Source organism: Halichoerus grypus, chromosome 9 (genome assembly GCF_964656455.1).
Source record: "Halichoerus grypus chromosome 9, mHalGry1.hap1.1, whole genome shotgun sequence".
Taxonomy (NCBI): Eukaryota; Metazoa; Chordata; class Mammalia; order Carnivora; family Phocidae; genus Halichoerus; species Halichoerus grypus.
In genome coordinates, this window is record NC_135720.1 from 90,447,618 (window position 1) to 90,519,706 (window position 72,089).

The 72,089-nt window shown below is 38.8% G+C and overlaps 1 long non-coding RNA gene and 1 other non-coding gene across 2 annotated transcripts; both read left to right on the forward strand.

The window, feature by feature from the left end:
• The first annotated feature begins 21,784 nt into the window (after window positions 1–21,784).
• On the forward strand, window positions 21,785–37,780 carry LOC118542492 (uncharacterized). The gene is made up of 3 exons (XR_013440945.1): window positions 21,785–21,987; window positions 24,693–24,828; window positions 37,397–37,780. It is a non-coding gene; the product is annotated as an uncharacterized LOC118542492 (long non-coding RNA).
• LOC118542505 (U6 spliceosomal RNA) lies at window positions 36,606–36,712 on the forward strand. The gene has a single exon (XR_004920628.1). It is a non-coding gene; the product is annotated as a U6 spliceosomal RNA (small nuclear RNA).
• Window positions 37,781–72,089: the final 34,309 nt, after the last annotated feature.

The window sequence follows — 72,089 nt, forward strand, 5'->3', positions numbered from 1 at the left end:
CAAACAAATAAATAAGTCAGTCCCAGAGATGAAAAGTACAGCATAGGGAATTTAGTCAATAGTATTGTAATGTTGTATGGTGACAGGTAGTGACTGCCCTTGTGATGAGCACTGAATAATGTACAGAATTGTCAAATCACTATATTGTGCTCCTAAAACTAATATAACATTGTATGTCAACTATACCTCAGTAATAAAAACTAAAAATAAATAAAGAAAGATAGTAAGATGATATGATAAGAAATCAGAGAGAGTGGTGTTCACCGAAGAGATCAAGAGTCAGAACTCAGCAGAGGTTTCTACTTACTTGCTTGGTATCTTTGGTCTGGTTCTTTGCAAACTTTAAGCAGGAAGAGGACCAGTTTCTAGATGATGTGGACAGAAGAACACAGTCTATTAGTATTTAATAGACTTCCCACTAGTCCTTTATTATTATTTTTTTTCTAATTCTTTATTATTAACTTATATTTAAATAAGTAATACATTAATGCATATTCCTTATTATAAATTTAAAAGTTCCATTTGAATAAAGGCAAAACCTTCATTTTCCAATGATTTTTTTTTTTTTTTTTTTTTTTTTTATCAACAGTGCCTTCATCATATGGCAAGGAGTCTGGAGACAGCTTGACTCCTGGAAGGGTTCAACCTTGTCATTAAGGACCAAAGTTCTTTTCATTTCTTCATGCTCCCATTCTTCTTGGTGTGGTGGCTTATTTCTCAACCTCCATCCTTCATTTTGGCAAAATTGCTGCTGCAGATCCTGACATCACATGAAGAACTGAGAAGAGGATTATTTCCTTCTGTGAACCACCATACCTTTCTCCAAAATTCCCAGCAGAATTAGCCCCATTGGCCCCAATTGTCTCTCGTGCCCAGGCATAAGTCACTCAAACAAGACTGATTTTTCTGGGACCGAAGAGGGGTCTGTCCTCCCTTGGATAATGTGTTGAAGGATAAAAAAATCTGGGATTTTGTTAGCAAGGGAAAAGCAATGTAAGGCAAACAAAATTTGCATTGCACATTTTATTTTCAGAGAAATTATACACAAAATAAAAATTCAATATGAAATAAGTACAAAATCTTTACCACCCACAAATATAGGTATGACATTTAGTATCTGACCTACAATCCATTCATTCTTTATTCTTTCAACAAATATTCTTCAACCACTTGCTACCTGTCAGCCTCAGTTTTGGTACTAAAGTTAGAGAGATGAACAAGTTAGACATTTGTCTGTATTAGGAATGCTTCCAGCAGCAAGTAACATAATAGACAGTTCAGAAACTTAACCCATAGAGACATGTAATGTTTACCTAACAGAAGTTGAGGACAGGCGGTCTGTAAGCCAACCCCCGTTAAAATGTTTCCAAGGATACAGGTTCTTTCTTCTCTGTGTCCTTAGCATGCTGGCTTTTGTCTTTATTCTTGTCACCTCATTGCTCCATGGTTGCCATAGCTCCAAACATCTCATCTGATTTCAAATCAGAAAGAAGTGGTAAAGGGAGTTCTTCTCTTATTGTCATTTTTACAAGCACTGAAAAACCCTCAGAAGCCTCCTAGCAGATTTCCAGGAAATCTCATTGGCAGAACCATGCCACCCTGGTGTGCTCAACAGCAAAGGAGTCTGGAATAGTAATTATCTCACAAAGTGCTGGGGGCTGTACGCATCACTGACCCCAATAAAATTGAGATTCTGTGTATAAGGACAGACATGGATGATGATTAGTCTATTACAGTGTCTTCCATAGTCTCCTTCTTCATGGAGTTAGTTCTCTGGCCATTTTGTGGAAAGGTAGAGATAATACGTATTTTTTATACTCTAGTCTTCGAAATTATATCTGAGGCATCTACATAGTGTTTTTTGTATAGGATAGTCTTGGGCACATTCAGATAGACATGCTATTCCCTATATAAACTTGACAAGAACTGGGGGTTGCGATCTGTAGGGCTTCACTTGGTTTCATCTCGTGGATCTAAGATGTTACAGAGAGGGATAGAAATGTAGAACCAGACACTTGTGTTAAATATTAGCGGACCCTGATTCCTGGGGTAAAAAGTGCCGTGAGCAGAGCATTCACTGGTTTCCATGTAGAACCACGCACATCTTATGCCATCATCAGCTTATTTGGCTGCTTCACTAGATAATGAGCTTCTTGAAGAAAGAAATTTTTATTTATTTCTGGATTCCCAGCCCTGCGGATGGTGTCTGGCACCTAGTAGGTACTCAGTGAAGGTTGGAGGTTAGAGCTTATCTTTCAGAAAGCAAAACGTGGGGAGCAAAGTTCGAACAGTGCATATGAAGGAGCTAAAACGTGAAGTGTTTAGAAAACTAATTTACAAAATGAAAGACAGGCAAATGATAGAAACAGGTTAGGTGGCAACTAGAACTTAGGAGGAGTAATTTCTCTCCTTTATTTGTTTAGTTTTTTTCTTTCTCTCTGGGAGGAGCGGTGGAGGTCACGTGGTGTTTGTACAAATCGCCTGGGTCTACACGGCACCGAAGTGGGGCTAAAGTGTGAATGAGGTGGAACACTCAGAAACAGCCTGTCAAAACAAGCATGATTCAAAGCAGCTGCCCTGTATAGTGTGTCATTTTTACAGCAATAAAAGCAGTAATGACGGACTTTATATTGCAGTCACAAGCTACCATTACTGTGTTAGATAAGTGAATTCATGCAGGTCTTCTAGAAGTCCAAGGGCGTGTTGCTGTTCTTTCTTTCTTTAAAACATTCAAAAATAAGATTTCTCCAATGGTGCTTTTTAGTGTTTGCTGTATGAGACTGTTATTGCAGTACAAATTTACATTTTATTGGGGATATTGCTCCATAATAATTCTCACAATACTCCTCTTTGGAAACGTCAGTAAAACTTTCCTTAAAGAGCAAGCCTTTGTGTTCACCTTCCATGCAAGTCATACATGGGCGTAAGAAGGAGGGGAGGACCTCGCACTGAACTGGGCCCTGTCTCGGCTCCAAGACTAACTACTAATCCTGGACCTTGGCCAAGGCATTAGCCTATCTGCTCTTTGGTTTCTACATCTGTGAAAGAGACCTGTTGTGAGAAGATGATCTCATGATTTTTTTCTAGCTCTAAAATTTTATGATTATAACACATTACATGCCTGCCTTTACAGGAACCGAAGAGGGTTAAGGATTAACACAGTCCTTCCCCTACACGTTAGGTTTATCACCTCATCTTTTGTAATATCATCTTATAAATTATTATATTGTACATTTAAGCAAATATGGCAGCTATATAAAATAATAAGAAAACTAAATACAATTAACATTTGGTATGTTTATTTTAAGGTCCATTTCTACAAATATCTGATGTGCATATGCGTAACTGGAATCATACTGTATATAGAATTGTGTGCCTGACTTTTTTCCGCTGAATTTTATATTGTGAACATTTTCCCATCCCATTACAAATATCCTTCAAAAAAACAGTAGTTTTCTTTAAAAAATATTTTATATTGCTACATGTAACACAGATACAGAAAACTGTATAAATGAATTGTTATAAGGTAAGCACGGTTATAGCTGTCACCTCTCTCAGCCACCCCAGAAACTCTTCCAACAGAACCCTCCCCCTCCCTGCTGAAATTCATTGCCCTAATGACTTCTATGGTAACAATTACCTTATTTTTATTTATATTTTTACCACCCAGTGTATATCCCTAAATGTTATCATTTAGTGTTGCCTAAAAGTATAATTTTTAGTGAATATTTATTATTCCATCATATAAGGATGCATCAATACATGCACATACAGCTTATTGGACTATTTACTTCCTTTTCTGACAGCTGATTGTTTCATTTATATTTTTTGAATTGGTATGTATTCACATAATGCAAAATCTTAAAGGCTCAAAGGAATGCAGTGAAGAGGCTCCCTCTCACTTCCGTCCTCCAGCAATCTGGCTTTCTCTAGGACTAGTTGTCAGGAAGTTGTTTTTGAGGAAAAAGGAGCCTAAGAATGGTATTGATATTTTTTTCAGTTTTAATGTCCAAAACGAATCTAAGTAGGTACGAAAAATATAATTCTACTAAAGCATGAAAAATCCCTGTAATTGATTCTTTCATATGAAATTAACAGTTTCTGGAGTGGATATGTAGTTTCACTTTTAGGTTAAATGCGTAACATTGAATGTTGTGTGAATTGGAAGTGATATAACCACAGAAGGAAGTCTAGGATCAAATTAGACGTAAAGAGTGTTGTGGTGTTTTACTTTGCTTTATTGTAGAGGTGAGAGACCCAAGCGGCTTTGTCTCTTTGGCACAATGGGAAACTTGGTTTCTTATGTTTTGCTCTAGCAGATCAATAAATAATGTCATCATGCTAATTATGTTAATGCAAAAATATGTAATTCAGAATGAAGGAGCTAACTACTGCATAACTACCTAATCTGCCTGACCAGTACACAATTTTTATGCATTAGGGTTTTTTGGTTGCAAGAAATAAAAGCAGACTGCTTAACTTAAATAAAAAGAATTTCCTGGAAGGATTCAGGTACTCATTGTTTGGCAGAAAGAGTGGAGAACGAGGCTTTGAAATGGACCGAGCCAATACAACTTAGGAGGTCCAGGAATTGGGGATGACAACAATGGTCTCAAATGGTATTAAATTGGTTTTGGATATTTTTTTAGGTTCTGGTAGAAACTGTGTGCCTGATCATGGAACATCAGGGGACTATACAACTAGAACTGCCCATCATGGTATTATCAGATACAATGAGTGATAAGTCTGGGTAGATGTATCAACAGACTTATGGTCGAAATGAAATGGGATCCAGCCTGAACATGTCCAGAAGGCATGAATAAATTACATGTACATGTATTTTAAACTCTCGCGTCACCTGCCACTGCTGCATTAATGGACCTCCCTCAAATCACACCTGGGGCCTCATGGGGTGGAGGAGGAATGGGTGATCCCCTATGACCATGTGAGGGAAGAAGAGACAACTTAGGCCCAGTTTACACATGAATTCTCACCATACATTAATGCTAGCAGAAAATGGATTGCCACCACATTACAGCCCTACCCAGGGATGGAAAGACAGTCTTGAAAGGAAATTTCTCCCTTTGGGCAGTGTTATGAGTAGTACATTGACTTAGTATGGAGAGAGAAAAATGTACTGAGCTGTAGATATACAGGGACTCTGGGGCAGGTGGCTGCTTTGTTGGGGTCATGGAAAAAGCAACACTGGAAGATTGTCGTGGTAAGTCATCCTAGTATTGGCTCTCTCATCTTTCTTTCCTCACTCGTCTGTTCTGTCACTCCCATTTCCCTGGGATTGCAGGGATACTAATAACGGTAGTATGACATGAACTTTTGCCTCAGCCTTCAGGGGAACTAGATCTTGAAAAGTTCAGTGAAATATTTGTGGATAATTCAGACTCCCAAACCAAATATACATACTCTGCCCAAGCATGTGTATATCTAGTGACGGCTCAAAGTTTTGGGAGTTTATTAATTAACTTTATAATTAGTTTATTAATTGGTTTATTAATTAATGAGTTTATTAATTAACTTTAATTAACTATAAAATAAAGGTATTTCCATTATCTGAGAAAGAAAATGGGGTGTCTGGGTGGCTCAGTAATTAAGCATCTGCCTTCGGCTCAGGTCATGATCCCAGGGTCTTGGGATCGAGCCCCACATCGGGCTCCCTGCTCGGTGGGAAGCCTGCTTCTCCCTCTCCCACTCCCCCTGCTTGTGTTCCCTCTCTCGCCATGTCTCTCTCTGTCAAATGAATAAATAAAATCTTCTTCTTTTTTTTTTTTTAAAGATTTATTTATTTATTTGAGAGAGCGAGAATGAGAGAGAGAGAGAGAGAGTACATGACGGGGGGAGGGTTAGAGGGAGAAGCAGGCTCCCTGCTGAGCAGGGAGCCCGATGTGGGACTCGATCCCGGGACTCCAGGATCATGACCTGAGCCGAATGCAGTCGCTTAACCAACTGAGCCACCCAGGTGCCCCTGAATAAATAAAATCTTAAAAAAAAAAAGAAAAAAGAAAGAAAACGAAAAGAAGCTTGTCCAAATTATTTCTGATAACTTTCAAGTATACTCCTCTGAAAATCTCTCTAACTTAAAAATTTTGATTACATATTGATTTTTCTTAGGATAAGGAGAATGTGATAGCTTCTTGTTTTGTTGATGAGATAATTTTCTTATCCAGTCTGTTCATAGACAGGTTTCTATCTCTGATTGCTAGTCCAATTATTTCATAAATGGTTATTTTTTTCTCAGAACTACTCCACAGGCTGAATTTGACTATTTCTCAATACTGTCAACTCTGCCAAAAACCTAAGCAAAGAATGTAATTACCTTTTAAAGTATTTCTCCCATTCTGCTCCTTGATGAGTCTGAAACTGTTAAACAACTGGCAACCATTCTCCTCAGGATTTCCTTACTAAGAAGATAGAGAAGCGGGGCACCTAGCTGGCTCAGTTGGTAGAGCATGCAGTGCTTGATCTCAGATTGTGAGTTCAAGCCCCACACTGGGCATGGAACCTACTTTAAAAAAAAAGAAAAAGAAGATAGGGAAGAACATAGTAACATCGTTTCTTGGCCTCACTTCATAATGCTTGGGTAGGGAGTAGATATTATTAAAGTGCAGAAAGCAAATTACTAGCAAGAACAAGGAAGCAACAGAGAGTTGAAATGTGGGGTGAGGTGGGTGTTCTGGATAACATGGGACAGCAAAGAAGGGAAGGAAGGCCATTGTCTATGGTGATGACTAACCGGTTGGCGATGTGAAAGAGAAATGAAGCACAGCTGATCATATTATTTTGGGTGACATCATTTATACTTTTCACACTCAACATGATGTGCGACAAGCCACTTCCTCATCAAATCAGCTGATTGTGTCACCACTCAGCAATGGGGAGAAAACTCTTGTTAGTGAATGGACTGTATCATGAACCCTAGAGTTTTCCGAGACTTGTGACTCCACCTTGAATAAAATCTACTTAGCTCCTCTTTTACTTCAGTGACTGAGGCCATCAAGCAAATGATAAGGAGCATCCCGGGTTTTCAGAACGGCTGCAAAGAATTATTTTCATTTAACCATGAGTTGAAAATAGGTAAGGCAATTTACAGAAAATGGTTAAGGATGGTGTATTGGGCATCTTAAATTTGTGACTGCACAGCATTCATTTCCCCTTCTTAACACCATATGTCTTTTAGAGGAATTATAATTGTATTATTATTATTATTATTATACCATTATTATTAGTTCAGCCTGGTGGGATTGTACTCCAGGATGCTTACCCTTTCTTAACCAAAGCTTGAGTATATGATTAAAATTAGGTCAATCAAACACTTATCCCCTTGGAATTTAAATCTTGGGTAGAAGATTAAAGACAGAGAAAATGGTAGGAGTTCATCTAATCTAGGATGAGGTCCTAGATTTTTGCCACCATGACACTATTCCTGTCATCCCCAGATCCTGGGCCAATAGGGATAGCTTGGCTCTGCACATTTCCCAGTCTGGTTCTTTAGCCTTACTACTGATAATGAAGCCTGATATCTTTCCAACAATTTTCTTTGTATAAATTAACTGGAGCCTATTTCTGTTGTTTGCATCTATAGAACTCTGACTCATTCAGAAAGTGTACCTTAGCAATCAGGCAGGTTAAAGAAAAGTTGAATTTATTGCTCTAAGATAAGTGATATGAGACCATAGCCAGAAGTAATGCCATACTTAATTATTTAAACAACAATTTTTTAAAAGCCTTTAGAAAATATTTATTAATGATAATTACAATGATTTTATAGAGAAAAAACAGACTGGAAAAAATATGCAATGTTGAACAAAAAACTAGGAAATATATTTTTGATAATTATGGCAAAACTATGAAATAAATGATAATAGGTTTTTAAAAATGTCTGACATTGATTGATTGATTCATTGATTGCCATTGACAGATTAGACCATAGGTCTTATTCTAGCTGGAGTTATTTCCTGATTACCAATTATTCCTCATTATTTAAATCCATGACATTTTCTGGCGAAGTTTGTATTATTAGGTATAGAGGTATAAAATTGCAGGGATATGGAACTTGATTTGCCTCAAATCCTTCTAGAAGGTAGAATTGAATAGTGAGTTTAGTCAGATGGGACTTAATAGGATCCAAAGTTCAGGATTTATTTATTTTTCCCTTTGAAGGTTCAGCAACACCGATGACTTGTGTGGGAAGAATGTCTTGATGTATCATATTAAAAAACAGTGAAGGCCTGATTGCTTGTCACATTCCATCTGTATCATTATTATTAAGGGTCATCAGGTATAATCCTCTTTATCAACAGACTTAATATATTTTATTACCTTTCTTTGTTTTCCATGCACTTTTTTTGGCAACTGAAATGAAAGCTTATTTGTATCCTATGTCTGAATTTCATTCTCACAGAAATTATGTAAAATAGAATAGAATGAGCCATAGAATATCAAATATCATAACCTTTTTATTACAGAAGGACTTTGAGAATTATTGCCCTAATAGGTAACCAGTTAGCATAAAGAAAAGACTGAATGGAGTCTGATGGGACAATTCCACCAAGACTTAACTCTCTGCTTTCTCTTAGTAAAGCTAACACTTCTGCAAAGATACCTTTATAGAAGGAGAAAAGGTTCTGAAGTCTTTGCTCTCATCTTAAGGTGATAAGTCTCCCTTTATCTGATAAGTCCGCGTGATTATGAATTTGTGACATAAACTGTACTCAGCATAGAAAATTTACAGTAATGAGGGGCACCTGGGTGGCTCAATCGTTAAGCGTCTGCCTTCGGCTCAGGTCATGATCCCAGGGTCCTGGGATCGAGCCCCGCATCGGGCTCCCCGCTCAGCGGGAAGCCAGCTTCTCCCTCTCCCACTCCTCCTGCTTGTGTTCCCTCTCTTGCTGTGTCTCTCTCTGTCAAATAAATAAATAAAATCTTTTTTTTTTAAAAAAGAAAATTTACAATAATGTATATTTATTTTTATTCATTTATGTGTGAGAGAGAGAACACAGGAGCGTTGCGGGGGAGGGGTAGGGTCAGGCAGAGGGAGAGGGAGACTTAAGCAGACTCCGTGCTGAGTATGGAGTGGGATGCAGGGCTTGAGCTCACGACCCTGAAGTCACAACCTGAGCCGAAACAAAGAGTCAGACGCTTTAACCAACCTCACCACCCAGGCACCCCTCATAGTAATGTTTAGTTAGTGGTTTAATTTTCCATATAGCACCAAAATCTTCTTAAAAGATCCCTCAAATAGCAGGATCTTCCTTAAGAATGATCTTCTTTGAAATATGATCATACCACTACTTTACTGTATCAGGAATGTTTTTAGGGGCAAGAAATAGAAAAATCTGACAATTACTTAAAAGAATAGCACTTTATTTTTCTCACATTAGACAAAGTTTGGCAGCAGTCTTTAGGGCTGTCCACGGACTCAATAAGGTCATCAAGGATACATCTTGTTTGTATTTTTTTACTCAGCCACACATAGCATATTTGCTTGTTGCTTCATAGTCTTAAAATAGCTGCCAAAGCTCTGTGCATCACTTCTACATTGAAGGCAAGAAGAATGAAGGGGTGGTGACGGTGAGCTCTCCTCTCCTTCTTTTAAAAAGAAGCAAAGCTCTTACAGAAGCCTTCTATCATATTCATTTGCCAGAATATAGTCTCACACCCACCCTAAAACCAATCACTGGTGAAGGAGTATAGCATTACGGTGATTGGTTAAAACCAACTCTTACTTATGTCATCAGTAGGAGGAAGGAGTTTCCAGGGGAATCACCATTCCCTATATAAAGGTATGTATGCTGATTACCGAAACATAAAACTGGAAAGGAGAAGGGGAGAATGTTCTTCTGCATGCAATGATACTCTTTCCACCCTTTGTCCATCTGCTTCCTTCTCACTCTAGGTCTCTCTAAACGCCTCTCTTCAAAAGCCCTTTCCTAACCATGTAATCTGAAGTAGGTCCCCTGACTATTTTTGGTCACAGAACACTGCCCATAGCATTCCTCTCAATTAGTAAGTATGTATTTTTAAATTTTATTGTCTGTCTCTTTTTTGCTCCCATTGCCCCAAGGATGATACCCCTTTGGGGAGAAAGCCCTTTAATGGAACCATGGTTTGCAGAGCAAAATAGAAATCCTATTCCACGGGTGCCTGGGTGACACAGTCAGTTAGTCATCTGACTCCTGGTTTCGGCTCAGATCGTGATCTCAGGGTCGTGAGATCGAGCCCCAGGTCAGGCTGCATGCTCAGCAGGGAGTCTGCTTGAGTTTCTCTCTCCCTCTCCCTCTGCCCCTCCCCACTGTGTGTATGTGTTCTCTCTCTCTCTCAAATAAATAATTAAAAAAAAAATCCTATTCGTTTATTGGGGGACACAATACAGACCTTAACAGATCTATGTAATAATAAAGTTGTCTTTCTTCTGGGCAGAGGACAGATTATCGAAGGGAAAAAATGATTTTTCTTCAATCTCTGAATCTCAGACAAAATCGGAGATTTGGATTTGGGGGGAGAGAAATGACAGTGATATCACAGGAGGTAGGTTAATCCTTAGAGTATGTTCACAGGCTGAGTACTAGAGAGACACAAACAGTAATGATAATGATAATAATAACAGCAACAACAATAATAGTAAACAGTTATTGAGTGCTTACTAAGCATCAGGAAGAAGTCTAGGTAATACTTAGAGTGACTCAGTTAGTTTTCAACGTATTTTTGTGTGGTGGTTGCCCTCTGAAACACCTAGATTTTAAACAAGCTGTCACAGCTCACTCTTTCACCCTTCACTCTTTCATTGTCTATTTCTCAAGCCCATGCTCTCAACCACATCTCTCAACCACTACCTCCTTTGGATCAGGAATGGCTACTTTATAGATCATGCTCTCCTTTTTTCATTATAATTTCCCTTTATATCTTCAAGTCTTCAGTAAGTTTTGTTAAATGCTACGGCTCGATTTTAGCTGTGCTTTTTGAGCTTAGGATGGGGCCTCTGTTAACACGTAACAGGAAAATTTGGTAGGCAATAAAAGTGATCTGCGGTGATGTGGAGCAGAATGGTTGTCTAAAGCAATGAGGGACAACTAGCAGAGCCACGTGGGTTTGAGGAATATGCCTTCCTCAGAGATGGATGCCCAAGAATTTAAAGAAGGGATGTACCCTTCCAGAAGTATAGAATTATACTTATATGGGAGCTTAAATTATCATTACCTAGATTTGTAAATAGCACTCAGAAGACCAAGAACTTGGACATCTGGTTGCGTGAGTCTCTGACATACCTTTTCTAGTTCCCGGACTCAACATAAATTAGACCTATGAAGATAACCAAATCCCTTCTTGCTGCTAAATCCAAATACAATCCTCCATTCTACTCTGTCTACCTCTTGGCCACCATGAAGAGGGGGTTGGATTGGTCAGGTTGCACAGAGCCTAAAGGTGTCTTAGTAGTGGGACGCTTTATTTTATTTATTTATTTTTAAAGATTTTATTTATTTATTTGAGAGAGACAGAGAGAGAGAGCTTGAGCTGAGAGGGGGAGAAGCAGACTCCCTGCTGAGCAGGGAGCCTGCCGCACAGCTCAATCCCAGGACCCTGAGATCATGACCTGAGCCGGAGGCAGACGCTTAACTGACTGAGCCTCCCAGGGGGCCCAGTAATGGAAGGCTTTAAACTACATAAAAGACATGACTAGATATCTCACAGGTGGTACAGAGAGAGACCCAGTATCTGGAGGAAATGCTGAACTGGAAATTTTAAGGACAGTTATGAAGATTTTTGATGTACCTGAAGCAGAGAGAAATCTTTTTTGTTCAAATGCCGTGAAAAGAGAGGACTGCTTTTCCATAATCCAAGATTCCACTGTAAAGGAGTAGGAGGGGTTGAAAGGCCCTTAAAACTCTATTCAAAGCAGCTGGATACCTTTTTAGGGATCTAATGTTATATGATAAGGTAGCTAAATTTTAAGCTATTACTATTTGCCAGACATGGTTTCTTTAATTCTCACAACTCTATAAATTAGAGATTATTCTTGTCTCCATTTATAGACTGGTATAGGATTTCTTGTCTGACATAACACATCCGCTCAATGTTAGCACTAGGAGAGCTGGTTCAGAACCCACTGACCATGTTCTATTTTTTCTTGCTTTCTTTTTGGCTTTTATGTAAGTTCCCAATGTTCTCTTCCAATGGGAGGAAAATTATGTGTGTGAAAGTTATTATGCTTCAAATGTTTAAAGAAGAATTCTGTGCATTGTGGATATATACAGAACATGGACAGATCACTAACTTAGCAAACAAACCAGAACTCATTTATCGTTGGATGTGGCAGGAAAAATCCCAGCAACAATATGTGCACCAAGTAGATTCACTTGACTTTTATACATTAAAAAAAGAAATTCCCTAAAAGAATAGAGAATGTGGGAAAGAAACCCTAAGGATATTATATTTAATGGGAATTTTTTTGATAAAGCACTTGTTTTAGGTAGGAGCTGATAATAGTTTATTTAACTTATTAATGGAAACTCAGTGTAAACTCAGATTAGTACCAAATGACCTTTTGGTGTCCTGCTGCTATCCCGTTTGCTTTCTACATCTCAGTTACCCTACAATCTTCCAGGCATTACTCAATCCAAAACCACTTTTCACTGCTGGGAAGAGTTTCCCATAAAGTCCCCCAATTAATTCCCGTTTTCTTTCATTCCCTGCCCACATTAACTCTTGTAAATTAGCAGTTATCTCCAAGCCAGAACAGTGGGAGGACAAGAACCACAGGAATGCATTGCTCCATTGTCCTGCACTTTTTCAACCAACATGTCCTCTGTCACTGATAAGATTTCAGGCTTTGGGGATTTGGGTTTCGTTCATTTGCGTGACGAACCCCGAGTGAATGCCTACTGCTTGCCAGACGTCGTATAGGTAAAGATTAGGGAATGAGACTGACCCCGGACCTGATGTCATAGAGCCTATGTTCCGGGCGGAGCAAACAGAAAATAAGCACAATGTAGAGAGAAGTCACAGGAGGGATGAATGCTCTGTTGCCAAAAACAATAAAAGATGAGATAAAGACTGATGGGATTGGGGTGGGGGTGACTTTAGTTTGTGTTGCCAGGTAGGAAAGGCTGCTCTGACAGGGTTTCCTTTACGCTGAAATCTACACGATGAGCCGGATGGGGCTTTGCCCCTGCTTGGACATCTCTTTAGGGGAGAAACCACTGGCAAGTCCCTAAAACTCTGAGTCAGTTTTTTCCTCTCCAAACCAAAGAACATAACAGTTTTATAAAACTGTGAAGAACAATGAAATAATTTGTCATATAACTTCGTGTATGGGTTGAGAGTTACCCTATTCAGTCACTGAATTTAGAATGTATGTTAATTACCTCACTAAACGCAATTCCCACAAAATATAAAGGGCTATACAAAGGTCTGTTGTGGTAGTTCTTTTTATCATTATTCAACTCCCTCCCCCTTCCTCCAGGTCAGGCTCCTTTCCTAAGATGCCTTCCAGGGAATGTTCTGAAGACTTCTTAAGGTGAATGTGGAAAAAAGATAGCACAACAGCTCATTTTCCCTCTTTGCTTTTCCCATTCCAACTTTCTCTCAGTGTTAGGTATTACTAGAACTTTCTGACACTCCAGTCAAGAATCTCTGCTGTAACTTTTGCGTCCTTGTTCTCCTTTGTCTTAGCATCCATGTGGATGCTCCAAGTGTTCTCAGATCCTCTATTTGGGCAAGAGCAGAACAAAACTGCATGAGTTCCTGAGGCAACTACTTCCTGCCTGCGTGATGTTATTTATCTCTATGAGTTTCATCTATAAAGTGGGACTAAGGATAACTACCTACCTCACAGGACTTGTTGCAAAGAGTAAATGGCTTATTACCTCTAAAGCACTTCAGACAGTAAGTACTCCATTAATGATGTTTATTTTATAACCTACTTCCTGACTCTATCCATTCTTTCTCATCCGTCTGATCCAGGCCTTTGCCATCTCACTTAAGCTACAGCTATCTCTTGCGTATAGCCACCCCACACAGCCAGATGCAAAACTGTCTTACTTGCCTATAATTCTTTCCCTCCTTCATTCATTCCACAAATATTTGTAAAGCACCTACTATGTGCATGTCATTGTACTAGGTGCTATGGCAGATTCCTAAAACAGAAAACACAGTCCTTCATTGGTAAAGTCAGAATCTAGCTGAGGGAAGGATTCAGCTACATGTAAAATGCCAAACAACAATATGGGTTCAATAGCCATAAAATTAATACAAGAACAGTCACATGACATTACCTGTGAGTTTCCCACTTCACAAACATGGGTGCAATCCTTTACTGATTTAATAATTTATATGCATGTTTTCAGGCCTATGCAGTATTTATTTGATTTTCCCTTTGATCCTTATACTAATCCTCTCAGTAGATTGAAGTACTTTTTTTTTTTTTAAAGATTTTATTTATTTATTTGACAGAGAGAGACACAGCGAGAGAGAGAACACAACAGGGGGAGTGGGAGAGAGAGAGAAGCAGGCTTCCCGCGGAGCAGGGAGCCCGATGCGGGGCTCGATCCCAGGACCCTGGGATCATGACCTGAGCCGAAGGCAGACGCTTAACGACTGAGCCACCCAGGCGCCCCAAGATTGAAGTACTTTTGACAAGAGGGAGCAGATCTATACTAGAGTTGTTAGTGCATAGGCTCTGGGGACAGAAGAATCTCTCCTCTGCTATTTGCTAACTGTAAGATGTAGGGAAAGTTGCCTAGCTTCTCTGAACCTCATTTCTTCTCTGTAAAATGGGGATAAAATAGTATTTTTGGGGGCTAATATGAAAATTGAATAATATAATCCATGTAAATTCTTAATGCAAAGCCTGGCAATAAACACAAACTATAATCATAATTGGTTTTTATAGAACTTGTAATAAGTGAAAATTCAATATATTTCACAAGGTGTCTAGTACAGTGCTTTGTAAATAGTAGACAATGAATTAACTTTGTTATTATATAGGTTATTAACCATGAAAACTCTCTACTTTCACCCTCAAAAGCTTAAAATGCATATTTTAATATTTACTAAAATAAGACAAACTTATAAAATATAGGAATTGTTGATATTGAAACCAGTAGCTAATGTTCTTCCAGCATGTATCTTGTTTCAGAACATTCTTCTACCGATATTAACAAATATAATGGAATGTCAAGTGTTTGTTACCAGACTCTACATGAAATACTAAACTAACTTACCAGACTTTATAGAATTTAAAAGGATAAAGCAAGGTAAAAATTTTTGCCTATAACATACCTTTTCTTTAGAAGTGGAGTAGAAGATTTAAAAGTTCTCCAATACTATTTCTCTTTAGAAATTAGATGATGGGCCTTTCAGTAATTGGTGGGATGCCAATTCTCCAATAACTTCAGATATGGATCTATAATTAAAATCAGAGTCTTGAACCATAGAAACATATGCTCTTGATATGTTCTACTATTTCTCTGCATTTCTATGATTCTTTTACTCCTCTATTGCTTCAGTGTATATATTCTGCTTACTCTCCATATTTTGCATTGAGACTAAGTGAATACATAGAAGTTGTAATGATAAATTGCTGTAGGTTGCCGCTTTTGGATAAATATAGGGATCCAAGGAAACATGGGGATGATTCGTTCACTCTCCCTACTCCAAGAGAGCCTGAAATGTGGTGACTCACCTTTTCCATTGTTGGAAATTCAATCAGCCTCTGAAAAGCAATTTTGGTTTTATAAAAACATAATTTATAGAACTTCAGAAACGATTCCCAGGGGCCACTTGAAAATGAATCATCGAAGAACTGATATCTGAATCAGAAGGAATGATCGTTCATGGGGCTCAGGCATGTCAGGCCGGCAGGCTCATGATTTGGCTTGACAAGAAACGAGGGCAGGAGGAGATGGCTGAGGGGTCCATGCTGTTGTAGAGGCAAGAGGCGGGTCTCCTCCTCAGGAGAGGGGGGAGTTACCTTCCTCAAGAGAGACCTGAGATCAGATGTACAGAATGATTTATTGTCGCAGGGGATGGTCTGAACGTTTCCACACTTGGAGTAAATACCAGAAACCAAGTTATTAGACTGAAAACAGAGAGGAGAGGGTCCTATAGAGGTGCCAACCCCAAACTCTTGGGGTTAAAATCTAAGGAATATTTCTCTCTTCCAACTTGAAGAGTTGGGGAAAAGAGGTGGGGGGAAAGAGGGCTTTGTAGATGAATCAGACTGCTGATTGCATTTTATTAAACCTGGGTAAGAAATCTATGTTCTGTAAAATCATTGTTTTCTACACTTTTGCATTTCCTTTACTTCCCCTTAGTTTTATAATGAAAACTTTTTTTTTTTTTTAAACTCACAGGGAGTCTTTGTGACCTCACTTTCCTAGGACTCATTTCTGTTGAAGGAACCAACCAAAGCAGATATTGGGGGGAAAAAAATGGGATGACAAAACATACCAACTTCCTCATCAAACCTGGAGAAGTCGAAAGGGAGTTTGGGGAGAAAAAATGTTAATTAAGAGCACTTCATAAACATAACCCAGAGCAGAATATTCTGTAAAACGTGACGTTCAAAGCCACACCAGCACTCCAGGCAAAAATTCCACTTTTTTCGTGGCTTTATGAGACAGGATCCTCAAGGCCACATACCTTCAAACATCTTTAAAGGTGCGATCATTTCTCACAAGTGGTGGGTCTGAAGTGTGATTTTAAAGTTGTATTTAGACATAAAACTCAAGTCATTAAACCTGTGTGTTTACTGAACCTTTTATAGATGTGTATTTACTGGGCAACCATTGATATTGTCTCCGGGGAGTACACTCTGTTCTGTGCCGGGAAAAGTTTTGCTGCCTCTGTGTGGTTGTCTTAAATGTCAAGGCTGCTCTAGCGGCAACAGCCCCTCCCACCTCCGCGGGGGTAAGGGTTTGTGTGCAAAGGCACTAGCGTTAATAAAGAAGCAAAAGTTCTGGGGGAACTAAGTTTGGATAGTAAAATGTCCTTTTATGCACAAACCCTGTCAGAACTCTGTCTGCCTCGGTGCTGAGCTTGCTCCTCGCTTCAAACATGTAACACCAGTTAATCACACAATTGTTGGGAGCTGCAAAGTCACTGTATAATTACTGAGGCTTTCAAAGGAATTAGCATGAAGTTACTATGAACAACATGTTCTATTTTGTGGAAACTATGCAATTAAATTGTCTTAGGCTAATAAATTAAGTGTAGCATAAGCCCATATAAGAGCTGGTTGAAAGGAGGGGCTGGATGGCGACGCGTTTCTTGAGAACACTTTGAACTCACCAGCCTCTATACTCAGTGCAGAGATAGGCGTGTCTTGCAGCAGGGAAGTATCCACATGCCCACCTTCACTCAACAGATACTTCAAGAAGTTTGAACATACTTGGTTAGGGGAGAGAAGGTGAGGTAGAATGTAGAAGGAGGAAAAAGTAGTGAAAATGATGCAAAGCCTTAACACGAATTTGGAGTTGAAATGGAATGGCAACGGAACATATATGAACTATACTGGGAGTCCACTCTTGCACATGACACTTGCAGAAATTCAGTTTAAAGGCAATTTATCACTAACACATCTATCGCAATTGGAAATCCTTGTACCATGCTCAGGAAGTTCTTGGTTATTTACAATGGGTTAAAAACCATTTTAACTCCTCTTTTATGTCTTCTGCCTGTTCAGATTTAATAATAACAAGTGGCTTAGAGTTGGTTGAAAAAGAGGAAAAATTCCTCAAATTCATTATTCAATGGAGGGTTGGAGAGGGTTCTGAAGGAATTTATTGATCACTTTAGGACCTCTTTTAGAATTCAGCTTTGGTGTGTTTTCAGGAAAAGGTCTAGTGTCTCCCAGTTTCAGGAAGAATTGCTGCAACTGGAGGGCTGACTTCATAGTCCCCAGCCCTGAAATGTCCTGGGCTAGAATTCAGCTCTCAGCTTCCCGCCAGGAGCACTCTGCTGGTGTCTTAATGTCAGAGAGGAGAAGGACCCCTCTGCTACATGACAAAGTTCCTAACTCTGGCTGGGGTATGGTTAAAGGTTAGGCTTAACAACCAGATGGAAGAATTTTCTTTCCCTCTATCTTTTCTTGACTGGAAATCCTAAGATTGTATACCTTACCTCAACATCCACCAGCCATCTCTCTAAGAAATGCCCTGTTTACTTGTGGGGTAGGTATCATACATTCTTATTCAGAAACTGCCCTTCCTTAACTTTCCTCCAATTGCACACCCACTCTCAACCTTACACAAATTACCAGTGAAAACAGATGGGAAAAACATACAACTGTTATCTAACAGTTAGTGAGACCAAGTATTTTACTTTTGATTGAACCTTCTGCACATGTGTTGAAGTATTTTCTTATGTAATAGAGTATATGCAGTAAAGTGTCATATCATGGTTTTTCTTCTTCTTCTTCTTCTTTTTTTAAAGATTTATTTATTTGAGAGAAAGAGAGTGCAAACACGGCGTGAGTGGGTGGAGGAACAGAGGGAGAGGGAGAGAGAATCCTTAAGCAGGCGCCCCGCTGAGCATGGAGCCTGAGGAAGGGCTCAATCCCATGATCCCGATATGTTTCATGATCTGAACCGAAATCAAGAGCCAATCAAGAGCCAGCTGCTCAGGTGCCCCTCATGGTTTTTCACTGAAGTAAAACCCAGTGGTCAGTCGAACAACAAAAGGAACAGATGGCATTTTCTTGATTATTTCTGTATTTTAAAAGTAAAATATAGACTTTGTTTTTGAATTAAAGAGAAATCATATTCCTAGCTAGTAAGACATACTTATAGAGAATCTTAAATTGGACAAATACGGCAAATAAAGTTCGTATGTCTTTTTATTAAAGATTTTTTTTTAATTTTTAAAAATTAAATCTCTGCACCCAGTTTGGGTCTCGAACTCACAGCCCTGAGATCAAGAGTCACACACTCCACCGTCTGAGCCAGCCAGGCGCTCCAAAGCTCTTATGTCTGTAGCACAGTATAATTATTGAATACATTGCATGAAATATTAATCTTGTAGAGTAAGAATAGTCATTTATGTTAGTTAAACTATTCTAGGAATTGATTTTATAATCCATTTTCATTTTTGACTTTGTTATTCAGGTGTTCCCCTTGCTTTTTAAGTTTGCCTTACACCACTTCACTTTCATTAAAGACCTACATTAGTACCTGTTTTTGCTAACTGCAAGAAATCTAAAGAGGATTTTCACTTTTACAAAAAAAGAGTGCAAAGTGAAAATTGCATTTAGCATTTGCTTTGCAGTGAGGGATTATAGAGGCAGCACGCACCCTAATAGTGAGAGTGGCCCCACTAAGCTCCTTTCCTGGAACCACACCCAGCATCTTAGCATCAAGCCGCCATATCTCTGAACCGCGTCTGTGAGCATGTGTTTTATCTCCATTTACTGTGTGCATCCTCTAGCAAGATGGTATCCCAAGGTATCAGCAAAGCCTAAGAGATTATTTTTTGTGTCTGGTAACACTTGAAAAATTTTCCGTATAAATTAATGACAATTGCTTCTTCACTTCATACCATTTCAGCTTATAAAAGTTTTCATAGGCAAGCTCTACTTCCAAATACTGGGGGAAACCTGTATTTTCAAAATGATTCAAAGATATGCATTTTGTTTCATAGTATATTAAAATTATTTTAATGACTTAGCAAAAAATTAAATGTAATTTTACCTCCTCTGTTGCCTGTTATATTTATTTGCTATCTTCTTTCAGTTCAAAACTGAAAGAGAATTCGTCTTCAAGTGGCTTCTTAAAAAGTTTTTGTCATTAACATAAAAATAAAAATTATTTCATCTGTTCAAAGTTTTGTGAAGATTTAATACTCTGAATTTCTACCAATTCATTTGCTTGCTTTATTGCAGAAGAGTCTTTTTGAATAAGAAAAAGGGAAATTCATGCCTCAAGTCACATATATTCTCATATTTCTTCAGACATTATTGAGAAAAGAAAGATGCAAGGAACATATTGTTCAGAGAAGCTGGAAAGAGATGAATTTCCCTTTATGGTGAAAGCTAAAAGGATGATTGAGTAAAGAAGTGCTGGCAATGGGCTCTTGCTCTTTAAGCATGGAACAAAGTTTTGAGGAGCCCGGGAATCGAAGTGGACAGACCTCAACTCTGCTTCCTACTTCCTGTAGCACATTGGGCAATTAGCCAGCAGCCTTGAACCTCCGTTTTCTTACTTGCGACAGTAGGGTAGTACTTAACCCATCGGGTGGTTATGAAAATTAAGCTAAATGATATACTATATATAGAGCACCTAGTAGATCTTATCATTTTTGGTAAAAGGTGAATATTATCAAAAGCAAGCTTTTAGACTCTTCCCTAAGAAGAAATTATTTTCTGCTTAGGTTATTTATGATTATCAGTTTATCTTGTTAGAAAAGCAGCTGGATATTATTAATATGGATAAGCCTTCCTGATGCACAGTTTGGTTAACTGATTGGAAAGTTTAAGGATAAGAGTATTTAGAGTTTGTAAGATTCAGTGCCTTCAAAGTCAGTAGATTTAAAAAAAAAAGTGTCCCTCAAGCCTTTCTCTCTTCTCCAACACAAAGAATTTTGCACATATTCTTGGCGACTGTCTTAGGCAGAAAAAGTCAACTAGCAGAAAACATCATAGAAACACATCACACCGTCTTAGAGCACATGTGTGTAAATTACATAATTTTTACTTAGGTAATACTTGCTTCCGCTTATCCCTCCTTTGGGATCATGTTTTATTCACTTTTGTGTACTAACAATATCGTCTGGTGTTTAGTAGGTTATCAATATTAATAGTCTTGCTGAATAAAATAAATGAGTGAGTAATTAGGTAAATGGGTGCAGCGGTATGATCTTCTAAGCCTACCCTTAGATATGTTTCCTATTACCAGAAACTAAACTATTTGCCTCCACACCTTAGTGACTAATTATAACTACCAGCTTTCCCCTGTCTCCACTAATGTCAGTAAGAACTGCTTTTTATTTATTCATACCCATGTGACCCCTTCTTTCATTGCCTGATAACCTACCAACCTGCTGAGGGGGGCTAGTAATTATAAAACATCAATCACTGTTTCAGTACAGTGATGGTTTTCATGTATGTTTTACGGAGTATGGGGGGGTTTTGAGGATGCTCAAAGGCCAAATGGGGCCAGAACCTAATGCAGGGAAGGTGAAGGCAAGGGGGCTGAGGAGAAGTCCCAGCTCATGACAGCATCAGCTCATCTCCTCCGAGAGAACAGTTCTGCTTTGATCTGTCTTTACGGAGGCTGTATGCCAGATTCTGCTGGAGATTAGGATACACCCCTAGAAAGTTTGAAGCCTGAATTCATGATGATACAAAGTATTAAACAGAAAGATTTATCTTCGGAACTCAATGAAAGAAGACAGGCTTGCGTTCTTCTAACACTCAGGCTAAATTTGAGTCATCAAAGCAAAACATATTAAGAGGTAGTGTTGAGAGATAATCCCGGCCCTTCTGAATGGCTTCTGAGCAAAGAGCATTGACAACTTGTTCAAGGATATTTGCAAAGTTGCTCCAGGCAGGAGGGAGATTTGCTTATTCTGCAGGATAATGAAGCTGGGTTCCCACCCTCCCTGGAGACAGTCCAGGGTGATAAGGATGGTATCTCTCTCTGAATCAGTAGGCAGATTTGTTTCCCGATCAGGATAATAAAGATACTGTCTCTCTTGGTAAGGGTGGATGGACAGGTTTATCAGTAGCTCCTTTTATAGACTGGGGTTTTTCAAAGCTCAGGGTTCCTCACTATGACACAAACCCTCTGGGCCTCCCTCTGCTTGGCGGCCATGGATTTTGGGGTGCAAGAGCGACCAGTGTGAACGTGGCGCTCACACTGTCTTCTGTGCCACGTGTAACAAACTGTACAAATCCATGTGGGCTCCTTGACCCCTCGCTGCTGAATCCAGGAAGTTTGGCAAACTGACCTACTGCTCAGGATCTGCTCGGCTGCTTGACAGGTAGGACCCTCGCCTTTTTTTAGAATCTCGACCAGGCGTCCCTCACCTGGAAGATAGATTCCCACTCTGACCTATGATTTTCACTTTCTATGAGAGCCCTTAGGCATGGGATGGACTTCAGTAAGAGTAGTCGTAATGACATCTGGGCTAACGTGTGCCCTGTGTACAACTGTGTCCAAAACGAAACTACTGTTGTTAATGTTCTTTTCCTGCTATCCTAAGGAGCACCCCCACCCCCGTCTATCCACCGAAGTAAATATTTTCGGTATGACATCTTGATCAAAACTCCTAAAAACAATAATCGTCGAGTGTTTTTGTTTGTTTGTTTTTGTAGGCAAGCTCTGTGCCCAGTGTGGAGCCTGACATGGGACTTGAACTCACAACTCTGAGATCAAGACCTGAGCCGAGATCAAGAGTCAGATGTTTATCTGACTGAGCCACCCAGGTGCCCCAAAGTTCTTCAAGTTTCGTATTATACATAAGAATCATCTGAAGAACTTGTTACAAAAGCCGATTACTGGGTCCCATCGCCAGGGAATCACCTTCTGTGGGTCTGGAGAGCCACAATGTCTGCTAATAATAAGACCCCAGGTGATTCTAATCTTGCTGAAAAGGGTTACATTTTAAGAAACAACATTTTAGGGGCACCTGGCTGGCTCAGTTGGTTAAGCGTCTGCCTTCGGCTCAGGTCATGAACCCGGGGTCCTGGGACCGAGCCCCGCATCGGGCTCCCTGCTCCACAGGAGCCTACTTCTCCCTCTCCCTCTCCCTGCTGCTCCCTCTGCTTGTGCTCTCTCTCTTTGTCAAATAAATAAATAAAATCTTAGAAAGACCAAGATTTTAAAATACCAATAGTACCTTTTTATAAACAAAAAGAAAAAGCAGATGAAATCCACAACTTCCTTCAAATCCTGAAGGTTTGATTGGCAACACAGAGAAGGAGCAACAGGGTGATTGCAAGCTGGTGCGTTATAACTCAGCACTTCACCCCTACTTCAGTTCGAACATGTTGAAACCACTTCAGTGTTTCCTTTGTAAAGAGCCCACTATTTGTTTTCAATAATAATAGCATGTATTACTGATATAACTGGTCCAGGAGTTATTCACCTTGGGCCAAGTCATTCTACAATATAATGTCTTAGGCAGTAAATCATCTTTTAATATGTGCCTTGGTGTAGAATGCAGATTTGAGGTGCCAACTTGAAGCTAAACTAAGCCTGTCCACTTGCAAAAAAGCTGAAAGCACTCCTGTAGTCTGTCTTGTTCCTTTATTTATACGCTGTCAATCAGCTTTCATATCTGGGCAGTCTTATGGGATTTTCCATGTGGACTGATGCTCATTTATTTTAGGGTGGGTGTATGAATTAATTTTAAAATCTATTGTGTTGTTAATCCTACTTGGTTTGTAGAAACCCAGTAGGTTGTGTGTTATGGACTGCAGTGTTTCCTGCCCGCCTCCCAAGCTCGTGTTGAAGCCCGAACCCCTAGTACCTCAGAATATGACTGTATTTGGAGACAAAGTCTTACAAGAGGTAATTAAGTTAAAATGAGGTCATCAGGATGGGCCCTCATCCAATTTGACTGGTGTCCTTATAAGAGGAAATTTGGGCACAGACATACAAGAAGACCATGTGAAGACAGAGAGAAGACAGGCATCTACAAGCCAAGGAGAGGCCTCAGGAGACATCCACGCTGCATACGCCCTTCTAGGCTTCAGAAGATAAATGAGAAAATAAATTTCTGTTGTTTAAGCCACCAGTCTGTGATGCTTTGTTGCAAAAGCCCTAACAACTAAATACATTGTATTTTCTTTAAGGCGCCCTCAGGGTGGGTCCCTCATACATTAGAATAAGTTTGCTTGGGTTCCTTCTACCAGTAGTAGAGGGCATCTTCGGTAGGTCAAACCTTAGACAATACCCACGTTACATTAATGTTCTTGTTTTACTCTGGTCACTAAGTCTTTTTGGATAGTACCTAAGAATCCTAGCCTTATGCAACAGAATTATTAGATTGTCTCAGTGGATATATCCCTCAAATAAGTGATCTAGGTGACAGCCAGATTTGATAATTCAATAAATATTTTTTGGCTGCCTACCATGTGCCAAGAATTGTTGTATGCTATAAGTACTGGGGACCTAGCAATTTGAATTAAACAAAGTTCAGGCTTTCATGAAACTTACATTTAGCATGTAGAGTGTGTGTGTGTGTGTGTGTGTGTGTAATGTGTAGAAAATATATACTTAAATAAATATATAATATGTTCAGTGGAAATAAAGCAAGGTAATGGGGAAAGAAGGCTGGGATTGTGTTTGGGGGCTAGGATGGGGATATTTTACAAAGGATGGTAGGAAGAGCTTCTCTGAGGAGGTAAACTATATGCAGAGTCTGCATGAAGTGGGGGATGTGTAGATGCAGGGATGTGCCACCCAGATTCCCCTTCAAGGAAGGATTTCTGCCCCAGTTGCTGGTGAGCTGTCACCAGGCAGCCTTCAATGTCAGAACTTTCAGGGTTTGCTTCAGCTGCAAAAAGCCTCTTTCTCAAGGGCACATCCTTCCTGTGGGTGGCCCACGTCTACTGATTAATCAAGGTGGAGTATAAAAGCCCAAACGAGACCTACCTGATGGGCAATTTCAGTTTCAGAGTCTCTGCCTGGGGCAGTTGAGGATGTTGAGCCCACATAACTTCCTTTCCTCCTTTTCCACAGTTGATTCCAAGAATATCCCTTCGTAAACATCCTATGTGCCCAAGTCTGTTTCAGAGGGCTTCCTGGAGAACCCAAATGTGACATGGAGGTATCCATGTGGTCATCCGAGGAAGAACATTTCCTTGCAGAAGCAACAGTAAGTGCGAAGGTCATCACACTATTACCCATATGGTAATGACATGGCTATACAGGGAAGAGACAGAATAAATCTACTTGGCTTTGTGGGGCCATCCCAGAGGGACCTAGATGGAACAGAGATGGCCAAGGAAGGGATTAGGTAGCAACTTCTTTTTGGGGGGTAGTCAAAAACTTCCTGGGGAAGAAGAAGTAAAAAGGAGACACAGAAATGGAGGTGGCTTTGATTTTGAATTAAAATGTTAATCCAACAGGCTTCTTTGATACTTCTAAGACTCTGAGGCCTGTGGTTTCCTCCACCAATGAATTGTTAGGTTTCTTCCCAATCTCAGGGATCTGCTGGACCATTTTCAAGCCCAAATCTCATGTCTCCATTCCAACTCTCTACAAACCTCCTTCCTCTCCTCCTCCTCATTCTCTTCTTCCTTCCCTACCGCTTCTCTTCCTCTTTGATTACAATCTTCTTACACATCTCTATTTTTCACATTCAACGTTTTCAGAGGGGAAGAAAACAGCTTTGTCTAGCCTAGGACACTAACCAATCTATTAGGCCTTCAAAAACACTGTTGTTATAAAGAGATTACGGAAGCTAACCATAGAAAACAAGCAATACTCCCTCAACCTCCTACCCCCTGTGCCCAAGACAAAATAAAGCACAATGCCTTGAAACAACCTCAAGGAGAAGATGGTTAAAGAACCGAATTTTCTTTACAAAGGGAAATAATTCCCAAATCGTCTTCTCTTTATTTACATAGGGAAAAGGTTTGCATGAAAATTAGACACAGTTTGAATTTTATATGACTAAACAAAATCACACAGTGTGTGTTCTGATTTTCAAAGCATTAACAATATTCTTTCTGCTTCTGTCTGTGTCAAGGTGTCCAGCTCATTAACAAATAAACACCTTAGCTGTTTACTCAAGATTGTGTTAGCTTTTTGCAATTCCTTTTGAGGGAATAAGTTTGAATTCTTGAATACTTAGAGCAGAATGAACTATGATCATCCATGTGATTGGAGTGAGCCACACATGGGGGTGGTGAGGTGGCACTTTCAGCTTGGGATTATTTTTGGCTCTTTGTTCCTCAGACAATTCTTTCCTTCCTGCTTACCTCCCACAACCCTACCAGGATGGTGTAATACAACCTATTTAGGATTGATGATGGAAATGTAGAATTTCTTCAGATCAGAACAAGTCCTGGGGTCCATAGGAGTATTAGGGGAAACAATAGATGAAGAGTTGAACTTTATTACCAGAACAGTTTCATCACACCAAGAAGAAATCCTGACCTATTAACAACCATTCCCTATTGTCCCTCCTCCAGTCTCTGACAACCACTTATCTATTTTCCGTCACTATGGATTTGCCTATCACCTACTATATATTTTAAATCTCTTTTAACTTAATACTCTACTAACCTTTTAAAATCTCCTCTCTTTGCTCTAAATAGTTTTTTAGTTTAATTTAAATGACTGTCTACTAAGCTGAAACTCTTCTAATTTAGGGAGGGTTAGTGAAGAACCATAGATTTGATTCCACAAATCCTTACAGTGAAAGATATACAAAGCTTCATGTTTAGTTTTTCCTCTTTTATTGATTTTCTTCATTTCCCTTTACTATAAATCCAATTCAAGGGTGCAGAATGCTAAAAAAAGAAAGGGGGGTGGGGAATAAATGTGAGAAACGTGGAGTAGAAGAAGGAAGTGGAGGGGGAGGAAGAGGAAGAAGGGGAGGAGGAGGAATGTGACAGTATCATAGAAGAAAAGAAATTATATTGAAGAAACTAAAGAAGAAACAGCCACTGCCTGATTCTAAAAAGAAAAAAAAAAAAAAAATCTCCAACCACCCCAAGTCTGCAAACAAAAAGGGATGAAAAAAGAGAACCAGATCGTACATGATGAAAAACATTTTTTAAGTTTCACAGTCTAGGATAAGGGCCCCAAGGCATGTTTGAAAGGAAGCTTCCATTTCCATGGTAAACTCTAATTCCTTTCAATAAGGCATCTGATTTGGGGCGTGGATTTTAAGTGCTTTATTAGCCATGAGGAAAGAAGATACAGAAATTTTGTCATTATGGGGAAAATAACAACATCCTTTTTACTCTTTTTAGAGTTTTAGAGATCAGAAGCATCTTTTTACATGAGAACAAAAGACAAAAAATTTGATTAAAAGTGATATTATAAGCTTTTGTTATATAAAGGTAATTTGAGATTAACTAGGAACAGACTACATAACACTAACTGCAGTAGAACAGCATGTAACAAAGACAAGTCTCCTGCCTGTCTTTCCTGATTCCCAAGCTTAAGAAACTTTGTTTGGTATTATTTCTTCAAGGGAGATTAGCTGAAATTCTATACATTAAATATAACTCAAAAATAACATTCCTGTCACAAACTGTGGGTGAGAAATGTTGCTTCTAAGGGTTTTGGTGTTGTAAAAACAGTAAATTGAATGTTGGAAACAAAACATAGAGAGCATATTTTCCATACCTGCAGGCTTGACTACCAGGAAGGGTTTCAATTAAAGGCCATAGCTTTAGAATAAAGGAGATCAACTTCCAAATTCAGATGGGCATGAGTAACATAAGAAAGGTAGAAAAAGCAATTATGGAAGATTTACAGAATGATGGAAAGGCATATATGGTGGATCAAAGAGGGTGGCAAATTCTTTAATACTCCTTTTGTAGAATGATGGGGATACATTGAATCCAGGAGAGTCTTAGTGATTTCCTTGACTGATAAAGTTCAGTGCCAATGACACTGAGCCACTTTCAAGGTTAAGTCAGAAGTCTTGCAGCTTCTTCCTTGGTCTCTTGGAATGCTTGCTCTCTGCACTCTTCAGACTCTTCCTCTTCAGATACTGCCTCTTCAAAACCAGCAGCTAAGCAGTGAGAAGAGCCAGCCACATTGAGAGACAGGATGTAGGTGCTTGAGTTAACAGCTCCAGCTGAGCTCTCAGCTGATAGCCAGAAGGAACTGCTGGCTATCTTGGACATCCCATCTGGCTGAGCTTTCAAATTATTGTAGTCCAGCCAATATCTGGACTGCAACTGTCTGAGGATCTCTAAGGAGAACTACCCAACTGAGCCCTTCTTGAATTGCTGACACCGAACACTGTACACAAATAAATGGTTGTTTTGAGCTGCTAAGTTTGGGGGGGGGTAATTTATTACGCCCCGAGAGTTCACCAGAACTGTCCTGGTTTTGTTAGATTGCTCTAGCAACTTCTTTCACATCAGGCTTTTACATGATGAGGTTCTTGGATTTCCAGGAATAGCAGAACTCAGTTTGAAAGCTTGCAACAAACAAGTCATATAATTATGAGGTGGTACTCTCACACCAAAGTGAACTTTTAATGATTTTATTGGTAGGTAAAGTATCTCCTTAAGCCATTATCTCTTATATCTTCATTACATCTAACAGTAAAAAAACAAAAACAAAAACAAAAACAAAAAAACTACATAATAATGCCTATTCTCTTCACTCTGTTCTTTATCTGAATGATAGAGGGAAAGAGTTAGTGCTCTACCTCCTTGAACTTTGCTCCAGACCACCTGTTCTCTCCCTCTTCAGGGAAGGGCTGCCTTTGATGATAGCTCTCCCTGGGCCTGCCAGGATTTGGGCAGCCCCTGCTCATAGTTGACTCCGGGGCAGACTGTCCTGAGCATGACCTGCTGGCGTCACAACACTGTGTGTGACTACATGCTGATCTACTCACAATGTTTTCTGACTCTTTTCCAGGCCGCCTACGCTGCCACCGACTTCTTCCTCCTCCTCAGCATTGCCTAATCAGTGCTTACAGCATTTATTTAACTCTCATTAGTCCAAATATTAGAAATGTGTTCCTGCCATATCAACTAGCCTTTGTCTATGCCCTATATCAAGTCTGAAATCCTCTCTATCAAGCTTGGAACATATTCCAGTCCTTACTTCCATATAGCTCTACACTGGTCTAGGACAGGAGATGAAATTCACCACCAACCTATCTGAAATATCCAGTTGTATAAATGCCTCAGATTTTGTTTCACTCTTAAGTCACCGGGTTTTCCCAGACATCTCAAACAATACACATATCACTTCTCCGTGAGTTGCGATCATTATTAACCAGAAAAATGCCATGTTGTTATGGTGTCCTTAGATGAGAGGTATGTTGGGTCCATGGGAGTTAATAGAAGGCAGTTGGTTATAATTTCTTTTGATAGATTTATTTTTTTAGAGCAGAAGTTACAAACTCAAAAGTAAGTGGGGTAAGATGGGGATAAAGGTGGGAGGTTAGGGGGTAGGGAGCTGTACAGTGAGGTACATGAGTTAAGACAGGCAGGTTTGTAAATGCATTTCATAGCAGCTTTATTACATCCCCAAACAAACCCTGACACCTCATTTCCTTTTATTATTATTTATTTTTATTTAATCACACTTGTTTTTACCTTGTAGTTCTTACAGTGGTTTGTTTTATAATGATGTCTTAAGTTGAATGCCTTCAGCTTAAATCATGCTTTATATTAAACTTGTAAGAATAATTTTTTGCTTCCACCAAAGAATATACTCTTCTTTCATTTTTTTGCAAAATCTCTGAGGAAGTCTATGTTTCATTTTTCCACCTTTGATGTAGGCATGAATGCAAAGACATATTTCTATGTTTCAAGAAAATCAGCAGTGCAAAGATAAATGATAAATGGCAGTTCATACTTGGTTTGTGTGTTAGAGAGAAAACAGAAAGTGGTGATTACTGGATTGAACTGGAGAAAGGAAGCAGCATCTAAAGGAGGCATTGCCACTCAGCTCCAGAGGTGTCGTGTGGGAATGTCAGAAGATGGGCCAAGCTTTGCCAGATCTTCTGATTTTTCATGAAGAGCCGGACATTTGAATAAAAATCTTCTGATTTCCAAGTATGGGCTACCAAGTCAATTTATAAACAAATGTGTGGGTCAAACAAAGCATGGTGCCAGCAATATATGGTGTGAGGATCTTGGCTTAGAGCATGTGCCTATATCTGAATCTGGAAGGTTATGAGAGAGAATTTTAGTTCCTGGTTTTTCTGCATAATTATGATGCATATTGTTATTTTCAGCTAACACTGAGCAATTATAACCAAGGACAATTTTCTAGAGACCGAATGAGACTTAAATAGGGAAGTGACATCCCAAGGACTCGTGTGAAACAAAGCCATGTGGCATATGCAGAGGAATAAATGGAAGGAGAAGGACCCCAGGCTAGAAGACCGCAGAGACTTCTCTCATCCACATTGGCCAAGGGTCTTTTCACCTGTTTCATAAGGAACTAAAAATTGATATAAAATCTGTTGTGATCTGTTTCTCCCAGACAATGATGTATGTAGCGGGTATGTGGTGGGGGCAGGAGAGAAGAGCTGGTGTTGCTGAGATGTTGGTCAGGGACTGAAGCTAAGCATGAGCTGGAGCTGGGAGTGTATCAGTTAGAGACCTTCTAATGAAAGGTCTAATGTGGCCTTCCTTGAATCGAGTCCAGGACAGTGTGTCATATTTCCTTTCCTGGAGCACAGCTACTTGGTGGACTTGGCTAAACTGGAAGATCCTCTCCTTTACCAAATCCTGAGTGGTAGAAATGTCAACACTTTGAAGGGACAGCCTGGAATTGAACATGATTTTCAAGGAGAGAGCTGCCCTTTTGCCTTTGCAGGTTGGTGGACTAAGAGGCTTCTCCCAAAATTGTGGGTTGTAGATATATATGTAGTCTTGCATGAGTGTCTATGGGTATTCCATACATGGATCCTTGAAACTCTCTGGGGACCTGACAGAGGTAAGAGATTCTGTTGATATATGAAGGTGCTAGTTTTGAGTGCCTCTGTTAAGCACGCAATGCTGAAGTAGTTCAGGCATCATTAAAATCCAGTACGTTTTGTCCTGAGGAAACTTGGAATCTTGATGCATTTTTCTACCCACTCCCCATCCCCCATTTCTATTTTTGAATAAATTCTCAGCCAAGAAGGGGCCAAGCCTGATTGAGTCAAGTGTGGACGAATGGGTTGGAGTACGGAATGGGTTTCTTTGGACAGGGAACTAGAAAATGGCTTCTCATTGGACACAAGAATTGATAAGACCATGCGCCATCAAAAACCATAAAAGAATACAAAGAAGAGGTGAATTAGAAAGATTGCTAAATCTGTGGCTGCAGTGGCAGGAAGTTAGACTTTGAGGATTAGAGATGGAGAAACTGAAATAATCCTGGATCCAGTTAGGGTGTGATTAGGTGGAAGAATAAGAATGATCTGTCAATGGGGACCGCAGTTTTCCTGTCGAAAAAACCTTCCTGGAACACTTTCCTGGAAAGTCAGTTGTGTTTAATGTTCGTCCACATGACATTACTTCCTACATTACAGAGTCAAATGCAAATTTTGCATGAAGTTTTAAGATAAAACCTAAGACTTCAAAGACAATTTACCCTTGCGTGGGCTGCTCTGGGCTATGATCAAGCCATCACCGATGTGCATATTCTCTCTCTTTTGCTATTATAAAGGATACTTCAGCAGGAAAGTCTGAGAAGCAGCGGGGGAAGAACATCAAAGAGTGATGTGGGCTTGCTTCGGTGGGCAGGAGGTGCATGCACGGTCACATGGATGGATCAGCCGACTTTAAAGGACAAGGAAGGCAACTTTTGGTATATCCTGTATGATCATTACATCATTGCATCAATCCGTGCTTGCATCAACTATTATCATCTTTAAAAGTGGCATTTTTTAAAGAATGGGTTACAATGGTTTAACAGGACATGAAACCATTCAGTGCGGTTGTTACTTGTGTTGAAAAAAGAAATAAATAGAAAAAAAAATCACATTTTTAACATTATTTTGTGAAGATTTTGTCATGTTTAGGTGAGTTCAATAGGCTATAATGCAAAATGTATTCTCTGTGGGCTGTGCTAAAAAAATTAAGTCACTATTCTAAAATTTTTTCAGTTTATCAAGATGTTAGTAGGTATTTCATTAAAAAAAGTGTTCCTTGGTTAAGTAAATTGGACCCTTGAAACAAATTTAAAGGCTTTTAAAAATTTTAACTAAAGTACTTTTTCAGAACAATAGATATGCTAATGAAAATTAGAAACAAACAAGCTCTTTTTTATTTTTAAGGTTTACCGTTTATCAGAGCAAGGAAATAAATGGAAATAAAAATGCCCTGGTAAAGCACGAGAAGTCACAAATCTCTAGCATCTTTACACATTTTTTGAGGGGGGTTAAAATAAAAATATGTATTTATACATCTCCTAAAGAATAAAGGAGTTGTGTTTTCAACAGGTAATTTTCTTTCTTTCTTTTTTTTTTTCAACAGGTAATTTTCTTAATACATCTTGTGATTCCCCATGATATCTTAAATATTAGTGGTCCTGCTCCACAGACTTTTTCTGGGTCTTTGATTTTTACTTCTATTTCTAACAGCGATGCTTGCAGCATTACCTCCCAGCATCTGGCCTGGCTTTTAGGAAGGATTATGTAGAATTTTTTCCTTCCTGATTACCCCTCTTCTCAGTATCAAAGCCTAAAGATGCAATCAAAGCAGAATAGCAGCAGGCTTTATTTCTTAGAGAGGACATTTGCACTTCTGAAGATAGCATACTGGTGCATACCAAGTTCCCAGCTCCTCTGCTCAGCTCAGGAACGTTCCTTCTGGACGCTGTCTCTCACGCACATTCAACAAAATCATTAAAAAGTAATATTAGGGCACACCAAACATTCTGTAATAACATTGACGTAAAGAGGATGAATATAACATTTATAGTACACAGTCCTACTTGAGGATTTTTTTCGAATTTTGTCAATAAAGAGTGTCGCTGATCCTTATGGACTGAATTGTGTCCCCCGCCCCCCACCGCCCCCAAATTCATGTGTTGAGTTCCTAACCTCTGATGCGACTGTATTTGGAGATGGGGCCTTAAAAAAGGTAATTAAGGTTCATGAGGTCATAAGTGTGGGGCCCTACCTAATCCGATAGGAGTGCTGTCCTTGTAAGAAGAGGGAGAGACGCTAGGGTTGCTCAGGCACCGAGAAGCCATTTGAGGACACAGGGGGAGGGTGGCAGCGCTCTGCAAGCCAAGGCAGGAGGTCTCAGGAAAAATCAAACCTGCGGACACCTTGATCTTGGACTTCCAGCCTCCAGAACTGTGAGAAAATTCATTCCTCTTGTTGAAGGCACTCAAGTTGTGGTATTTTCTTAGGGCAGCCCTCGCCAACTAATACATGAATCCTGTTTCCATTTTTGCTGTGAGTTTAAAAAACTCAGAACCAAATGCGAGGTTCACGGAAACCATACTGTTATTTCTCATGGTTCACATGTTTTTAGTCTTCCTTTTGGTGACACAGACTTTTTCTATTTTAATTTTGTTAGCTTATTATTTGTTTTCATTTTTTCCCACCTCAAAGCCTTTGTAGGAAAGAACCAGGGTATGAAGAAATAAATAACAATTTAAATAAATTCTTTGTGTTTATAGGTTCTCCTATTTCACAGGCTTACCTTCTCAATGTCCTGTGCTCGTCCCTTTTCATTTTCTAGACCCTTTAATGTGGGAGTGCTGCAGGGCTCAGACTTAACTTTGTCCTCTATAAACTGGCTCCCTGCAGGATCTCAGTCAGTCTCATGTCTTTAAACACCAGCTATACATACATTTAGCCTACTCTTTTCCTCTGAACCCCTCACAAATATCCAACTGCCTATTCAATATCTTCAATTAGACATCTAATAGGCATCTCATATTTAATTTGTCCAAAGCCAAACCAAGCTCCAAATTCTTCCCACCCCTTCCTGTGGTGCTGATAAACCATCTTGGTCTTCTCCATCTCAGTAAACACCAACTCCATCTTTCCAGTTGCCTAGGCCTAAAACCTTGGAGTCTCCCTTGACTTTCCTTTCTTTCATCGCCAATTTCCCATCTTACAGCAAGTCCTGTTGGCTTTTCCATCAAAATATTATCTAACCGGTGACCATTTTTAACGCCTCCTTTACTACCAAAGTAAAAGCGACCATCACCTTGCCTTCCAAGGTGTTCTGCTTCTGTGTTTCCCTCTGATATTCTCCACAGCAGCTAGAGCATCCTATTAAAATGTAAGTCAGATCAGGTTACTTGTCTGCTCAAAAACTTGCAGGGGTTTTCCATCTCTTCCAGATTAAAAGGCAGTCCTTATAATGAACTACAAGGTGCCAGAAGGGCTGGTTTTAGTTATCTCTCTGACATCAAGCGTTTTTCCCTGACTCCCCTGGTTCCAGCCCCACTGGCCTGCACTTGCTGCCACTTCTGTTTAGAACACTCTTCTGCAGGCTATCCGCAAGGCTCACCCTCATCGCCAAGTCTCTTTATCACTTTATTAATCAAATATCACTTTATTAGAGAAGCTTAGTTTGTAGTATGCTGGTAAATGTTTAACAATCAGCTCTCTCAGGAAAAATGTGTGCTTGTATTCACATTAAAGCACAATTTTAAGTTTCATCGACATTGTTGATGTTTTATTCATCATTTTCTGAAGTTTAGGGTGATCATCAACAAACAATAAACCAAGCTCTGATTTGGGGCACTCATCAGATTTTCTGGTGTAAATATTCCCAGCATGGCCAACTGCAGGCGCCTACAGTGCTGCTATTTCAGGTGGTGTTGGGAATAGATGAGTGGTAGCTGCACTCTTCTTCCATAGCATTTCCACCCGGCAGACGCGATAGACACGGATAACCTCAAAAGCGTGGATAGTAAACTGTAGCAAACCAGTTAGGGAGTGATTCGTTTTAAATACTTATTACCTTTGTTTTTATAAAATTTATTTAATCTTAAGTTGATAGAATTTAATTTTTAGTGATGACTGTTTTTCAACTGGCTTACAGAATTCCTGGAAAGTTGATTGCTTTTGTGAGCTGGCAAGAGTAGGGTCGGGGACAACAGTGGCCATTTTGCTTATCGTCCAATATCAGATGGCTATCCTCTTCCAGTCACTCTTTATCCCCCTTATCCTGCTAGATTTTTCTCCATTAGCATTGAAGACACACACACACACACACACACACACACACTTTTTTTTTCTTGCCATTGGAATTTAGGTGAAGTAAAGCCAAGTAATTTGCTTATTTTGTTCACCTCTGTATCCCTCGTGCTTAGAACATGTCTTGCACATGCTTTAGGTGCTTATTTATTGAAAGAATGGATGAGTTTATGTTCAAAATGGATATTAGCTTGTTATGGAAAAAGCAAACAACTGGGGATCAGAGTAGTGCTCTACGAAGTCGTTGCCTGCAACAGTTACGTGCAGCTCATCTGATTCTCACAGCTTCCATAGGAGGGAAGTGCTATATTGTTACCACATTGTGGGTGAGGCGACTGGTCACAGCTTTGCCCAATGATAGATAGCAGATGAAAAAAACACAGCCAGGATTCACACTCTGACATTTTGGTTCCAGAAACAATACTATAAAAAAAAGTTCTTTTTTAGTTGTTGAATATTTTAAAAATGTACAGAAGTAGATGGAATAGAATAATGAATGCCAAATGTCCATCCTCCAACTACAACATTCATCAACTCCTGGCCAATTTCTTTTCATCTATGCTCTTTTTCCTGGTTAGATTATTTTGAAGGAAATCCAAACCATCTTTTTACTAATTATTCCAATGTTTATCTCTAAAAGATAAATACTAAACCACATTCTGGTTGGAAATTTGGTACTAAACATTTTGGCCTAGTGTTTGTGGGTGTTATTTAATTTTTCTGAAATGAGGTTTCCTTATCTGCAAAATGGATAGTAAGATTTTTTTGAATATTAATTAAAACAATATATTCAAAACACTTCGTTAAACTATAAAACATTATAAAAAGATTGGGTTTTCAACTCATATGTCATTACCCACATTGTATGTACTATTGACATAGTTAAAGGCTCTACATCAAAGTCTAGTTTGGCTGAGTACAGACAAGTGTGACCTGCTTTTTCCCAGCAATGTGGTTTCCCAAATAACATCATGCCTCATAAATACGCCAGAGTTCTTATAGCGAGTCAGCAGTTACATGGAACGTATAAGTCCTTGCAAGACTGTAGTCTTAAGAGAAAACAATAAAGTATTACTTTTATATTGTAGTAAAGAGGAGCTGTTGAGCATCATAAATTTTAAAAAAACATCTTTTTTTTTTTTTTTAATTTGAGACAGAGAGAGAGCACAAGCGGGGAGGAGGGTCAGAGAGAGAGAGGGGGAAGCAGACTCTCTGCTGAGCAGGGAGCCTGACATGGGGCTCAATCTCAGGACCCTGAGATCATGACCTGAGCTGAAGGCAGATGCTTAACCGACTGAGCCACCCAGGCGCGCTGAGCATCATAAATATTTACAAGAATCTATCACAACTTGCTTCCCAAATAGGAGTATGAGTGTTTCTAGATGTATGCAACATTGTACAAGGGTGAGGGAGGGGAATAAGGTGAGAGGACAAGATCCCTGTGGCACACCTTCGTGGAGCCTCAATTGCACTCTATCATAAATAATACAAATTTTAAATAATAATAACAATCACATCAACAGACAAGTACTTATATAGTTCTTAATATGTGTCAGGCACTGTTCTAAATACTTAACTTGTATTAACTCACTTAATCCTCACAACCTCTATGGGGTAGGTACAATTATTATCTCCATCTGGAAGATGGGCAAACAGAGGCACAAAGAGGTTAAGAAGTTTGCCAACATCACACAGCTAATGGTGGGGAAGACATGATTTCAACCTAGGTGTCTGGTTTCAGAGTCTGTGCTTCTGCTACTACGCTATCTGTCCTATCAAAAAAAGGAGTGCTCGCGTCGGCAGCACATACACTAAAATTGGAATGATACAGGGAAGATTAGCATGGCCCCTGCACAACGATGACTCGCAAATTCATGAAGCATTTCATATTTTTCTGGATTGATGCCAGGTTCAGGGTATTTGTAGTAATGCCCTGTGGTTTAAAAAAGCAATTACTGGACTTAAGTCAGAAGATTTGGGTGACAGGTCCTATGCTGTGGTTTACTAAATAAATAACTTTGTGTAAATTAAAAAAAAAAAAAGAAAAAAACAAAAGAAAAAGGAGCCAATATAACAATATCTTCCAAACATCTAGGTATTCAAGTACTCCCTTTATAATTCTTATTTGTAAAAAAATATCCATGAAATCAACAGACTGGTCAGCAGTTCATGTTTTGTTCTAAGACACACTCGAAAATAAATTCATATTTACTAAAATAAAAAGGAACACAGGTGACCCTTGAACGAGGCAAGGGTTAGGGGCACCAGCCTCCACACAGTTGAAAATCTGTATATTACTTTTGACTTCTCCAAAACTTAACTACTAATAGCCTGCTGTTGACCAGAAGCCTTACAATAACATGACCAGTAAGTTAACACATATTTTGTATGGTCTATGTATGATATACTGTATTCTTACAATAAAATAAGCAAGAGAAAATAAAATGTTATTGAGAAAGTCATAAGGAGGAGAAAATATATTTTTAATACTATAAAAAATCTGCATGTAAGTGGGGCCACGCAGTTCAAACCTGTGTGTTCAAGGGTCAACCATATATTTATCTGTATTTCACTCCAGATGATCTCATCTATCATGATCTTGGACATATTGGATTATGGAGTAGACTGCAGCAAAACTGGAACTAATTGATAATCAAGATGTCAAAATTTGAACTCATGGCAAGTATGTTGTGTAGAGTTAGGCCTCCTGGACACACTGTCCTACTGTCCAGAAACGTGTAAGTGAGAAGTGTGAAATCAACTGCTTGGGACTGAGGCTTAGAAAACAAAACATAATAAAAAAAAAATAATAAAGCTATAAACTTGACCAATAAAAAAAAAAGAAAACAAAACAAAATCTAGGGATACATATCTGTAAACAGTGGGGTTTAGTCATGGGGTTTCTCAGGAGTTCTTATTATTTCCTGACACTAAGGATACGCCCTGAATAACAATCCTTGTTCTCAAGTACCTCAAAGCCTACTGGGCAAGACAGATCTGTAGATATTTTAAAGCAATGTGATACGGAGTTTGAGAGAAGTTTGCAAAAGATAATAGGTTTACAGGGTAAGAAGTGTTCATGTTCTGTCTGGGAGAATTGGAAGGGGCTTATTTATGACTTCTAGAAAAAATCTGGCTGAGAGAAAAAGACTTCGAAGCTTGCAGAAGAGAAGGAAGGGAGAAGCCTGCCGGTGCCAGGCCCTTTTCAATCCTGGGAAATAGTTCTAAGCCAATTGCATGGAGGAGAAAAACTGACACTCAGGGGTCTATGACGATATGTGCAGAACATGTGTCCATGCTTAGTCTCTCAGTGGGCTGCAGCAGTACACATGCTTTTGTGTGGGACAGTAGAGACCTCTTCAGTAAACATTCTGGCTACTGCACCGTATGTCACGGGCAACAGGAGACATCACATCAGTAAGCTAGAACGGAAGAGTACAGCCAATAGAATATTCAGAAGAACACACTCTTAATTTTTTGGGTGGCTGGCTCAGTTTTTCACAGGGCATGCTAGGGCAGAACCAGAAAAATCCTGATGCCTGATTACCATTGTGATTATTTTCTCCCCTTGGGCTGGCATGTTCTGGGAAACACAGTTTCCACTTAAGTAATAGTGGAAGGGAAGGAACTAAGGAAATTTCTCCTAATAATAGAAACGGACAAGAAAGTGGCAAATAATATTCAGTATAGGCAAGAGTAATGGTCAGCATCCAGTAATGAATAATAGAAAGTGTGATTTCAAGGTAAAGGATTCTGAGATGTCAATTCGAATTCAAGGGTAGATTTTCATTTAATCACTCAATGTGTTATTTTAATACAAGTGAAATATTGGATATTATTAGGAAAGTTATTATCATGATAAAAGAAAGCATAATTTTCTTTCACTCAAAAAACCAGGGTGTGTTTTTAGGCAACATACCCAAGAAAGACAATAGAGCTAAACATAAATAAAGGTCAGTGGTAGAAGGTAATAAAAATTAGGGAATGGAAAACTTCCAGGTAGAAGCAGATTTGAAAGACTGGAGTCTGATGTGGAAAAGGCCCAGAAGGAGATAGAATAAAAGTCTGTTGCACAGTAAAGGGTGTGGGTGGGGAGAGTGTGGACTTGGTCATCAAATCTCCAAATTCCAGCATTATTAGGTAATCATTAAAACCTCAAAAAAATTAATTTAGGACAAATAAAGGAAAGATCTACCTTAAAAAATGCGTAATATACATATGCAATTCATCCTGAACAGGTTGAAAACTTAAATATCAAATTTACAATTTGGAAGAGCAAGATAATCAATTTCTAACAAACTTCAATAAACGTTTAGGCAGCTTGGGTGTTTTTCAAAGCTTTCATTAACGCATGGGGACCAATTAATATGGTCTCTACCTGTCCACAGACAGAATTGGGGTACTTGGTTGAATGGTATTTTTTCCATCTTTTGGGAGAATTGAAGTGGTTTGACATTCTACGGTCTCGTAAGACAGTGGATGCGTTAAAAATATAAACCCTGATATCGGACTTCCATTTTAGGACAACTTAGCAAACAGTGTCTATAATTCACGAGAATATTGTTGATAACTTTGAATTACAATCATTAACAATATTAACAACAAGAGATCTTTTTTTAAGGTAAAAATCACCATCTTATATAAAGCAAAGCACTCTATTCTTAGGCAAATCATAAGCCTCTTAGCCTGAGAGCAACTTGCTAAATAATTCTCAATGTGATATTTTAGTCTGAATAAACAGACGGCTTCACATATCATTTTTGCTCTAGTACGAACTTTATGTAATAGTAACAAAAAACCTGAGCCTAATTAGCCTCTTCCAGTAAAAGTATTTGAGAAATTTTCCATTGCCCAATACTTTCCCATGATGGAAAATACACTGCATGGGAGGTATGTGTAAATATTTGATTCGTGTTTTACTGATTTCAGTGTCACAACCTATCAATCATTAACACTTCAAAAAACATATACCTGGTTGGTTGTTTCCAAAGTACATTCTTTCCTGAAGGATTTTTAGACTCTTAGGTCCCTGGGGAACACCTAGTCTACTTTTTTAATGTCACAGGTGGTGAAAATGAGACCAAGAATGTTGAAGTGACTTTCACAGAGTCCTCCACCCAACCTCAGCAGGCTGCTAGGACCAAGAACTTCAGGCTCCCAACTCAAGTCTCTTCTTAAGATACTAAGGAGAATTACTGGTCACCTTTTGTTCTGAAAGAAGGTGTATGGAAATATAATAACATTGTCATAGTTGTAGAAATTGAAGTGAAGAAATTTAGAAACTTGCAGGGACTGGCATTTATTTCCAATGCTATTATAAGTGGTCACTTAATAAAATTAAATAATAGCCTCTATAGAAGGAATTGTGAGAATGGCAGCTTGACATTTTACTACTATGAAGTAAAGGTTCCCAACCTAGTGCCTAACATAGGGTCTGCATGTAAAAGTGTTAGTTGAATCTGATTGGGCAACAATACGCTGAGGCCTGACCTCGTGACAAAGTAACTTTGTCTTCCCTGCCTTATAAAAGAGCATCTACATATCAGTTTCCAAACCCCTGTTCTTTGGCTCATCATCATATTTTCGGTTTCTTAGGAGCAGAGGCAATGTGGCATGACCGATTGGTTGGAGCCCAAGCTCCAAGGCTCTGCTGCAGGATGAGAAGGTTGCACTGAGTTCGTGGGGTGTGGAGCATATACTCGCAATACTCTGCAGTGTCACTCTCTCCCAAAACATAAACTAATAACTACGATCCACATGGTGCTATTGGTGGGCACGCTTTGGCTTAGTTCCTTCAACAAAATAACTGTAAAAAATTCTAGTTTAGATCTTGGCCCTAGGTTTTTTATCTGTCAATAAAGAAATTATTAGTTAACGGAAATAGAAATTAGTTACAGTAAGAAAAACTTACCACTTTTAATTTCTATTTATGTAATTTTTTGCCCAGAATCAATTCAGGGAAATAAAAATGTTTTAATCCATGTTTTTATTTTCCTCATGCAGAATGATAATAAACTTCCTGGGTTCCATGATGATGGTAAGAGAAAGTACACCTTTTATTTTATTTATATAAATTATTTTATTTATACAAATTTATAATATTTTATTTATATTGAAATATAAGTGAAAATATGATTTAGACATATTTGAGAAGTCACATCAGGAGAAGACAGCTAGGTGCTTTGGAAACAGGCTGATCGGAGAGACAGTGCAGGCTAGTGTTGAATGCTCTATCTTAATTTTCTCACATGGGAATGGCAATAGCACCTAGTTCATAGAGTTGTTTTGGATATGAAATATAATGACATATGTTGGTTAAAAATAAAAGGACAGAAAACAATATACAATGCAAACACAAAACAATCAAAGCAAATCAAAAATAAAAAAAAAAGCTGGGGTGGTTATATTAATAACAGGTAAAGTAGATGTTGCAGTAAAGAATATTACCAGGGACAAAGGGGTTAAATCATTAAGAAGACCTAACAATCCTAAATGTATATGCACCTAAAAACAGAGCTTTAAAATACTTGACACAAAACATTGATAGAACTGCAAGGAGAGGGCGCCTGGGTGGCTCAGTTGGTTAAGCGACTGCCTTCGGCTCAGGTCATGATCCTGGAGTCCCTGGATCGAGTCCCACATCGGGCTCCCTGCTCAGCGGGGAGTCTGCTTCTCCCTCTGACCCTCCCCACTCTCATGTGCTCTCTCTCATTCTCTCTCTCTCAAATAAATAAATAAAATCTTTAAAAAAAAAAAAAAAAAAAAAAAAAAAGAACTGCAAGGAGAGGGGCGCCTGGGTGGCTCAGTCCTTAAGCGTCTGCCTTCGGCTCAGGTCATGGTCCCAGGGTCCTGGGATCGAGTCCCACATCGGGCTCCCTGCTCGGCGGGAAGCCTGCTTCTCCCTCTCCCACTCCCCCTGCTTGTGTTCCTGCTCTCGCTGTGTCTCTCTCTGTCAAATAAATAAATAAAATCTTTAAAAAAAAAAAAAAAAAAGAACTGCAAGGAGAGGGGCGCCTGGGTGGCTCAGTCCTTAAGCGTCTGCCTTCGGCTCAGGTCATGATCCCAGGGTCCTGGGATTGAGCCCCACATCGGGCTCCCTGCTGGGTGGGAAGCCTGCTTCTCCCACCCCCCCTCCCCCTGCTTGTGTTCCCTCTCTTGCTGTGTCTCTCTCTGTCAAATAAATAAAATCTTAAAAAAAAAAAAAGAACTGAAATGAGAAATATATAAATTCACAATCCCAGTTGGAGGTTTCAACCCTTTTTTAGTATTAATAGAACAAATAGACAGAAAATTAGACGAGATATAGAAGACTTCAACAACATAGTCAACAAATTTGACCTCTTCATTATTTATGGGAAACGTCATGCAACAGTGGCAGACTACATACTCTTTTCAAGTGCACATGTAACATTCACCAGGACAGACCGTATTCTAGGCCATAACACAGATCTTAATTAATTTAACTGGATTGAAATAAAATAGTACAAACTATGTTCTCTGGCTACAAAGAAATTAAAATAGAAATTAATAACACTAATATATGGAAAATTTTGAAATATTTGAAAATTAAACAACATACTTTTTTTTTTAAAGATTTATTTATTTATTTGAGAGAGCGAGAATGAGAGAGAGTACATGAGAGAGGGGAGGGTCAGAGGGAGAAGCAGGCTCCTCGCTAAGCAGGGAGCCCGATGCGGGACTTGATCCCGGGACTCCAAGATCATGACCTGAGCCGAAGGCAGTTGTTTAACCAACTGAGCCACCCAGGTGCCCAAACAACATACTTTTAAATAAAACATGGGTCAAACAAATATCACAATTGAGTTTATAAAACAATTTGGACTGAATTAAATGAAACTATTAGATATCAAGATTTGTGGGTGCAATCTAAATAGTACTTAGTCAGAAAATTTTATCATTAAATTCTTACGTTAAAAATAAGAAAGATCTCAAATTAATGATAGAAGCTTCAATCTTAAGAAACTAAAAAAAAAAAAAAAAAAAAAGCAACAAATTAAACCCAAAGTAAGCATAAAGAAATAATAAACATAGGAGAAGGAAGTAGTGAAATATAAAGCAGAAAAATATAAAGAAAAATCAGTGGACTGTAACACTTGTTTACAAAGGTCAATAAAACTGATAAATCCGCAGCAAGACTGACAGAAGGGGAAAAAAAAAGAGAGAGAGAGAGAGAAAAGGTTACTTGCCAATATTAGGAATGAAGTAAGAGACATCATTACTGTTCCTCCAGATACTTTAAAAAGACTAATAAAGAAATGACTAATTTTGTGCCAATAAATTTGGAAAGTTAGATGAGCTAGGCCAATTCTCTTGAAATCAGAAACTACCAAAGTTCATGTAAGAAGAAATAGAAAACTCAAATAGTTCCTATGTCTATTAAAAAGCATAGAAGTTACAGTGAAAAACTGTGCTATGAAGGAAACCCCAGGTTCAGATGGCTTCACTGGTGAATTCTACTAATTAATTGATTTAAGGATGGAGCAATACCAATTCTACGCAAGCTCTTCCAAAAAAATAAAAAAAGGAGAGAATACATCTCAATTCATTTTATGATGCCAGCATTACTTTAATAAAGACATTAAAAGAAAAAAAACCCACTAAACTCTATTATCCCTCATGAACATAGATGCAATGCAAAAATCCTTGACAAAGTCTTAGAAAATTGAATTCAGTGATATATAAAGCATAATACATCATGACTAACTGGGTTTATCCCAGGAATTCAAGTTTAGCTTAAAATGTGAAAATTCAGTCAATGTAATACACCTTATCAACAGACTAAAAATCATATAATCATTTTAATAGATGCATAAAATACATGCATGTATATTTCACTGTATGTTGCTCTTTTCACTTACCTTTGTTTTTTTTTTTATTTTCAATCTATTTTAACTAATGAATACTTTTTCAAATGGTATTACCAAACTCATATAAAAAGGCAGTTCTCCGTCCCTTTTGATTTTATTTCACTTTTGGTTTTTGCTTTCCTGAAACAATCACTTTCAAATACTTTAGCTGTTTATTTTGGTATTTACCTTCATGTCTGTAGGTAACATGCTCCTTAAAGTTTTTTTTTATTTTTAGACATCATCTATTGCTTTTCTATTAAGGAAGATGATAATTTTGTTCTCTCTTTCACACACACACATTCAGATACATATTTCTTCATGTGTCATATCCCTTAAAAATGTAGTATGGCTTTTTTTAGTTCAATCAATAATCTGTGTTTATATTATTATATGACTATTATTTGTAGTTAAGCCACATAGTGTACTATGCTTACACCTCTTGTTCAACTTCTTGTATTCCCTGGAGTTGGTACTATTTAGAGTTAGTGCTTTGTTTCTGTTGCTTACTAGGGATTCAACCACTAGTTCAACCCCAAATTCTACCTATGGACTTAAGAAATATCTCTTCTGAATAGCTCACACATCATATATTCATTTTTTCCTAGATGATACCCTTTCTTTTGCCTCCTTGATCCAATTTGGACTGTTTGCTTTCTAGGAATTTTAAACAACTGTAATCTTGGGAAATCTATTCACTATTATACTAGATGTTTCTTTCCCATCTCTTTCTCTCTTTTTTTCCTTCTATTTCCCCCCTTCCCCCTGGTCTTACTTTGGATCTGCTGTTTACTGCTGTCCCTGTGGGTTAATCCACTTAAAATTTTGTAACTATTGTTGTATAGGTACTTGGGGCAAAGGTGAAGATAAAAATATGGGTTCAATATGTAACTGGATCAAGGTCGTTAACTTTCCATAGATTTGGCTTGAAATACCTCAGGAAGTCATTCCTTTGACTCATGCATAAAGATATTTAGTCTTCCATAGAACATTCAGAACATAAAGTAAAGTCATGGGAGATTTAGGTATATGCTGGTTTTTAGTTTTTCAAACAAATCCAAATTGCCGATTCCTTGATAAAGGAATTTAAGGTGTCCAGATCTCCTCTTTGTACTTGTGATTCTTTTCTAAGTTTTATTTATTTTTTCTCAGTACAACAAAAAAGTAGTTAGGACATTGTGAAATAGCATAGTGAGATAGTAATGTTCTATATTTGCACAGTGCCTTTTATCCTGAAGGTTTGCCAAGTACTTTATAACTTGAAGAAGAGATTGTTTTGTTCTCAATTTAAAAGCGCCTCATTCTGTGATGAAATATTATTATGTTATGAGGTACAGCTATACAAAATATTATTTTAATGAAAGAAACACACCTTTGGGGGAAATAAAAGAATCAGATGACCTTTGCTGACAAAAATTTTCAATGGGCATAGCTCATTAGGCTTTCAGTTTCTTGTAGGATGGCATCTAAATTCTACCGGGGAACTTAGTCGGATTTCTTACTTTGAGTTGGGGATAAATGTTATCCGTCATTTGGTTATTGGTAATATGCCTTATAGCATTCTAATACTTGAAGTCAGCATCTACAGACTAACTCAAAAAACTGTTCCATTAAGATTGCCCAAAGGTTAGAGGCATAAATAAATAAAAGGTTTTGACATGAAAAGTATTATTTTGTAATATTTATAGTGTCCAAGGTAATAGTAACCCTAAGGTTTTACCAAGGATGTTCATATATGTGTCTCAAATTTTTAATATCACAAATGAATCCTAAGAATACAGAGCCACATAAGGTAGTAAAACTAGACGTTCAATTTTTTTTTAAAGACTCTATTTATTTTAGAGAGAGAAAGACATCATGAGTGGGAGGGGCAGAGAGAGAGAGAGCGCGAGCATCTCAAGCAGACGCCACGCTGAGCGCAGAGTCCGATGTGGGGCTTTATCCCAGGACCCTGAGATCATGACCTGAGCCGAAACCGAGAGTCGGTCGCTCCATCGACTGCGCCGCCCAGCAAAATATTCTATTTTGTAGACTACTCTTTAAATTCTGTAGTGACACTTCTGGCAGTCCCAAACCAGACCTGCAGCTGAGAACCAGAACATAAACATAAAAAAGCATCTGAGTAGTCACAATAGATGGCAAAAAAGCTAGCACTTTATTTGTGGTGGAGACTTGCCAGTTCTCACATTTAGCAGATATTCCATTCCACAACTGTTTATAAAAAAGGAGAGGCTGCTATTGGTAGGCACACTAACAGCAGAGTCTATACTATTTTAGAAAGATTTCCAAAGATGAACAAACAAATCTGTATTGCTAACTACTATTAAACAGAAAAGTGATTCTTATTGGACTTCACTTTTTCCAACTATACTGAAATTTTCTTTTTTCTTTTTCTTTTTTTTAAAAAGATTTTATTTATTTGTCAGAGAGAGAGAGAGAGAGAGCGCGCGTGAGCGTGAGCTCCCGCAAGCACAAGCAGGGGGGAGCGGCAGGCAGAGGGAGAAGCAGGCTCCCCGCTGAGCAGGGAGCTCGATGTGGGGCTGGATCCCAGGACCCTGGGATCATGACCTGAGCTGAAGGCAGATGCTTAACCGACTGAGCCACCTATACTGAAATTTTCTTGCATGAAATAAAATCCCCAACCCACATCAATTTAAAACCCCGCATTAGCTGAAAAGCTCGGGGTTATGTTCGAAATGCATCAAAACTCTCAGGTATAGAAAATAGGATGGATTACACCTTACCTAATTAATGGCAATTTCATCCATGCATTCAACAAACATTTTATTGGTTGCATACTCTAAGTGCTAGGTACTGTTCTTTTGAGAAAAATACGTTAGTGACCCAAAGAAACAAAATCCCTAACCTTGTAGAACTTATATTCTACCAAAAAGAGACAGATAATAAGAATAATAAATTAATGAATGATAAAGTGTGTCAGAAGATGTTAAGTATTATGGGGGAAAAATAGAGCAGGGTAGAGGGACCTAGGGAGGCTGGAAACATTGGGGGTGATTGCTGTTTTAATTAGGGTGGCCAAGCTAGGCCTTACCGAAATGGTGACTTACACAAAGACTGGCGGAGGTGAGGGCTATCTGGGAATAGAATTCCAGGCTGATGAAAAGGTCGATGGGAGTCTGCTTGCTGTATTCCAGAAACAGTAAAAAAACCAGTTTGTTGGGCAGAATAAGGGGGAGGAAATATAGTCAATGACTTGGAAAGAGGAGTATCCACCATGTGCATTTTTAGACCATCTTCAGGAGCTCTTGCTTTTCTTTGGAGAGAGATGAGGGGCCATGGTGGGTTTTGAGGTAATGTGACATCCTTTAGAAGGATCCTTATGACTGCTGGGTGGAGAATAGATAACAGGGGGTTTAGGGTAGGAAGAAGAACAAGGTAGGCAGGAAATTGCAATAATTCAGGTGAGAGTTTGTGCAACTTCCACATACATTAAACATTTTATTAAAACATAATTCTCTACATCTATCCTTATATTAAAAGTCATCACATGTTCTTAATTCTTATATGCAACATGACATAACAAGAGTGTCTGCCATGCACCCAACACTTTTCCAGGGAAGCTACCTATGCCCAGGGTTTGCTTTAGCTCAAGTGTTTTGGAGTCCACTCCTTTCCTCCAGCCTGCCCTGGGGTGACTGGAGAGGGAATTGGCCTAAGGGCAGCCATCCATAGCCTGCTAATCTTCCAGGAGTGGGCCTGGGACAAAAGGCTCTCTCCCTTTTGAGCTGATTCAACCAGATCCTTCTCAGAATTTTAACTGAGACTGATGCAAAGAAAACTAGTTGATAACATAAAGTGAAAGGGACACACAGGAGCAGGTAGGTTAACAGTGGAATGGTAGAGTAAAGAACATTTGGGATGTCCTGTTCCTCAGACCCATAGAGAAGATTAGGAATCAGAAAGAACTTAACAGTTTCTGGCCCTATGACGTTGATTCTAAATGGTTCCTGCTTTTTTGGGGGTTTCCACATATGTTTGAACTTATATTACCATCCACGGTTTCGGGTAAATTGAAAGAAATCTCTCTGTCTAACAAATAAAGGAGCCTAACAGAAATTATAACCACTAGTGTATCAGTCTTCTTGCATTCGTGATCATCTATAAATCATTTTAGGCTATCAAATCTTGCAAAAGATGTTCACTTTCTATGTCCTTAAGATGTAGTGGATGAGGACACAGATTTAGCAGCCAGACTGCCTGAGTTCCAAGGCCAGCTCCATCCCTTACCACCTATGTGATTTGGGGCAAGTGATTTAACCAGCCTTTCTCAGTTTCCACATCTATAAAAAAGAGATAACAATATCTCTTGGAGTTGTTGAGACACTTAAATGTGTGAATATGGAAAGCTCTCAGACAATATCTGGTATGTAGCAAAGACTCCAGAAGCATCGTGTCCTGATGATGAAATACACCATTATTCCTAGGTGATAAAAAAATACTCCAGGTGACTGCTATTGCGTGTGAGTTAACTGCTATTGCTAAGACAATGGTATTTACTATTAGATTCTTTCAAATAGTTAGACAACTTCTACACTCTATCTGGCATGTTTCAGTTAACAAGCCTTTGTTAGAGGCACCCAGGTGGCTCAGTCGTTGAGCGTCTGCCTTCGACTCAGGTCATGATCCCAGGGTCCTGGGATCGAGCCCCACTTCGGGCTCCCTGCTCCGCGGGAAGCCTGCTTCTCCCTCTCCCACTCCCCCTGCTTGTGTTCCCTCTCTCGCTATCTCTTTCTGTGTCAAATAAATAAATAAAATCTTTAAAAAAACAAACAAACAAAAAACCAAGTCTTTGTTAACTGCAGAGCAACCGTTACCTGTGGGAAAGGGGGAACAAGCAGGCACAGCGTTTGGTACTTGCTGGTATTTGGTGCTGGTGAAAGTGATGCTGACACTCAAGGAACTCAAAACTTACTCATGACCAGAGTCCAAGCTCCGTGAGAACTTAGAGGACTCTGTTTTTGGTTTTAACTGCTACATACCAGCACCTGGAATATAGTAGCGCTCAATAAGTCTTTTTTGAACAAATGAGTAAATGTTGAATAAATGAAAAGTAATCACAGTGAACAAGAAGGCAATCAGAGGATTTTGAAGTTAGGAGAGAGTTATAAATAAAGGGCTATAAAAACACAAAGGGATGGGTAATAAATTCCGACCAGGGTGTTGGACCACGAGTATGAGGATGGAAGATTCAACATCTGAATTGGACTTTGATGAGCAGAGTTTTGACAAATGGTCCAGTGGGCTGGAGCTCAAAGGGAAAGCCTTCCCACCAGAGAGAATTCTAAAGGATTAGAGATATGAAAGTGTATATTCAATCTGAATTGAATTCGTCTGGGTGGTTGGAACTGAGAGAAACTGGTGGAGGACAAGAGCAGTCCAAAGGGTATGACAAGAGATAAGACTGAAAAGGTTGTTTGGAACCAGAATGTAAAATGACCTCCTGTCTCATAGTTTGAATTTAATCATTTAGGCATGAAATTAAAACAAAAATAGTTTCTATTGAATTACAAACATATAAGTTCACAATATTTAAGTAATATCAAATATTCATCAAGACAACATAGACCTAATAATCTCTGAGATTTTATTTATTATTTATTAATTTATTTATTTTTAAAAGATTTTACTTATTTATTTGTCAGAGAGAGAGAGAGAGAGAGAGCACACAAGCAGGGGGAGTAGCAGGCAGAGGGAGAGGGAGAAGCAGACTCCCCACTGAGCAGGGAGCTGGATGTGGGGCTTGATCCCAGGACCCCGGGATCATGACCTGAGCCGAAGGCAGACACTTAACTGACTGAGCCACCAGGCGCCCTAATCTCTGAGATTTTAAAAGGTAATTCTCATGATAGTGTGGACAGAGACTAGAGAGAGAGACTAGATTTGGAGGGACAGTTGGTTTTTGCACTAAATCTTCTAAGACATAAATGCTTTTAGGATTTCTGGAATTTCAACAATGTTAACTCCATTAATCATTTTCAATTTCTGCCACAGCTTCTATAGTTAATAGTGCTTTTAAACTCCTTTTCTTCACTAGAGAGTCAATTCAAGAAATACATATTGTGGTCCTTTGAAGCGTTGTGTGCTTGGGGCAGGCAGAGCAAGACAGAACAAGAAGCTTCCCATCTAGTGGAAGGTAGATCTCAGGCTCAGCCTTAAAGAGTGAGTTATCAAATTTTAGATTTTTGATAATCTGGTTAAAAAAAAGGTATTTCAGTGCATTTTTAACTTCTTGTCTCTTTTTATGAGAGTGGATATCATTTCATATTTCTAAGGGCTCTTTTCTGAGAAGCCTGATCTAGGCTTTGCCCATTTTGTCCATTTGGATTGTTGATCTTTTCTCATTGGTTATACATGAAGGGAAGTAGTTGCTCATGTTATGAATTGCAATATTTCCCCCACTCTCTCATTGGCCTTTGTTTACAGTTTTCTTATTCAGAATCTTTAAATATAGTCAGATATATCCATTTTTTCTTTTTTGGCTTCTGGGTTTGGTATCATATTTAAAATGGCATTTCATACTTATAGGGGCACCTGGGTGGCTCAGTCAGTTAAGCGGCTGCCTTCAGCTCAGGTCATGGTCCCAGGGTCCTGGGATCGAGCCCTGCATCAGGCTCCCTGCTTGGCAGGAACCCTGCTTCTCCCTCTCCCACTCCCCCTGCTTGTGTTCCCTCTCTTGCTGTGTCTCTCTCTGTCAAATAAATAAATAAAATATTTAAAAAAATGGCATTTCATACTTATAAAAATGCTTCTATGTTTTGGTATTTTTATAATTTCATTAACCCATTTAGAGTTTATTTTGGTTTAACTTTTATTTTTTTCCCCAGTGGTGACCCAGTTATCTCAACACTGTTTATCACATAATCTATAATCCATCTTTCCAGCACTAATCTGAAATTCCATCTTTGGTTCGGTTCCATTTGATCCTGCATTACCATTTAATTCTCATAGCTTTAAATTTATTTATGCTATTTGTAATATAAGTTTTAATGAAAGTTACTCTCCCTTATCTCCCATTTAATCTTCCAGTCTTTCCCAGTTTTTTATTAGCATCAATTGTGATCTTTTCCCTTGATGATTATTAATTTTTTCACATCATAGATCCTCTCTTTTAAGAATCATGTTGGCATTTGCATTGTTTCACAACAATGCTACAACATGTATTTGGACTGAACGCATATTTGATCTGAAGTCCACTATTTCTCTGATCTTTTCTTCACCAGGCTCTAGCCATCCTACTCTTTTTCATTTTTCTCAAACACTCCAAGCTTTTTTCTACTTCAGAGCTTTTGTATCTGCTGTTCCTGTTTCCAAGAGATTTCTTTTCTGATTTTTGCCTGCATGGTTGATTCCTTTTCATCACTCCGCTGAGATGTCAGTAGTCTGACAAGCTTTACATGACCTCTCTGGTACCTCCCACCCCACCCACCCCCATTCCCAGATGCTTCATTTTGTTTTTTGCAAGGGTTTATCACCGTCTAATAGGATTCTGTTTTATTGGTGACTTATTTATTTCCCTTATCTTTCCACTAGAACATAAGTTTTGTGAAGGCAGATACTTTGTCCATCTTTCTCGACATTTTATCCCCAGGGCTTAGCGCTGTGAATGGCATATGTTAGGCCACTAATATTTGGCAAATAAATATATGTTGAATGAATGAATTAATAAGTTCTTGCTTTTTCTAAGAATGTCTTCTTATTCTTCAAAACTCTGTGGAGTTGCTGGGCCTTCAATCTCAATCAGCAGGCTCTGGGCCAATCCTCCTTCTGCCTTTCTGTGTTAATTCTCAGCCTTGTTGTTTGGGGAATGGTGGTCATTGCTTCATTCCTTTTAAGAACAGGCAGGGTCCCAAGGAGGCCAATCTGGGGTGAAGGAGCAGCAAAACCTAGGGGTAGAGGGTCCTTGGTTACAAGGGCCAGCATACTTGCAAATGGAGTGGGTCAATTCATTTGTTTTGAAAACAATTGGTTTTGATGTAAATGCCTTGTTAATAACCAATGCTATATGGTTGCTTTAAGAAATAAACATTTTTTATATATATAAGTGATGAATCACTAAATTCTATTCCCGAAACCAAAATTACAATATATGTTAACTAAATAGAATTTAAATAACAATTTGAAAAAATTAATAAAAGGTTTATAGGTAAACTTAAAAAAAGAAATAAACTCTTTTTTCCTCTCTGTCTCTTAAGACTTGCAACAAATTGCATATACTATGAAATTAATTGTTTTCTGGTTGATGTGTTATTAAAAATTGCCACACGCTTAATCAGCGTAATTAACTGGATTTCTGAAGTGAAAATATAAAGTTGGGTTTTTGAACAAGGCAGGCTGAGGTAAGAAGCCAAGAATTGTAAGAGTTGAAGGTTGGTGCCAAGGATCTGAGATAACTGGGGGTTCTTGCTGATCGCGGCGAAGACTTTAGCTGGTTATAGCCTTTGAAGCAGGATGCTAAGGTCTGGAGACAGTTCTGCTTCTCAGCATCCCTTTAGCCCTCAGTCTAGGCAGGTCAAGGCAGATACTCCACTCTCTTCTCCCTGCTACCACCTGGCCAACAATCTCTCTTGATGTTGTTAGCAGTAGGCGGAGTCCTCAAGGCAGCAGGGAGAGAGGTGTGTGTGGTGTGTGTGTATGTGTGTCTGTTTGGGGAGGGGAAGGGAGCTGTATAGCAGGGGATGGTGAGAGGCAAGGTGGACTTCCAAGAAGGAAACTGGGTCCTCTGTTAGCTCCAGGGTCTTCTTTGCATATTATTTTTTTCAAGGCCATCCCCTTACTTCATTCTTTCCTCCACCTATCCATTCATGCATTCAGTAGATTCATTGACAATTTTTTTTTGAGCTCCTATTATTCTAGGCATGGGGATACTGTGGTGAAACAATGAAGTTCTTCTTCTCATAGAGTTTACATTCTAGTAAAGAGACGGATAAAACAGACAAACAAATACACGATATTTCATTTGATAATAAAAGCCTGGGAGAAAATAAAGTAGGGTAAGGAAAAAAAGAGTGAAGATGTTGGTGGGGCTACTTTATATAGGGTGGTTAGGAAAGTTCTCTCTGGGTATGTTTGAATTTGAAAACAATAAAGGGTGACCTACTGTGGTTTTCTGGGGAAACTTATTTTATAACCCATTAATGAGCCATGATACATGGTCTGGAAAATTCTGATAAGACTTTGATAATTCGGCAAGGTTTGAATTTTATTGTAAATGAAATGGGAAAACGTTAGAGAATTTCAAGCAGAAAAATAACATGATCTGACTTATATTTCAAAAGAATTGCTGTTGTATAGATAAGAAATAGACTTTGTGGGTGCGTAGGTTGGGGGAATGTAGAACCTGGGATACCTGTCCATTCAGTCCTTCCTATCATTTTATTTATTTGTCACCATTAAAATTCATTAAACTTCCTTTATCAGGTATGCTAAAAATAGGGCAATAATAGCCAGCTTTTATTTATTTATTTATTTTTATTTTTTTAATTTAATTTTATTTTATCAAGTTATGTTAGTCACCATACATCATTAGTTTTTGATGTAGTGATCCATGATTCATTGTTTTCGTGTAACACCCAGTGCCCATAGCCAGCTTTTAAATAGAAGTCTCAAAATTGGTATTTTCAAATGAAACAACACATGGAAAATCTGACAGAATTGGTGCTCAGTAAACTTCAATGTTCTCTATCTATCCTTCAGTCTTAATTGAATCTTCTCCTTGGCTGAACAAGGTTTATCTGTAACAGAGTCCAGTTTCTCTACAAATCTCACTTAATTGTTCCATCTTGGTTGGCCTCAGGCCGTCTTCCTTTGATGCCACACTTATCTTCCGGGATCTCCACCCACACAGCCCATGTCTTGACTCAGCTTGTATCTCCATGGTAGATCAGAGCTTTCTGTCCTTCATAAAGGGCTCAAGGCACATGATAACTTTGCCGTTGCTGCTGGTAGCAGAGAAGCTCTTAACTGTGTGTATCTTACCCTTTAACATAAGTAGCTAATGAATGAGAAACTGCTTTTTTAAGGAGGAAAGTTCCTTTGCAAAGAACAGAGTGGAAGCGCTTTTATCCAGGATGTGCTTGATATTTCTTATTTCTTTCTCCTTATTGGCTTTCCCTCCTTCTTCACTCCGCTTTGTGTCCTGGGAGGCTGACTTTAATGGACCACACCAAAGGCTCCTTCCCTCTCTGGTTTCAGGTTGGGTCTGGCAAACTGGAAACATCAGTGAGATCTGAAAATGACAGAGGAATGGGTTGGGAGTATTTATTCTTCCAGCTTCTTTATGCCGGATTGCCACTGATTGGCTTTGTCCCTCTGCTAAAGATCACGATTCCCGAGGGCAGCCCTCTGTTAACAACGCCAGGCATACCTCAGCGATACTGTGGGTTTGGTTCCCGACCACTGCAGTAAAGTGAGTCAAACGAATTTTTTGGTTTCCCAGTGCATATAAAAGTTATGTTGACACTATACTGTAGTCTGTGAAGTGGACAGTGGCATTATGTCTAAAAAAGGAAGGTCTATACCTTAATTCAAAAATACTTTATTGCTAAAAAATGTGGGCGACCATCTAAGCTTTCAGAGCATCAGAATCACAGATCACAGTTCACCATCACAAATATCATAATAATGAAAAGCTTTGAAATCTTGTGAGAATTACCAATACGTGGCACAGAGACGTGAAGTGAGCAAATGTTGATGGAAAAATGTCACCAAAATGCACCTTATAGACTTGTTCCATGCGGGGTTGCCACAAACCTTCATGTTGTAAAAATAGACAGTTTCTGCAAAGCACAATAAAGTGAAGAGCAATAAAAAGAAGTAGGCTTGTAGAGCTTCTCTCTCCGGTTTCTAGTAGCTCTCTCTAACCCTTCAGAGTCAGCGGTGTTAATGGCGCCTGATAGTTCCCAGTACTGGGGAGCTTCACCAGCCTTTGTGGGTTTCTCTTAACGCTGCCTACTCCTGTGTAAGTAAACGCTTTATTAAACTCTCTTCAGTTGTCCTGTTTCCTGCTAGTCCCACAGATGGATACACAGAGCCTTCTCTGCAGGAGTAGCTGAGTGGGAAAGTATAAACCTTTGTACAGAAAAAAACTTAAAACTATTCAAACATCAGAGACAGTTTTATCTTAACGTGATGGGAAAGGGGACTTTCAAATTAACCTATCAGTCTAGCCTATGGCCATCAACACATGTATACTTATGGCCTATATGCAGTCTATTCAGAGAAGAATTGGCATGGGGGCACCTGGCTGGCTCAGTCCGTGGAGCATGTGACTCTTGATCTTGAGGTTGTGAGTTCCAGCCCCACGCTGGGGGTAGAGATTACTAAAAACAAAACAAAACAAAGAGGAATTGGCAGAATTATTTTGAGGGGAGAGTGTTTTATATTAAGCATTTAACAGCTACTTGTGTGCTTCCAAGACCCACAAAGACGAGGCAGAAGGACGATTTCTTTATAAAATTATTTTTCACTGGCAAAGAAAGTAATTGGCTATGAATGAATAAGAGCTTTCTAATTGTGAGACACAGTGAATACCGGCTCAGTGTGAATCGTGAATATTCAATGAGAAGGAGTATTGGTTAGAGGTTGTGTGGCATGGCATTTTAGAACTCAGCTTCTGGAGCTGTCCTTTCTGGGTTCAAATCCTGCCTCTGCTATTTACTAGTTAGGAGGCTTTGGGCAAGTTACTTAATATCTCTGTGCCTCGATGTCCCATGTTAACATCGGAAAAATAGGAGAACCTGACTTACAGTATTGTTATGAGTAATAAGTGAGTTAATTTATGTAAAGCACTTGAAGTAAAGTAAGCATGAAGTTGCTGCGATAGGGACAGATTATTATTGTTATTTTTTTTTTTACAAAAATAACCTTATTTATTGCCTTTCCCCCCAGTTCTTCCCCCTTACGGGATGACACAATGAGAACTAATGGACAGGCCTATACATGGAGGTGTATGTTGTACTTAGGAGAGGAACCCCCAAAATATGAATCTGGAACATCTATAGAAGAGGGATGGCTGAGATACTTTTCCTTCCTACTGTAAACAAATTCTCCTTGGAAAGAGAAGGGGAAGGATTCTGGGTTTTTACTCTCTGTAATGTAAGTAAATGTCTCCTGGTGAAGATAAGACAAGTGTTTTTAGGTTTTACAACCCGTGGAATATCTCTATGGCGTGGGGTGTCATCTGTCCTTAGAAGTGTAAACACATATCTCTGGGGAGGGGAATTGTTTGTTATCTATTCAATAGTCTTTTAGATTTCAAGGCTTATCCTTTAACCTAAGTCCCAGTATAAATTTTCCATAAAGCCCTAACTGTTAGAAACATTAAAAATTTACTTCCTGACACCTGGCACATAGCAAACCTGTGTCAGTGTCAGCTATCAGGATCTTATGAAAGGTCAGAAGCCATGGAAACTGTGTGGTGACTTTAGAGAATTCTTCCTCCTGAGAGTTGTTTGATAAACCTATCAACATTAATGCAGCAGTACAGAGAAAGCACTTTCTTTTTTTTTTTTTTAAGATTTTATTTATTTATTTGACAGAGAGAGACACAGCGAGAGAGGGAACACAAGCAGGGAGAGTGGGAGAGGGAGAAGCAGGCTTCCCGCGGAGCAGGGAGCCCAATGTGGGGCTCGATCCCAGGACCCTGGGATCATGACCTGAGCCGAAGGCAGACGCTTAACGACTGAGCCACCCAGCCTCCCCCAGAGAAAGCAGTTTCTTTATGAAAGGCAAAAAAATGTATAGAATCCAGAGTTATTTATTATCATTATAATTATGAATGTAAGATGTCACATTTATGGAGTTAAAGCTAATCAGTTTATGAAAATGATCTCATTTAGGCCCGATGGCAATATCATAAGATGGGTACTCACTGCTTGCATTTTACAGAATAGAAAAATAAAGCTCATGAAGGCTAAGTAACTTGCCCCAAAGTCATACAACTAGTAAGTGGTAGAGCCGTGATTCCAATGCATGTTTATACGACTTCAAAACTCATGCTCTTTACTGATGCAGTTGGAAGCTGCATCTGTGCTTTCTTGCTTTCTTTCTTTCTTTCTTTCTTCTTTCTTTCTTTCTTTCTTTCTTTCTTTCTTTCTTTCTTTCCTCCTTTCTAAAAGATTTTATTTATTTGCTAGAGAGAGAGAGAGCACAGAAGTAGGAGGAGTGGCAAGCAGAGGAAGAAGCAGGCTCCCAGCGGAGCAGGGAGCCCGATGTGGGATTCGATCCCAGGACCGCAGGATCATGACCTGAGCCAAAGGCAGATGCTTAACCAACTGAACCACCCAGGCCCCTGCATCTGTGTTTTTCAAGGTAAACTAAGTCCTCCATTCTCTCTGCTGGTGCATCTTAGAATCAGAGAAGCTGCGGAAGATACCGTCCTTGTTCTTCTGTACCACCTTCGCCAACATTTGGGTTTAGGTTTTGTGCCCTAAATCCACAGCCAGACATACTGTCTATGGCTTAGCTCTGGAGCCCTGATTTTGGAGTTAAAAAAATCCTCTCCCTTTGTTTTCAAGTTCCACCACTTGCTAACTGTATGACCCAACGCAAAAGGGTTATTCTCTCTGAACTTCTGATTGGTCATCTATAAAATGGGGATAAAAATGTCCATCTTATCTTACTCACAGGACCATTTGTGAGGATCAAACGGGATAACATATGTGGAGGCACATCGTAGACTGCAAACTTTCTCTAAGCGTAAGGTGTTCTCATTAGCAGACGTCTATTTTGTCAGACACTGAGTTAGTTGAAGACAATAAAAAAATGAAAAAGCTACTATTATTCAGGTTGTTTTTTAAACTATTTCTAATTGTAAATCATGAAGTGTAGACCATGTTAGGCACCTATCAAATTGCCATATCCCTGCTTTTTTTTTTTTTTTTTTGTTAACCTAATTAAACATTTGTCCAGGGTGGCCTGTGTCTGATCCCTGCTGCTTTTCCAGCCTTGTTTGCAGTTAAAAGTCTATGTACCTCAGTTGGAATCCTGGCTTAGAATAGAATTGTACTCAGATGGTCAACTAAAAATGTTTTAATGACCGGTCCATTTACAGAGATGTGGGCAGGGCTAAAGGTATCAATAAAGCACCCAGACATCAGCTACAGTGACAGACCGTTAGCACTCCGTGGCTGAAAAGGCAAGACGTGAGGCATTGTTGCCAGAGCCCCGAGAGAGCTGGAGCCATGGAGGAGCGTGACCAGCAGGAGCTGTAGTTATGGGAGGATGTGGCCGTTGCCAGAACTGCAGTGCAGAAAAGGGACAGGTGGAGGAACGGGGAAAGAATTCCCTGACCTCTCTCAACTCTCACCCTCCAATCTTTGCTCACATCTCTTACTTGTCCAAACCTCCTCAGGAACCAGAAGCAAAGGAGCTCATCATGTGACTTCATTCTGTTCAATAAGATGTAAGAGGAAGTCTGTTGTAGTCATTTCCGGGAAAATTTGGCTTTCCGGATAAAAGGCGTCGGGCAGGGATGGCAGTTTCCCCTTATTCCTCCTTTCCTTCCTTGAATGAAGACATGATGGCCAGAGGGCAGCAATCATCTTGCAGTCATGAGCCAACAGGCATGAAGGTGAAGGACAACAGGCTCAGGGTTAGGAGCAGTATGGTAGGAGGAGTGTGGGGCTCTGGTAGCATTGTTAAGCAGTTGAATAAGCTTCTGGAATCACTGTCTTCAGTCTTCTTTTGTAAATGATTTTTGAGTCTCTTCACTTTCATCTGGTCCAAGTCCTACACGATATAGTGTATAACTTTCATAGCTGGTCTGAGGAGATACAATAAAATTTGTCCTATTAAAAAACTGCCCAAAGTAGTGAGGATAAAGGATTCTCATGATTGAGGAAGTAAAAATATGGCATCTGGGTTCATATAGTCCCAAAATTTAAAAAGTGAAACTTTTTTTATCCAATAGCACATTTTTACTACATTTTTGTTACACTGTTCCCACTTTTTTTTTTTTTTTAAGATTTTATTTATTTATTTGACAGTGAGAGAGAGCACAAGCCAGAGGGGGAGCAGGCAGAGGGAGAAACAGGCTCTCTGCTGAGCAGGGAGCCCGGCTCGGCTCGATCCCAGGACAGCAGGATCATGACCTATGCCGAAGGTAGATGCCCAACGACTGAGCCACCCAGATGCCCCACACTGTTCCCACTTGTGATACCTGCTTGATAATTGCCTTTGATTGGACGGCAGGCTCTGTGCTGTTGGGACCATGGCTGTCTTGCTGACTGCCTGTTCCTGAGGCCTCATATGGTGCCTAACAAAGAGATGCTCCCAAGAGCTAGTTATTGACTTAAACCCAAAGTGTCCAGAGCCATTAAAGTCAAACATTGACTTTTCTCTGCTTTCCTTGACCTTTGCTGAGGTCAAGAACTTGCTATAATTTTCTTGGATTAAAAATTCTTTTAGTCACAGCTTCTCAAGCAAAATTTTATCTTGTAAGAGCTGAAATATCAGAGACACTGATTTTTCTACCACTCATTAATATTTGAGGATATTCCCTTGACTGTGAGTGAATGAATAGGAACAGCAATTTATAGATAGTTTTGGGTCACAAGATGGAGTATCTAGAAGTTGTTGTGTAGGCTGTGCTGGAATCTCCTGCTTATTTAAAAGAATCATGCCCCTATTCATTTGTTTGTCCAGCCCTGTAGACAAATACCTCATATCCAAGCCACAAAACTAAAAGCAGATTTACTTAAGGAGGAGGATGAAAACTGGAAGACAAGCTGCATTTTATTGGGAAAGAAGGTGGGTGGGGGACCTGCTTTATTGTGAAAACATTTTATTTTTATTTTGAGGTGTTATTCATAGTAGAATTTGGTTACAAAAAAAAGACACCTAGTGCAACTGGAATGTTGGTCTAAGTATGGGGAAAAGTCATATAAATATCTTTTATTTTTTTTAATGGCTTACTTTGTTATGAAAACAACAGAATCTAGATGCTGTAATTTCTGTTCTGTCATATGGCTGCAATTACATATGGAGTTAGAAATGATTATGCTAGTATTTATTATACTATCCTGTTAAGTACTAGAGATATAGAGATAATTGTGTGCATGTTATAGCTTTTCAAATCAATAACTTGAAGAAAACAGGTCTCTAGTGTAGGCTATAATTTATTGGAGCTGATTGGTATAAATTTTATCTACTCATTATATCTCAGATTGATTTTAGATGGAGCAGAATTTTAAGGGAGCAAGAGTATTTTTAACATTTAGGTAATTTGATTATTGGTAACAGTTCTCCATAATCTGGTCACAAGAAGACAGTGTCCCTTTTCATAATCTTATTTTAACCAAGCTATCCACAAAGAGAAAAACAAGTTTGTAATAATTTAGTCACTAAAAAAACCTCTGAATTGCTAGGAAAAGGATTAGAGAGTGTAAAATTGAAGGGAACTGATTTGACTGGCAAATGACTATGAACTGTTTTCCTGTTCTGCCTGTTTGTTTTCCAAACATTTCAGATTAGCCCATTAAACAATTGAGAATCTCTGTTCAGGCACTTTACCTTGGGAAGGCAGATCAGAAATAGCCTGTTCTCCTTCCTATAATCTTTCTCTGCTTATAGTTTTAGTTTTCTACACCTGGGGGAGAAAGAAAAATACAAGTTTGTAGCAGAACAATGGCCATGGTATTTACAAGATAGTAAATTTTTTCTTGGGGGGGAAAAAGGAAAATAAGTAATTGCAATAAAAAGGAAAGCTCTGTAAATTCCCAAGTGTCGGTCTTTTTGGGTAACTGTTAGGAGCTTTGGGCTCCTCATCTGAATACAAAAGGACAGTGTCTAAAAACTATGAAAGATGCAAAAATGCAGCATGTTGGTTTCATGAGCTATTTTATGCTGTAGTTATTCAGAAAGTCAAGGTGATGGTTTGTTCTTGACTTACACTTAATGAAGGAGAATTTTAAATCAATACCTTAATGCAGCCTACAGTTACCTGGAATACACTCCCAGCACATGCATAAAAGAAAAGCACTTTGTTTGTGTGTGTGAAGGAGGTGGAGGGCTGGGAGGAGGTTGTGGGTTGAATAGTTCGAATATCAATTTTACAGCATCTCTTTATGACTGTAATTGCTTTTATGGGGTTTAGCAACTCCCAGTTGGATCAGCTTAAATTTAATTTGCATTAGAATTGCAAAATTTGGTAAGGGAAACCAAATCCCTGTGGATCATAAAAAATTGGATGCTAGGGAGTTAATATGTCTTATGAAATACAGTGTGAAACAACCACATTTTGAGACGAAGCTGGGTATCATGATCCATGACCTGAAGGAACTGCCATCTTCTTTCCACGTATTTTCTTGTCATGTCAAGTGGCTGAGAAATGTGGTCTTTTCCCTTGCAATAAAAAAAAAAAAATTAAAATGTTTAAAATTTTTAATTTTGGGTAATCGTAGATTGACATGCAGTTGTAAGGAATAATAGAGAGATCTTGCTTACCTTTTACCCAGTTTCCTCCCATGGTGATATCATGCAAAACTATAGTACACATCACAACCAAGAGATTGACATAGCTATAGTCAAGACACAGAACATTTCTATCACCACTAGAATCCTTCATGTTGCCTTTTATAGCCACATCTACTCCCCTCCTACACTCTATCTCCTCTTTAAACTTCTGATAACTACTAATCTGCTCTCCATCTCTATAATTTTATCATTTCAAGAATGTTATATAAATGGAATCAGTATGTAAGCTTTTGGGATTGGCTTCCCCCCCCACAAAGTATTGTTATCTGGTGATTTATCCAAATGGTGGCATGTATCAAAGATCCATGTGTTTTCATTACAGAATACTATTCCATACAGATACACTACAGTTTGTTTTATCATTTACCCAGTGATAGGTATCAAGGTTGTTTCCAGTTTGGGGCGACGATGAATAAAGCTGCTGTAAATATTCATGTATAGGTTTTTGTGTGAACATAGTCTTCATTTCTCTGGGATAAATGCCTAGGAGTGCAATTGCTGGGTTGTGTAGTAATTGCATGTTTAGCTTTTTAAGAAACTGCTTTCCAGAGTGGCTGTACCATTTTATATTTCTACCAGCAGTCAGTGAGTGATCCAGTTTCTCCACATCTTTGCTAACATTTAGTGTCACGATTTTTTATTGTAGCCATTCTGGTAGGTATGGAGTGATACCTCACTGTGATTTTAATTGCAATGCCCTGATTGCTAATCAGGTTGAACATCTTTTCATGTGCTTATTGCCCTAGTAAAATGTCTCTTCGTATCTTTTGCCAATTTTCTAATTGGATTGTTTATTTTTTTACTGTTGAGTTCTGAGAGTTATTTTTATGTTTTAGGTACTAGTCCTTTGTTGCATATGTGGTCTGCAAATACGGGTTTATAGCTTTCTTTCATCTTCTTCTTCTTCTTTTCATTTTTGTACTGTGTGTGGCTGGTGTTGCTCTCAGGGTGATACTAGCTTTATAAAGTGAGCTGGGAAATGTTCCTTGCTCTGCTCCTTTCTGGAAGAGGTTATATAGAATTAGGGTTAATTCTTTAAATGTTTGGTAAAATTCTCCAGGGAAGCCATCTGGCCTGGAGATTTCTTTTTTGAGAGTTTTAAAATTATGAGTTCAATTTCTTTAATGGTTATAAGGATATTCAAGTGATCCATTTCATACTGGGTGAGTTACGGTAGTTTGTGGGTTCGCTGTTCTAGTAATCCCTATTATCCTTTTGATGTCTTCAGGATCTGTAGTGATATCCCCTTGTTGACCTAAAAAGAAGTAAACCAAGGCAATCTCAAAATTGTCAAAAAAGATGAGTTTATTTGGGAATAACAGGACTTGTAATTCGGGGCACACAAACTATTAAATTGCAGGTGAGTCCATTGAGGGTTTGGGGAAGGTTGTATTTATGGGCAGGGAATATAAAGAGGAGAGAGTTCAATGAGAGTCTGTGAAAATCAAAAACAAATGGAGACCAGATTTGAAAATTCCCCAAGTAGGCAAAACCAGTCCAGTTATACAAATAAAGCTTAATTCAGCTTATTTTGTGAGATCAACCCCACATGGGTCATTTCTTGCTCATGTCTCGGAAACCATAAGCAAAAATTTCCCAAGGTTGATATGAGGTAACCTTGACCAACTCCCTGGCATTTAAGAACATTCCAACATTATCAGTTTTCTATAAATCAAGCATTTGTGGAAAATCAGTCTCTCAGTCCGTAAGGTTTGTGTTTTTGAGGGCATATTGTGAGATTTCCTATTTATATCTTCTAGTTCCTTAATTAATTAATTAATTTGTAGATTTATTCATTTTAGGAAGAGAGAGAGAGTGCGTGCACACAAGCCGGGGGAGGGGCAGAGGGAGAGAAACTCCAGCAGACTCCGGGGCAGAACGCCGAGCCCAGGCACAGCCAGGGTTTGATCTCACGATCCTGAGATCACGACATGAGCTGAAGTCAAGAAACCGATGGCTCAACTGACTGAGCCACCCAGCTGCCCCAAAACGTATCACAGTTTACTGATGTTGTCCTTTTGCTAGTTTGAGTGAGGTATAGAAACCTTACTAGACTTTTTATTTATTTATTTATTTATTTATTTATTTATTTATTTATTCTTACTAGACTTTATATCCATTTACTCTCCCTGTTTAGAAACACTAGACAATGTTATATTTTTGCTTCAAACTTAAAACATAATTCAGAAAACCCAAGAGAAGGAAAATCTGTTGTATTGACTTATATGTTTTCTTTCTTTCTTCCTGATATTACAAGAATACTTTTTAATTGTTTTCTTTCTTTTTAGAGAATTTTTTAAGCCATTCTTTTAGGGTAGGTTTGCTGGCAACAAATTCTGGTTTTCTTCATCTGAAAACATCTTGCTTTCCTTTCACTTTTAGAGGGTATTTTCACTGGATATAGAATTCTGGATCAGCAGTTCTTTTTTTTTCCAGCATGTAAAAAATATTATTCCACTGCCTTCTGACTTTATGTTGTTGTTGTTTTTTTTTTCCAATGAGAAATCCATTCTCATTCAAATTGTTTACCCTTATAGGTAAGGTGGCATTTTTCTCTCATTTTTAAAATGCACTTTATTTTTAAGATCAGTTTTAGGGGGGCATCTGGGTGGCTCAGTCATTAAGCGTCTGCCTTCGGCTCAGGTCATGATCCCAGGGTCCAGGGATCGAGCCCCATATTGGGCTCCCTACTCTGCGGGAAGCCTGCTTCTCCCTCTCCCACTCCCCCTGCTTTTGTTCCCTCTCCCGCTGTGTCTCTCTCTGTCAAATAAATAAATAAAATCTTAAAAAAAAAAGATCAGTTTTAGGTTCACAGCAGAACTGAGCAAAGAGTATAGAGACACCTGAGCTCCTGGGTGTCTCAGTTGGTTAAGCATCTGATTCTTGATTTTGGCTCCAGTCATGATCTCAGGGTCCTGAGATGGAACTCCACATTGGCTCCATGCTCAGCAGAGAGTCTGCTTCTTTCCCTCTGACCCTCCCCCTGCTTGTGCTCTCTTTCTTTCTCTCTCTCTAAAATAAGTAAATAGATCTTTTAAAAAAAAAGTACAGAGGTCCCATATACTCCTTATTCCCATATACCCCATACTTACAGACAGAGCCTCCCTCAATTTCAGTATTCTGCATCAGAATAGTACACATGTGATTATCTCTTGCTGTTTTTAAAAGTTTTTCTTTGTCTTTAATTTTCAGATGTTTGACTATGATGTGTGTTGCTGTTATTTCTTTGGTTTATACTGTTTGGAATTCACTCAGCTTCTTGAATCTGTTGGTTTATGTCTTTTGTCAAATTTGGGAAATTTTCAGGTGTTATTTCTTCAAGGCCTTTTTCAGTCCCACCAGGTTTCTCCTCTCTCTGGGACTCTGATAACAAAAATGTTAGAACTTTTGTGATTATCTCACAATCAGGATCTGTACACTTTTGATTTCAGCCTATTTTCTCTCTGTTGTTCAGAATGAATAATTTCTATTGTCTTATGTTCTAGTTCACAGATTCTGTTTCCTCCGTTCTGCTGTTGAATCCACCCACTGAGCTTTTTATTTATTATTATTTTTAAATTCTAAACTTTTCAACATTCCTCTGGCTATTTGGGGTCTTTTCTGGTTCCATATCAATTTTAGGATTATTTGTTCCATTTTTTGAAAAGAAGTTGATGGTATTTTGATAAGGATTGCATTAAATGTGTAGATTGCTCTGGGTAGCATTGACATCTTCACAATATTTGTTCTTCCAATCCATGAGCATGGAATGTTTTTCCATTTCTTTGTGTCTTCCTTAATTTCTTTCATGAGTATTTTATAGTTTTCTGAGTACAGATTCTTTGCCTCTGGTAAGATTTATTCCTAGGTATCTTATGATTTGGGGTGCAATTGTAAATGGGATCGATTCCTTAATTTCTCTTTCTTCTGTCCTGTTGTTGGTGTATATAAATGCAACTGATTTCTGTGCATTGATGGAATATTATGCAGCCATAAAAAAAGAAACCTTGCCATTTGCAACGACGTGGATGGAACTGGAGGGTATTATGCTGAGCGAAATAAGTCCATCAGAGAAAGACATGTTTCATATGATCTCGCTGATATGAGGAATTCTTAATCTCAGGAAACAAACTGAGGGTTGCTGGAGTGGTGGGGGGTGGGAGGGATAGGGTAGCTGGGTGATAGACATTGGGGAGGGTATGTGCTATGGTGAGTGCTCTGAATTGTGTAAGACTGTTGAATCGCAGACCTGTATCTCTGAAACAAATAATACATTATATGTTAAAAAAAAAAAGAGAGAGAAGATAGTAGGAAGGGAAAAACGAAGGGGGGGAAATCGGAGGGGGAGACGAACCATGAGAGACTATGGACTCTGAGAAACAAACTGAGGGTTCTAGAAGGGAGGGGGGTAGGGGGATGGGTTAGCCTGGTGATGGGTATTAAAGAGGGCACGTATTGAATGGAGCACTGGGTGTTATACGCAAACAATGGAACACTACATCAAAAACTAATGATGTAATGTATGGTGATTAACGTAACATAATAAAATTTAAAAGAATTCTAAACTTTTCATTTGATTTTTCTTTATATTGTGCATTTCTTTGCTGACACTTTTGATTTCTATGCTGAGATTTTCTTTTTAAAATTTGTGTCAAGTCTGTTCATAATCGCTTGTTGAAAATTTTTGCGATGACTGCTTTACCTCATTGATCATCAGGGAACTGCAAACCCAAACCACAATGAAATATCACCTCATACCCGTTGGGATGGCTGAAATCAAAAAAGAGAAGAAATAAGTGTTGGTGAGGATGTAAAGTAAAAGGAACTCTCATGCACTGCTGGTGGGGATGTACTTGGTAAAGTAAAAGTTTTTATGATGACTGTTTTGTCAGGTAATTCTATTTTCTCTGACCTTTTTTTTTTCCTTTCAGTTTGAGATCTTCCTGATTCTTGTTACAATGAGTGATTTTTGATGGAAATGTGGACATTTTGGGTGTTATGCTGTAAGACTCCGGATTTTATTTAAACCTGTTCTAGTTGGCTTTGTCTAATTCCAGTCCAGCAGGGGAAGGGGACACTACCTTGTTACTGCCAGGTGGATATGGAAGTTCTGGCTCCTTACTAGGCCTTCAGTGAGATCTCACTCATGGAAGGGCTACTTGCTAAGCTGGAGGGAGGTGGGCTGCTAGGTATCGGAGTAGCCCATTAAAACAAGCCAAATAAAATAACAGTCAAACCTTTAATCATTTACTGTGATAGTCTAAGCAAAAGTCTAAACTGGGAAGATAGTTGGCTCCCCCCTTTTCTGCTTTACCCCATGGAATGGGGAGCCAGTTGAGGGCCAGGCAGATCAATACCGATTTGGGGGTCTGGGTATAATCTCAGAAGAAAAGGCTACTACTATTTTAAGGATCCAAGGGTCAGGAGGAAGGAGGGGGAAAAAGAATTAGGAGTAGAAAAGTACTGTGTCCTGAATCAGAGTAGAGAAAATGTCCTCAGGTTCCCCAAGTAAGAAAACTTCTAATTGGAGGCACCTGGGCTAAGGGTGCAGCAAAACATAAGAACAAGACCAGCCAGGTGGGCCCGAGTCCTTGACTCCCTTTAGAGTCTACAGTGCATTGACTGTGCACCAAGTTTGGTGTGGGGGAGGGCAGCTTTCCCTGCTGAGGCCTGCCAGGTAAAGCATTTATAATTTCCCACGATCAGGTCTGAAAAAGCGCAATAAGATTTTGGCCAGGAGCCAGAATCCTCAGTGCCATTCTGATGCTCTCTATGTAGCTTCAATTGACACCATAGGGTGGGTGGCTGTGTGGAGGGTGTCCTCATTATCTCTGCTTGGTGGTGGAAGTCCTGACTCTTCACTGGGCATCCGCTGGTAACTACCCCAGCGAGTAAGAGGAAGGATGCTTCATGACTGCTGGGCTGGGGTGGAAGTGCAGATCCCCCATGCCTTCTCCACTGACACCGTGAGCATGAAACTGAGCTTCCTTTGCTGGCCTGGGTGGGGGTAGGGCGCAGCATTTTCTGTTGTGTTTGGCTGCAGAAGAGCAGCTATTGTCTATAAATTTTCTGCCTTGCTAGGTGACCCTTTCCTGATTCTTTGGCTAGAAAGAGCAGACTTTTGTTGGGGCTTTTTAGTCTGTGCTTGTTGATGTTTCCTAGTTGCTGGCTTCTTCACTTCTATGACTGGAATATACGAGGCAGGAAAAAAGCCCAGGGATCTCATCAGTGTGTTGTTCCTTGGGTCTTGAGGTTCCTAGCCATTCCACCTTCTTCTCCCCACCTTCTAGAGCTTTCTTAGGTTTGTTTTAAATATGTTCCGGGTTTTTAACTGTAATTAGTGGAAGAAATAGGGAAAAGAAGTATACTGCATTATTGCAAAAGTGAAAGTCCCTTTCCTTGCATTTTTAAAATGTAAATTTGAACAAATTATAAAATACTTAAAATAGAATGGAAATACTTATGGGAAAGACAACTATCCTTTGTCCAGCTCCTGCCCATCTCCAGTATTGTCTTACAGAGATAAGCACTTTAACTGTTTGATTCTAATGTTTTTGGGTTCATCTTTATATAGGTAAATAATGGGCTTATTCTATTACTTTTCAATTTATCATCTCTAAACATCATCCTGCTATGTTATAACATAACTTAATTTGCTTCCACTGTATCTTCTTTTTGTCTTCTCTTCATTTTGTTGTCGTATGTCACTGATCCTAGTTCTTCCACTGGTCACCTCGGCAACTTCAAATTATTCTTATACTTCTGTTACTATATCTACCATGGACAGTATTTCTTGTCTTTCCACGTTGTAAAAAGAATTATTAGCTCTCCCTTCCTTTACTTTACTTTTTTCTCCTCACTCCATCTTACAACCTCTGATAATTACACATTCATTTTAACTTTTTCCCTGCCCCACTTTTACATACAGTTTTATTCTAAAGATTTATTTACTTATTTATTTTGAGAGAGAGAGAGAGAGAGAGAGAGAGAGAGCACAAGCAGGGGGAGGGGCAGAGGGAGAGAGAGAATCTCAAGCAGACTCCTTGCTGAGCACAGAACTCTACACGGGTCTCGATCTCACAACCCAGAGATCATGACCTGAGCCAAAATCAAGAGTCAGTTGCTTAACTGACTGAGCCACCCAGGCGCCCCCATACAGTTTTGTTTTAAAACAATCTCAGTGTACTCAGTTTATATACTACCACTTTATACATGTTAAATTGTGTATTAGTCAAGATCCAGACAAGAAACAGAAATCACACTTGATATCTAAACAGAGGGAATTTGAAGAATTGTTAACTAAATATGAATTTGTTAACCAGGTAACCGAAAGGGTAAAAAGTGAATTCTAGAGGCACCTGGGTGGCTCAGTCGGTTAAGCACTGGACTCTTGATTTGGCCTCAGGCCATGATCTCAGGGTCATGGGATTGAGCCCCGTGTTGGACTCCATGCTCAGTGGGAAGTCTGCTTGAGATTCTCTCTCTCTCTTCCTCTGTGGCCCCCGCTGTCTTTCTCAAATAAAGAAATAAATCTTTTACAAAAAGTTAATTCTAGTCATCAAGGAGGTGACAACTGTAGGAAGCAGCTGCTCGTAGGATTGAGAGAACAAAGAAGACATTAGAATTACAAAAACTTAGGAACTCAGAGGACAGGTCCTGCAAAACTGAAACTCAGACTTCAGCTGCTCAGCGGTGCTGATGCTTTGTGGTGGAGCGGTGTGGGTGTGCTGAGAGGCTGGTTCTGTGAATGTCAGCAAGACTGCAAAGCATCGGCTGCAGCCATGGGAAGGAACTGCTGCTTCCAAGGTGAAGAAGCATTAATGGCGTGATGCTCACAGGAACGGGAAACAGGAAGAAGCACGTCTCTCTTCTTCCTCCTGCCTCGTAGTCTCCCTCTACTGCCTCAAGGAATCAGCTGAAAAAAGCAGATGTGTGGTCTTCAGAGTCCCAGATCCAGTATCACAAGCAGAGTACGGAGAGTGGTTTGGAGCCAACTTAACAACCAGCACTAGATGTACTTGGTAATTACTTTAGTATTGTTTGATATAAGTTTTTCACAAAGACTGGGATTTTCCTTTCTTTTCTGTAGGTTCATCTTTCCTTTAAAGTATATATTCATTTCAGAGATTATGGGCATAAAATACTGGAACTGCTCTATTTATAAGCAGACTGTTTACTTCAAACCATATTCAGCTATTAGAAGAATTTTCAATTTCACTTGTTAGTGGCAGCCTGAAGGGAGTCAGGAGAGGTATAAAGCAGGACTGAGTGACTTGAGAGAGGACAGGATACAGTATATCAAAAATATATATTCATTACTTCTCACTTTGGCCCTCGATGTCATTTGGTAGGTTTCGTTGGGCCATTGATTGTTTACCTGTGCTCTAGGGAATGCTAAATTCTTTTAATATAAACATGTATTCCAGTGTTGGCAGAAGTTCTCTATCTTAGGAGCACTTGAGACAGTGGTAATGAATCCTGCTGCCTCCCAGTAATTTTTTTCAGAGATGAGGCATGGAAGACAGCCCTAGCTAAACCCTGCGCTGGTTTCTTTTTCTTTCTTTTTTTAATTGCATCATCTTTGGAAATGGAAGAGGAGATGAAATGTGAGATACAAATAAAAAAGACCTCAGCATATAAGCTTTCTTCTTTCCTCAATGACCAAGAAAATAGGAAATGAGGGCAATTTGTTTCATTTTGCAATTTTTATCTTATCTTTTAGAGCAAATAAATGGCCTCACCCTGAAGTATACATTCTCCATGTATTTGATGAAATTAGATGAAAGAATAATAAACGGCCCAGGTGAACCTAAAGAGAGTTCGCACAACACTGCTGATCTAACATCCATGGTGGAAAGTGAAATCCATCGACAATTTAGAACTTCATGAAGTAATGGCATAATATGTAGGTAGGCTCTTTTGACTTCTAGGTGTAGGAGTCCCTCTAACTATCTCAAGAAATGGGGAGATATTTTAATTATATGTATATAATTATTTGTAATTATATAAATTTGTATTTATATAGAAATTATATAAATTTACATAAATGTAAATATTATATATATATAGCAACAAAAAGATCAAGGATCTCACAAAATTTCTTGAAATAGTATAAAACTTGACACTTTTTGAGCACCTCAGGTGCATCAGATCCTGGGCCAATTTATATCCATTAACTCACTTAGCCCTTAGAGAACTTAGAGAACAAAACAAAATGAGATAGTATGATTATCCTCATTTCCTGAAGGCTACAGATGTTGTGACTTGACCACGGTCATGCAACAGTACCCTGTAGGGGCAATACAGGGTTTGTGATTCCAGTGCATGCTCTTCTCAATTGCCCCCCAATACTTCTTTTTTTTAAGATTTTATTTATTTATTTGACAGAGAGATAGAGAGCACAAGTAGGCAGAGAGGCAGGCAGATGGAGAGGGAGAAGCAGGCTCCCCGCCGAGCAGGGAACCCGATGCGGAACTCGATCCCAGGACCCTGGGATCATGACCTGAGCTGAAGGCAGACGCTTAACTGACTGAGCCACCCAGGCGCCCAACCCCCCAATACTTCTTACAGCCACCTAGACTAATAACAGCTACAAGACCAGTGAATCCTCTTGCTTCCAATATTTAAGATAATTGTGATCATTTAGCTGAGTATAAATGAATTATATGTACACACATGGAAGCTACTACATATCTTTATAAGAATTACAAACTTTAAATGATAATCAAAACTCTATTCTTTTTGAGCTTACGATCTTATCCAATTAAAGCTAAATCATTACAAGTTATTAAATATGACATTAATATAAAAATAATTTTATGCTATTTTACTTTTATTTCGAGTAATTCATATTACTTATATAAAGGAAGATAATCCTATAACAGCTCTTATGTAATACATCCTGTAGATGGAAAATGACATTTTAGTTTTGATTATGATGATTTGAGATTCTTGCTGAGAAGGTTGCCTAAGGTCACAGAACTACTCAGAGCTAGAAATACAGCACAGGAATCTCTATTTCTAGTCCAGTGATCTACTTAGTTAAAGTAGGGCTTATGTTATTCATAAAGCAATGTCATTTGTCACAGATAAATCTGGTTAAGTAAGAAGAGAGTAAGAATTAGATGTTAGGATAAACAATCATTTATGTCATAAATGAGAACTTATTTTTTTGAACTAATTTTGTACTATCATCTATCCATTTCTTAGAAGAAAGGTTTTAGAGATATAGGAAAAGTATATAACTATTCTTATTATCATTTGCCCTTGTTGAGATGCAGAAGTTGTATTCAGAGTTCATTTTGTAAAGACCAAGGATGTTTTGTAGGATTAGATGCCAAAGAATTGAAGATTATTAATTTACAGATCTCCATGCTAATGAGTAACCTCTGTAATATATGGTGTTGCTTTATATTTTATTAATCAGGGTGTTCAACATTGGTACTTTAATTCAGAAACTGTCTTTTTTCAGAATTTTTGTAATGATTTATAGGGATTATAATGCCCTCTAAAATTTTTTATTCTCACTCCATATACTTACACCAGAAAATAACTTTCTAATCAATACCTCTTGTTCCTAATTGGCCCTCATTTATTAAGTCTGTAAAAACAATCCTGAAAAATCACTATTTTTAGTTTTTCTCTTGGCCCTTACTATTAGGTTATAATAAAAACTCAGTTTATTCTTATCTGTTTTGTTTATCTTACCTGTGTTTCTACATAAAATCTTTTGGAGTTTTTAAATGCCGAATATTCATTGAGTACTAGAACATTTAATAATGCCTGGTAAGTATTTTAACACAGTATTGAGCACCTCATAAAGCCTCAATAAAAGATCATTTTATTATTCTTAAAACCATTAGTAGCATAAACAATGCAATAGAACTATAGATCAAAGACTCTATCCTCAAGAACAGATCTTGAAATTCAGTA